Genomic DNA, 72089 nt, shown 5'->3' on the forward strand with positions numbered 1-72089 from the left:
TTCTAAGGACTTCTCTCTAGAGCCCGAAGAAAGACTAACACATTATTGGAGTGCTATTGGCTAAGCTCTGAGTAATATAATGGAATAGAATTTACGAGGGTTCCGACTTTGTTACGCGTTGGAAAGTGCGAGTCTACATAACCTACCGGGGAGATGTGTAATATATAAGTTGTGCCGACAGAAACCTAGTGTCCCCAAAACAACGAGGACAGCGAGTAATAACTATATTCCCCTGTTCCGCACGCTATCCCTAAAAACTCTCTCCATTTCCTCACCCCCGCTCTTAAAGTCCAAATAAGAACCAGAGTTAATTGTCAAAGAATTCTTGCCAACAGAAAACACCTAAACTCCCTTGTTAATATCAGGCCTCATTAAATATTACCATAACTTCCCCCTCGCCGCCCTAAGTCACTCTCCGTGTCTCCCTACTTCCCCCCCCCTCGTGGTAGATCACAAACCCCCCCCCTCTCCCCTCACGCGTTTCGCGCGCACGGGTATTTACTGTACTCCTAGTACTAAGATTTGTTGTATTGTCATTAATATCTAGGAAGCTAGTATCCTGCGAGATACACAATATTTTAGATAAGGTTTTGTATTGCTTTATATTGTGATGTAATGTCTGCTGAAATGTCTTGTGTCTAACTGAAATAATACACGTGTATGGTGTTGCCGAAAGTTTTTATGTCCTGCCTCTCTTCATTGCACTAGCTCCGGTCTCGAAAGAGGACCCCGCTCCGTGTTGAGTTGATTTGGGACGAGAAGTCGAGCCAAATTCTACTCAGCATTACACTGGTGGTCAGCGGTGGTTCTAGATCCGAGCGTAGAAGAGAGGTAAATAGGAAATATTTGGGAAAATGGCAACTAAACCGCACGTCCAGTTACCCAAGTTTGACCCTGACCAGTATGACATACACACATATCTTGCAATAGTTAAACCCTTACTAGATATTGGCTTCGATAATGACCAACAAAAAATTGCAGTCACACTACCACTACTGGGTAAAGCCGCAGCGAATATTGCGCCGAAAATTGTCCCAGAACTCACCTGGCAGAACTTTACCAAGTTCGCTGTCCAAGCCATCACCCCATCACTAGGGAAAGTGGTGGCTCTATCCAAATTGGATAGTTTTACTTATGACGGGGATTTAGATAATACCCTGTTACAGGCAAGACGCCTGGTTACTGCTCCCTACCCGGAGGCAGATGAAGAAACCCGGGATCAACATACATTTAATACTCTGCTCAGAGTACTCCCAAGTGTTGTAAGACAACACTTCACTATCCATGATCCAACAGGAGACATGGATAGAGATATCAGTTTAATGAGGCGCCTTTTAGCCGTCCATGCCACCCCTCAATGCATCGGCGAAATAAATCAATTCCCCGTTGACCTCATCACCATCAACCCGTGGGAATTTTCTCCGTGCTACCACGGATGTCCGATCCACGACATCCGGGAGCAGCTAGAAGCTGCCCAGTGCAGCCAAATGACACGAGGGCGCTTACAAACCTCCCCACCATGCGCAAATTCCCCTAAGCCCCAGGGGAAGAAAAAACAAAAAGCGCTCCCCTGCCCCCGCATCCCACCGTAATGGTGGGGACCACCTCACCTCTCCCCCAGTCTACGACAGGGGAGAACGTTATCTTTCCTTTTCCCCCCCTCTCACTATCTCTTCTGTTCTACCTTCCCCTATTCCTGCCCCTAGTTCTAACCTTCCCACCCCACACACCACTATACTCCCGCAACACAAAACCGGCCTCCCTCTTCACAGGCCTCCTAGGACCCTCTCCATATCTTCCCCTAACCTACTTCCTAAAACCACCTCCCCCCATCTACTGCCTTCCACCTCCCACCCCGCGCCACCCACCGCCATCACTTCACCACCGTTCGCTTTCCCCGCCCACAAGGTCAACTCATTCACCTTCCCTATCACACCCTCCTCCTCATCCCTGAGCATTCAAACCCCGCGAGACCACATCTCCCCACCACCACCGTCTCTCTCTCCCCCTACACTTCACCCCACCTTTCCTCGGCTCCGACGGCACACCCCACCTGCCACATCCCACTCCACAGCCCCTGCCAGGCCACCACGGGTTCAGCACCGCACACCGTCCTCCATCGCCCCCACACCCGCACCATCCCCTAGCTTCGTACCCACCGCCCACCCCACACCACTAGCACAGAGCCCTGCTACCGCCCAGTCCACTCCACCACCAAACACCGGGATGGCACCACAAGATCGCACTCCCTCCTCACCACCTACCCTCCAAACCAACTCTCCTGCCACCTCACCACCACTACCGACCTCACAACCCCAACCCCCCCCTGCTCCCGCACCGCCTGCCACTTCCACATATGAGTGCGATGGTTCCTCCTCCCCATCCCCCTCCACCTCCCCTACCACCTCAGCCTCCACCGCCTCCACCACCTGCATCACACCTGACATCTCACCCGCCACGCCTCGCTCACTCTCACCCCTTCCCTCTGCCGCCTCACCCTTTCCACCCAAGCCCACGTGCCCCGCCCACCCCGCCACCCCCGCAGGACAACCCACTACCACCGCCCTCTCCCCTCCACACCTACGCACGCCCACTCCGACGTTCTCACCTTCTTCCGCGTCCCCAACGCGCGCGACGGCCCGCGCTAACCGACCCCGCCCACCCCGCACGCCTGCTTCCCCACCCACACCCACCCTCAGAACCACCACCACCACCCCCACTGGCCGACTCTTATGCCCACCCACCCGATACACACACACCGTCAAGCTACATCAGGCCCAAATCCCTCCTACCTGTACTCCCCAGAGACTCAACGCCGCATTACCGCGACACAAAACCTGGCCTTCACCCACTCTATCCAGCATTCAACCTCCAACCACACCGACAGCCACATCAAGCAACATGAGAATTAAGCGGGCCGTATGGGCCCCTACCCTTACAAAGAACCACCGACTCCACGGGCCACACCACCTGTTAAATATCCTCCAGTCGACCACCGCCCCCTCAGCCCTCTTCCTCACCTATGACCAAGCACAGGAGGAAAATTCCTACACTGTCGCCTGGCAGAACACACTCCGGCACCTCCAGCCCGTTTACACCACCTCCAACACTCTAGCGTTCCACCTCCAGCCACAGGGACGTGACTTTTTTCAAGAACACGGTGGTGAAATGCGTGGCTCTGACAGACGACTCATGCACAGTACTCCGGAATATTCCGGAGAATACCATAGTATCCCCGACATCAAGGCGAACCAAAAACAGCGGAGTTCGCCCTCAAGAATGCCGACACCCCCACTCGGACACCACGGGGTAGCCGCCGCCAGCCACCACCACTCCGGGCAACAACGACGTATGTCAGCCCGGGCCGTGCGCCCCTGTGACGCTCAACCACCACGCCGCCGCCACCGTAGGCGAAAGACACTACCTTCGTGTGGCGGAATCACCGAGTTAGCTAGGGGTGGAGTCAGAAACTATACTCCAGTCAGCGCCTCTAAGGTAGAGACGATCTATGGTCGCTCTAATAGTGTCAAGGTAGAGACGATCTATGGTCGCTCTAATAGTGTCAAGGTAGAGACGGTCTATGGTCGTTCCCATCAAAACCCGGTAGAGACGATCAATGGTCGCTCCCATAAAAACAAGGTAGACGATCTATGGTCGCTCCCATAAAAATCAGGTAGAGACGATCAATGGTCGCTCCCTGAAAGCTCAGGTAGAGACGATCAACGGTCACTCCCTCAGCACTCCGGTAGAGACGATCAATGGTCGCTCCCATAAAAAAAGATAGAGACGATCTATGGTCGCTCGCATAAAAATCAGGAAGAGACGATCAATGGTCGCTCCCTGAAAGCTCAGGTAGAGACGATCAACGGTCGCTCCCTCAGCACTCCGGTAGAGACGATCAATGGTCGCTCCCATAAAAACAAGGTAGAGACGATCTATGGTCGCTCCCATAAAAATCAGGTAGAGACGATCAATGGTCGCTCCCTGAAAGCTCAGGTAGAGACGATCCACGGTCGCTCCCTCAGCACTCCGGTAGAGACGATCGATGGTCGCTCCCAGGGTATAGTAAGGAGGAAAGACCTCCCTGTTTCCCCCGGCCTCTGTTCCCTGCGCGAGGCCCTTGAGAAGACCCACCTGTCGGGCCCCCGTGACAGCCGCTGCCGCAGTCCTCCCCTGTCGGCGCCCCTGCTCATAGGAGACCGCAGTCCGTCGCCTCTTCCGGCCCGCCCCAGGACACCCGGGCGAGACCTCATCACGCCCCCGCGACGCCGGGACCTGACCCAGAGGTTCCTAGCCCTCTTCGGCCCCAGTCCCAAGGGCCTTACACCGGAGCCCAGTCCGGAAACCCCCGGACGTGAGAGGACGCCCTAGCGAGTCGCCCCGTGCCTTCCCGGCTCGCCCTACCCTGACGACGCCCCCAGTCCGACCGGATCATCACTGAGGTAACCGTGTTTCTCTCCACGAGAAATACGAGTGATCCTGTAATAATCGTGAAGTAGGTTAAGTGTGACTCTCTTAGAATAAGACTAGTGCAGTAATTTCATGTAATTTCCATTGGGGTAAACCAGGACATAATACTCCGTTAACGGGCGAGAATGTGGGTAGAGACCTCAAGTGAAGATACGTGCGAGTGTCATCCCGAAGTTTTCTAAGGACTTCTCTCTAGAGCCCGAAGAAAGACTAACACATTATTGGAGTGCTATTGGCTAAGCTCTGAGTAATATAATGGAATAGAATTTACGAGGGTTCCGACTTTGTTACGCGTTGGAAAGTGCGAGTCTACATAACCTACCGGGGAGATGTGTAATATATAAGTTGTGCCGACAGAAACCTAGTGTCCCCAAAACAACGAGGACAGCGAGTAATAACTATATTCCCCTGTTCCGCACGCTATCCCTAAAAACTCTCTCCATTTCCTCACCCCCGCTATTAAAGTCCAAATAAGAACCAGAGTTAATTGTCAAAGAATTCTTGCCAACAGAAAACACCTAAACTCCCTTGTTAATATCGGGCCTCATTAAATATTACCATAACTTCCCCCTCGCCGCCCTAAGTCACTCTCCGTGTCTCCCTACTTCCCCCCCCCCCTCCTGGTAGATCACAAACCCCCCCCTCTCCCCTCACGCGCTCCGCGCGCACGGGTATTTACTGTACTCCTAGTACTAAGATTTGTTGTATTGTCATTAATATCTAGGAAGCTAGTATCCTGCGAGATACACAATATTTTAGATAAGGTTTTGTATTGCTCTATATTGTGATGTAATGTCTGCTGAAATGTCCTGTGTCTAACTGAAATAATACACGTGTATGGTGTTGCCGAAAGTTTTTATGTCCTGCCTCTCTTCATTGCACTAGCTCCGGTCTCGAAAGTGGACCCCGCTCCGTGTTGAGTTGATTTGGGACGAGAAGTCGAGCCAAATTCCACTCAGCATTACAGTAGATATCTTATAACTAGGGAAAAAAAGGGGGGGGGGGAGGGTGCTTACTAGGTATACAAGTAAATGGGTTAATAATTATTGTAAGGTAAAAATATTTCATAGGAGTTGTAGTAAGAGACAGGGATATAGTATATACAATACATGGCCATGTGAAATAAGAAATGTAATTACATGGAAATACTACAATAATGGGTATGTAGGACATGTATATAGATATATGATTTAATTGCATATTACATAGGTATAATAATAAGAGAAGAGTTTGAAAAGTAGTATATCAATTGTGGAGCACACCAGTATGGGGTCTATTATATCTATAAAAATGTTATCCGTCTCTCTTCTGTACACTTTTATAGTCTTTGTCGTATGATTCAATAATTGTTTCAATAATTTCACACTTTATTTACAGTTTATATACTCCATATGTTTTCTATGCTACTAGTGTAAAGTATTTATGATGCCTGTCACTATTTTCTTTTGTATTGTTACTCATGAACTGTTTGTTTCTAGTTAATGTACTCTTGCTCACTATAGTGTCGTTTCCTAAACAGCCGCCAGTCGGGGGAAGGGGAGCGCCCGTGTCGGAAACATATAACGTAACTACAAAAGATCAACTCCCCATACGTCAGGTAGGGCCTATAACTTCTTCAGGCTTAGTCATTCTAGGACACAGTGAAGATGTACAAACCTAGTTTTTCATGGATACGGGCTCTATGGTAAATTTGATATCCGAAAGCTCTTTAAACAGCATTAGGAGAACAGGTAAAAAGGTCGGAATTCTTGAGCCACCTGACATTCGTTTATGCGGTGTGCATGGCTCAGAGTTTAAGGTCAAAGGGCAGGTTGTTTTGAAAATACAATTAGACAAAGCCTTGACACCTTTTACAGTGACGTTTCATGTTACAAATGACCTCAGATATCCAGCATATGCCCTTCTAGGTTTACCCGCCATGGCAGAATACAACATCGCTCTAATCCCATCTTCTACTAGCATAGATATTTATGGCTTCCCAGTATATGGCATGGATCATCCACGTCCTGTCCTTTCCCAAATAAACTCAGTCATTCAGTTTCCACTACCCTCACCACTACCTGAGAGTACAGGTGAATGCTCCTCATTCTCTGAGGGTAAAGAGATAAATCCACTACATCCTGGGAGCGTAGAAGTAAGTTCACCAACAACTAATGGTACACCCTCTAAGCAATCAACAGTAGATCATGATAACCCCTCTAACGACAGCACCAAAACCGACTCAGACACGTCTCAGTTACCTACCTCACAAAATTTGAATGATGTTCTAGAACACGCAGAGACGAAGCGTGCAGTAACAAATCATTGCACAATTTTGTTGCCGCATGAGTTTACCAAAGTCTCTGTTCGTATTGTAGGTGTGGAAGATGGAGTGGATGCACTCACATTACCAGAGACGTGTTGTGTGAATAGTTTAACTTATGAGTCGGCATTGAGTACTGTGTTGGAGGATAACTTGTGTTATCTGTACTTGCTAAATATCACTAACGCTCCATTGAAGCTTAAAAGTGGTAAAAAGATTGGAGACTTCCTGGTTTACCCATCGGCCATAAGGGAGTGCCAAGAGGTACCAATCTCCATACCTACTGAAAATGATGATGATGATAGTGACCCAACTGGTGTGTATGCCATCAACTCTAAGGGATCTGCTCCGACTTTTTCACTTGAGCTACTCTCAAGTCTAACTTGTGATGATTATCCACAACATAAAGATCAATCAGTCAATCTATTGCGGTCATATCGAGACGCAGTAGCCTTACACGAAGAACCTATGGGTAGGACAGACTTCGCGATGCACCACATAGAACTAGTACAGGGTACTCAACCGATTTACATACCAGCCTACAGATTGCCTCACAGCTTGAGGAACCAGACTGACGAGATAGTACAAAAATTGTTTGACCAGGATATCATTGAACCCTCTGTCAGTCCGTGGAATAGCCCACTTTTCTTAGTTCCAAAGAAAGACGGCCAATTTGGACCAGTAGTGGACTATCGTAGAGTAAATTCAGTAACTGTACCAGATCGTTTTCCATTGCCAGTCCTGACTGATTTACTAGAGTCACTCGGTGAGAACAACATAGTCTTTACATCCCTTGATCTACTCAGTGGTTACTGGCAGGTAGAAATGGAAGAATCATCTCGCCCTTTAACAACTTTCAGCACCCCTTCTGGACATTCTCAGTTCAAGAGGCTTCCCTTCGGATTAAGGAATGTCCCTTCAGTATTCATGCGACTCATCCATTCAGTTTTTTATGGCAAGAAGGGAAAGACGAGAGGAAGGAGTAGTTGCAAGGAGAGTGGAATGGTTACAAGAGGATGAGAAAAAGGCAGAGTATAAGAGAGAAGTGGAGGAACGATTGGGCAAATATGAATTGGACCAGATGGGAGACTTGGAAGGTGTGTGTAGGATATTTACAGAAGAAATATGTGCAGCATGTGATGTGGTGTGTGAAAGGAAGAGAAGACGGAGTGGGGTGCAAGGAACAGCGTGGTGGACTGTTGAGGTGAGACAGCCTGTGGCACAAAAGAAGAAAGCATACAATAAATGGATGAGAAATAGGGGCGTGGAAGAAGTTGAGAGGCGGAAGAGAGAGTTATATGTAGAAAGAAAGAGAGAGGTGAAAAGATTAGTAAGAGAGAGTAAGAAGAGAGTGGATGAGGAATTTGGAAGGAATTTGAGTGTAAAGTGGAGGGACTGTAAGAAAATGTTCTGGAAAGAGGTGAAAAGAGTAAGACAGGGTGGAAGTGAAGTTAGCAGGGGAGTGAAAGATAAAAATGGTAGATTACTAGTGGAGAAGGGAGAAAAAGTGAGCAGATGGAGAGAACACTTTAAGGACATAGTAGGATAGAAGTTGTGGAAGCAATGAAGAAAGTTAAATCGGGGAAGGCCCATGGAATTGATGGAGTGTGTAGTGAAATGCTGAAGCATAGGGGAGAGATAGTAGTAGAATGGATGTGGAAGATGTGCAGATTGGCCTGGGAGGAAGGTATAGTCCCGGAGGATTGGAAGTCAGGTATAGAGGATGGAAGTAATGCGAATATAAGTGGCTGGGGAATGGCTGAGAGAAGGAGGGAGGTGAGAAGACAGGAAGAAATCAGTAGGATAGAAGTTGTGGAAGCAATGAAGAAAGTTAAATCGGGGAAGGCACAAGGAATTGATGGAGTGTGTGGTGAAATTCTGAAGCATGGGGGAGAGATAGTAGTAGATAGTTGTAGAATGGATGTGGAAGATGTTCAGATTGGAATGGGAAGAAGGTAGAGTCCCGGAGCATTGGAAGTCAGGCATAATTATTTCCTTGTACAAAGGAAAAGGGGAAAAAGAACTGTGTGGTAATCATAAGGGCATTTGTCTTCTTAGTATAATAGGAAAAGTGTATGGTAGGATACTTATTGACAGAGTTAGAGAAAGAACAGAGAAATTAGTTGGAGAAGAACAGGGAGGCTTTAGGAAGGGAAGAGGTTGTGTAGATCAGATATTCATTCTTAGATCTTTAGTGGAAAAGTTTCTAGAAAAGGGAAAGAAGTTGTATGCTGCTTTCATGGATTTGGAGAAAGCCTATGACAGGCTGGATAGACAAGGATTGTGGAAAGTGTTAAGAATATAAGGAGTAGATGGGAAGTTGTTGAATGCTGTGAAGAGTATGTACGATGGTGCGAAGGCTGCAGTGCGTGTGGATGGTGAACTAAGTGAATTTTTCTCTTTGCAAGTTGGGTTGAAACAGGGATATGTCATGTTTCCATGGTTGTTCAATCTGTTCATGGATGGGGTAATAAAAGAGGTACAAGGTAGGGTAGTGGATGTTGAAGTGGCCCTGGTGAGAGAGGATAGTGTTTGGAAACTCCCTGTACTGTTGTTTGCAGTTGATACTGTGTTGTTGAGTGAAGGCGGAGGGGAGCTGCAAGGCTTGGTGGATGAGTTTGGGAGAGTGTGTAAGAAACGGAATCTAAAGGTGAATGTAGGGAAGAGTAAAGTGATGGTCTTTGAGAGAGGTGAAGTCAGTGAATGTACAGCGAGGTTGGATGGTGAGGAATTGGAAAATGTGAGTACGTTTAAGTACTTGGGTAGTGTGATGAGTAAGGATGGAGGTTTGGAGGGTGAAGTGCTTGAAAGGGTACAGCAGGGAAGAAAGGTTGCTGGTTCTTTGAAAGCAGTGATAAGAAACAGGGAAGTGAGTATGGAAGTGAAAAAGTTACTATATGACAGTATTGTGAAACCAACTCTAACGTATGGAAGTGAAGCTTGGACGTTGTTGGAAGGACACAAGTCAAGAGTGAGAGCAGTGGAAATGAGTTATTTAAAAGAAGCCTGTGGAGTCACATGGAGAGACAGGCTGACGAATGAGGATATAAAGGAGCGTTGTGGTGTGGATGTGGATGTGATATGAAGCGTTATGAGGAATACACTGAGGTGGTTTGGCCATGTGGAGAGGATGGAGGGTGAAAGACTGGCGAAGAGAGTGTATGTGAGTGAGGTGGAGGGGGGAAGAGGGAAGGGGAGGCCGAGGATGAGATGGAGGGATGGGGTGGAGAGGTATATGAGAGAGGGGGGTGTGAGTTGGGAGCAGGGCAGTGAAATGGCGGGGGACAGGGCGACTTGGAGGCGATTTGTTTGTGGCCACCCCAAACGGGATTGAGGCGTCTGGCAATAGATAGATAGATAGATGGGTCATTCTCTTCGCCTATCTAGATGATATCATTGTTGTGAGCAAATCAATTCCTGAACATTTTGTTAAACTCCAGCAAGTATTTGAGCGCCTTCAACTGGGTGGTCTGAAGATTATCCTCAGTAAATGTTACTTCCTAAGAAAGAAAACTAAATTCCTAGGGCATGTAGTTGATGCACAGGGGATTCATACCAATGAAGATAAAACTAGGGCGATAATCAACTTTCCAGAACCTACCAGTACAGATGTTGTAAAGAGTTTCCTGGGATTAAGTGATTACTGCCGCCGATTTATAAAAGGAAGTTGCTGATTAACATCAATTGTACTGGTTACATACACATATATAGGTTTAGGTGTTATGAAGTATGGTTATATGAGTACAACAATATAGTATGGGTACATCTCTCTCTCTCTCTCTCTCTCTCACATTTTCCTCCTCCATTCAACCTTCCTTCCTTCCTGGGTCGGGATGAACACACACGTAAGGATATGGCCTAATTGATGTGTTTTACAGCAATGACAAAGAAATGAATAGATTATCGTTATTATTATTATTATTATTATTATTAATGTTATTATTTAACCCCTACACCGCGGGCTTGTTTACCAATGACTTGCGTGTCCCGCGGGGTTATTTGGGCTCCGACAGACTCTCAAAAAATATTTGCTAAAAATCAGTTATTAGTCCTAGAATAATAAAATTCTATATGCTTATTGCACATACCTTCAGCTTTCTCCTGGAATGATTGTTGAGCCTTCGTCAGTTTCCGTAGGACTTGTGGAGACCTCTGAAGTAGGGTAACTAAGTCTCCACTTTACACTTCCCGACAACCCGTTATATGATTACCACAGCCAGATACAAACACTATAAACACTATTCTACCATTTTCAAGTAGTTTGGGATCCATACTAAAAAAAAAACAGTGTGAAAGCAATGGAAATTACGAGCGCGTCTGATCGCCGCACTTGCGCTAGTTCGCTCTAGGCACTCTGTCATTTATTATTCATAAAACCCCTCACACTTTATATTTCTATTACTATATCACACTTATATATATCTGGAGTCTTTCTCCATAAGTTTCCTTCAGTCGTATTATTTTATTGTCACTGAAGTCATTCAATTTTTCAGTCAGTAAAATACGTAGAGAGCCACGGATTCACTCTCACTGTTATAACATAAATTATTTGTACTCATATTCTTATATTACTAATTACTTACATTACTATTTACATTTTCTATTCTATTTTCAATATTTACCCTTCTATTTTACTTACAATATGTTATTCACTGTCACTTTCAGTAAGATAAAACTATAATACACTGTTCAATCATATGAACTGAACATCCATTGCTTTCACCTGCTATTTACACATTATTTACACATTATTTCCAAATAATTCTGCTTCCACACTTGCACTGTTAGAACTGCTTCTGGCTGTGATAATCGAAGAAGCAGGTTACACAGAGGGGAACCTGGCATTCAGTGCACTGCCAAGAGGTGCGTTTATGGTCAGGTGTGCGGCGTGTGGTATGCGCACATACCTGACACCTGCGAATCGCAGCCTTCCTTTTCCCTGTGGCAGGCATTAGCTCAAGTCTGTGCCGATCCATATACGCCCTCTGCTCAAGTTGGTCGGGAAGTGTAACTGGATGGCGCCTTGGAGTTGCTGCTTGCACCTTACCATATTTTTCCAGCAGCTGCTGGACACAAGTCCTGGCGAACAACCTCAGGGAGAAGGACTTGGGTGGCTTTACCTTCATCTTGTACAGGATGAAGGCGTTCAGCATCGTCATCTCTATGAGATGCAGAAAAACTTTCCTGTACTACCTAGTATTCTTCCTGAGGCAGTCGATCTCACCAATCATCATGTCGGACTTGTCCACCAGCCGCATGTTTATATTATAGTCCAACACAGCATCAGGTTTCATCACAGGTTCGCCTGTCCTACGGTCGACTTTCCCACTGTCTCTCATCTCCCCCTTATGTACGGTGGTGAGCAAGTGCACGACTCTCTTGTCATGCCACCGTATTGCCAGCATCTTCTCAGACTTGCGTAGGTGCACGTCTCCTCGCTGCGAGTTTCCCGCCTCTGGGAATTTGGGGAAGTTGGCACGATTACTTTTCACAGTGCTGCATGAGCCAATGCCGTGCTCAGAAAGGTATTTGGCAAGTTTCGGTGCTGTATAGTAGTTGTCTGTATACAGCACATGATTCCCACCAAAATACTTTTCTAGGAGCACTTTCACTACACAGCCTGAGAAGCCAAGGGGGTGTGTTTTATCGAGATCGACAGTACTGGCTGAATATATGACGAAGTCAAGGATGTACCCCGTCTTACAGTCGCACAGTACAAAGAACTTAATTCCAAAGCGATGGCGTTTGCTTGGAATGTACTGGACAAACCGAAGACGTCCTCTGAACAGAACCAAGGACTCATCAATGACAACCTTCTGAAATGGGTGGAAGAATGACATTAACTTATCCTTCATTCTGTTCAGAATCTCCCGGATCTTCCAGAGTGGGTCGGTTTGGGAAGGTACATCATTATCGGCAAAGTGCAGGTTTCCCATGATGTTCCGGAAGCGATCTCTGGCCATGTACTTGTTGAAGGTCGGTGAGGGTAGTAAGGGGTCCATGGACCAGTATTCTTCCAACTCATGCTTCTTGGAGTGTGGCATAAGAAGCATGAGGGCAAAGAACACATACAGTTCCTGCACTCCCAGCATGGTCCACTGTTGCATCTTGGCTGCACCTGTACCACTAGCAGCACGTTGTGATTCGAACCTGTTGGTCTCATCACATATGTGCTGCATGACTTCGTCATCTAGGAAGGCCAAAAGGTAGTCGACACACTCAGCATTTTCGTCCATAGTGAAGGCAGGCTGAACTCCTGACGAGCTCTCATCGAAAACCAGGTTTTCGGGGACAAAATCTGACCCTTCCGTCCACGCGAAGGCGTCCAGGATTCCCTGGCGTGGCGGTGGAGGGATGGTGGTGGTGGTGGTGGTGGAGGTTGGCTGAGAGAGAGGCTTATCTCTGTCAAGGTCACTCGCACTGACCCTAGGTTGCTGTACAGCACTAGCAGCCCTTACCATACTAGCTACACTACTTTTCACTCTCTTAGATCTACCTCTACCTCTACGGCCGGCCTTCGCTGTTGATGCTGGTGGTGACTCCGACGATGAAGACTCCGGAGATAACTCAGCCGATGATGATGACGAGATGAGTAAAGCGGGGCTTGGGGAAAGGGGAGGTGAATGCTCTCGTGACTCATGGCGGGCTGGGTCACGTGGGGGCATTGTTCTGGGGCTAACACGCCGCCTTTTCACTCCCTTCCCAAATTCTTGTCCTTCCTGCACTAAAGGCTCCTTTCCCTTGGAGCTAGACACTGATTCACTGGTAGGAGCACTTGTTGTCTCTGTTTCTGGCGCGATAACTTCACCCGGCTCATCACACGATTCACCGGAATCGTCAAAATCGCTGTCCATTATTATCATGGACAATTCAGCAAGTTCTCGTGCCACTGCAGAGTCATTGAGGCCTTTCCTGCTTGCCTCAACACTTTTCTTGGGCGTAGAGGTCACGGGGCCCTTTGCAATGGGCGCAGAAGCGGCAGGAATGGCGGGGCGCGAGTGTGACATGTTGTCTCTGCAGTGGAGGACAAGGAACTAAATGCCGTGGCTTATCTGAGAAGGGAAGGGTTGACAATGACACTTTAGGCTGACTGCTGCTAACTTACAGGCTAATTTTTTATAGGTAGAAAATCTCGGCAATAAATAAAGAAATAGGTAGTTCCAGGTGAATGTAAACGTCAATTAGGAATCTCCCTTCCTTTCTGATATATATTTTTATTACAGACATCGATTACAAGGCATAAATCAAAGGGGAAATTACCGTGGTAATGTAGCGAATGAATGCACGTGAGGTTTTGTCAGGTGATAATTAGGCAATTTCTGGAGTATAACACTATCACTTACCTGTTTTTTTTTTTTGTATATATTATTGGGTAAAAATATAGGGCATAGGGCTTATTTCAATGGATGAAATCTGTGGAAAAAGAAGGGGGAAATTTCCGTAGCGCAGCGCGGCGTGGGAGGTGAGAGGAGAGGGTAATGGAGGGCAGGTAGGGAGGGGAGTCACGAAGGGGGTAAATTATCTGAGAAGGGAAGGGTTGACAATGACACTTTAGGCTTACTGCTGCTAACTTCCATGCTAATTTTTTATAGGTAGAAAATCTCGGCAATAAATAAAGAAATAGGTAGTTCCAGGTGAATGTAAATGTCAATTAGGATTCTCCCTTCCTTTCTGATATATATTTTTATTACAGACATCGAGTACAAGGCATAAATCAAAGGGGAAATTACCGTGGTAATGTAGCGAATGAATGCATGTGAGGTGTTGTCAGGTGATAATTAGCCAATTTATGGAGTATAACACTATCACTTACCTTATTTTTTTTTGGTATATATTATTGGGTAAAAATATAGGGCATAGGGCTTATTTCAATGGATGAAATCTGTGGAAAGAGAAGGGGGAAATCTCCGTAGTGCAGCGCGGCGTGGGAGGTGAGAGGAGAGGGTAATGGAGGGCAGGTAGGGAGGGGAGTCACGAAGGGGGTAAAATAGCTAAAATGTCAACAATGGATGGAAGTACAGATGAGATTTGGAGTGCTGACTAGTGTTGGACATTGGCAGTACTGATAGATGATACAAGCCACCACTTGAGAGCCCGGGATAATTCAAAATAACACAGAATCACAAAAGTGACACCCCGCGGTATGATCCATTGTAGCTGAGCGTCACGAAAGTGACGCCCCGCGGTTAAGGGGTTAAGGAGACAAGGAAAACGAGTGCAGAAAATTCAGCAACACTTCATCACTCAGGCGTTTAAATGATAACAGCAGAAGACATGATAACAGTGAAAGACGACACGACACCCCCAGGAGGCGACAACAGAGGGGTAGATGCAGCGTATGGGGTGTCCATACCATAAGGGCACAACTCCCGGGTAGCTGCGCGCCCCTACTCCCTGGAACTGACCCAATCTGTACACCTAAGCTCAGGCACACTACCTTCTTGCCAGCCCAGCCTGCGTCAGGATCAGGGTGGAGCTGAATCCTATGCTCCTTATAGCCCCACGGAGACGGCCTCAAGCTGCTCCACTTTAGAGACGGCCTCAAGCTGCACCACTACCGAGATGGCCTCAAGCCGCTCCACACTTGAGATGGCCTCAAGCCGCTCCACACTTGAGACGGCCTCAAGCCGCTCCACATACGTGACGGCCTCAAGGCACTCCACTAACAAGATGGCCTCAAGCCACTCCTCCACTAACAAGATGCCCTCAAGCCGCTCGACTATTGAGATGGCCGCAAGCCACTCGACTATTGAGATGGCCTCAAGCCGCTCAACTATTGAGACGGCCTCAAGCAGCTTCACAAGGATTACCCACAGAGTTGGTAGCGGTCCTGAGGACAAGACACCGGCAACGGCCTCCTGCCGTACCCACAGACAAGAGATGGCCTCTAGCTGCTCTACACCCGCACGTTGTCCTCTCGCATCCACCTGCCGTAGTATCTGCCTCCAGCCAGGGAGTCCACCACTGACAGCCTGGTGGCAGGGCCCCGTAGTGTCACCAGGGCTATTCTCCCTACAGTTGGCCCCTTAGGAGGACCTGCCCCTGATGGACCCCTCTCTGGAACGACGCTACAGCCCCCTCCTGACGGTGAAGCACCCAGGAGCTGACCACAGCCCCAGGGTCCCCAACGGCATCCCTGGCTCCCTGGGGCAAGAACCACCCCGCTCCCAGCCGAGGCGACGTGGATCCTCAACCCAGTGGCTCAGAAGGCATCTGGAGGAGTTGTTTGGCCCCTACCCCACAAGCCAGACCTCTGTCCTCAGCCCCCAGCACCCGGAAACTTTCATCACACCCACGGGGGACGACCTTAACCTGCCCGGACTGTAAAGTGTGTAACAGTATGAGGATACGTAGTGAAAGTGCCAACAGTGAAATCATTAAGTGACCGTGATCAGACAGTGACTTAAAGTGCAGTGTGATAGAAGTAAGGCTCACGTACCTGAAGTAGTGATATTAAGATTCAACAAACTCTTCCCCCCTCCTCCCTTGCACTTGTGCCAACCAAGATCCTCCCCATCACCCTCTGTGTGCTCCCTGCAACAAAGTCAAGTCAGTGCCCTCCTCCTCCAGTGTTCATCACGAGGTTGAACTCACGGACTCATATGTAACCCGGAGACAGTGTTCCTGAACTGTAACACTCTATACTGTGAACCGTACTGTGAACTGTAACACTCTATACTGTGAACTGCACTGTGAACTGTAACACCCTATACTGTGAACCATACTGTGAACTGTAGCACCCTATATTGTGAACTACTCTGTGAACTATATCACCCTGTACTGTGATCTATACTGTGGACCGTATCACCCTGCACTGTGAACTGTACTATGATTAGTACCACCCTGAATCGTGAACTGTGTCTGTCAAGTATCCTGCCCGATACGCTCACCCCTATTCAGCAGCCCCAGAATTGATGAGTCAATAATATTGTGAGAAGTCCTATTGCCCTTGAAGACCCTTAGTCAATATATGTGTAAGGTGTTGCCTTGAGTTGGTATGCCCTGTTCTTCCTATATTTGTAGTAACGCCCCCATCTTGAAAAGAACCCAAAACTAGGCCAGGCGTTCGTAGGACAGGAAGCAGCCCTAAAAACACCTAGCATACCACTGGTGGACAGCAGTGGTTCTTGACCCGGGTCGAGTTAGACTAAAGGAGGAACAAAAACAGGGAAAATACCAAAATGGCAACCAAACCACACGTTCAGCTACCCAAATTCGAGCAAGAGTAACACGATATCCACACATATTTATCGATCATCAAGCCGCTGCTCGATATCGGATTTCAAAAAATTGCTGTAACATTACCACTGCTGGGCAAAGCAGCAGCCAGCATTGCCCCTAAAGTCGTCCCCGACCTATCCTGGGCAAATTTTATGACAATAGTGGCAGAAGCAGTCACGCCCTCTCTTGGGAAAGTCGTAGCATTATCACAATTGGATAACCTAACATACGTTGGGAACCTGGCGATACACTAATCCAGACAAGGCGGCTCATCACCACTGCGTACCTGGACACAAGAGCAGAGACCCGGGAGCAACACACTTTCAATACCCTGATTAGAGTCCTCTCCAGCATAGTCAAAGAGCACTTCACAATTCATGACCCAAAGGGGGACCTAGACTGGGACATCCAGCTGATACGATGGCTGTTAACCTCCCACTCCACCTACCAACAAATAAACACGGTTAGCAAGTTCCCAACCCATAACCCATCACTGCACGGCAACCCCTGATCCTCACCAACTCGCATTAGCCCCATGCCAGTACCTCCCCCACCCAGGGCCTGTCCTCCGAGCAAATGTCTTGGTCAAAGGGAAAGCCAGAACCTGATATCGATCAACTCCTGGGAATTCTCTATATGTAGCCACCGATGCCTGCTCCTCGACATACGGGAGCAGCTCAAGGCTGCCAGGCAAGAAAGAAACATCCCGGGGCGACTCAAGGTATCCTCTCTGGGAGACGAAGACCCTGGAAACGACACCCCACCATGGAAAACACCGACGTAGAGGAACCGGAGCCGAGGGAAGAAAACACGCCCCAACAGCTGGATTTTTAGGACTGACCCTGCACCTCCCCACAGTGGCGTGTTCTGCCTCTCGCAAGTATGGCCCCCCAGTCTATAACAAGATGAGACTGAACAGGATAAAAGCGAGGTTGCTGGTCGACACGGGAGCAGCTAGATTCTCCCTCTACAGCCACTTCTACACCCGTCACAAATCTGCCTTCAGCCTGCTTTTTCCCACTTCTGCTCAACTCACAGACATGGGGGACGGCCCCCTGCCTATCCATGGGGAAACACGGCCCCTACGAATCGACACACACCAGTGCACATCCACCCAACACAAGTTTATTATCATCAGCTCTACCTGCCACAACTGTGATGGATACCTGGGGCTGGATCTCCTGCAGAAATTACGCACCACAATAGACTGCCACAAGCGAGAGCTCCAGTTTAGCAAGAGTCCAGCCCCTGCCGCCCCAACCCCTGAAAGCAGTATGCTAGGTTACAGTTGCCACAAGTAGTATAGTACGTTGAAATAATGAAGTTTGAATTGGATAAGCCGAAACCAGTGAAGTTGGGGAGAGGCAGAGTATTTTGTTACTTGTCACCATTTAATGTAGGAGGCAGGAAAATATGTCTCGCTTTGTTATGTACAGGAAATCCATGTTATAAGCCAAGGACGTGTTCACATAGCTGGTACTGTAAGTCGGGGAAGATGGCACATCAGCTTTATAGATAGTGGAATAAATAACGTACTGTACAGAAACAGGTGATAAAGAGGATTCATTATATGGTAAAAGTCCTCTGATCCAAATGGCAAGGGCCCAAGGGTTTTTCGGACTATTGGGAGGGACCTTTGAAAACATTAAAAATATGTACATGATCATTAAATAAACACTTGAAATGATGTGGGTTATTGTTTTAGACACCGGAAATGCATAGAAGTGTAGCTGAATAGTTGCAGGCTGGTACATTCAAGTTCAAGTGCGAGTCCAAGCCAGATAAACTCTTAGATAAAGCCTAGAAAAATTCTTAAAAAAGTCCAGAAAATTTAGAAAAGATGCCTTAAAATATTTGGAGTAGCTATTGGGATGTTCAGATTATTGATGGTCGGATTGGAGAACTTTTGCAGTACTTGCCTGTACTACTGCCAAAGTGGTTTTTGATTCCACTGGGTTGTGAAGGGCTTAGTGGCAAGTTGGGCCAGAATAAGAGTAGGAAAAGAGGTACCACGGTGAGTATTAAGGCAGTACAGCTGAAGGGTTAGGACCCATAATGTTCCTTAGCACCGGGACCTTGAGATGACTCTCCCTGGGCCTGTGTGAAGGGTGTTATGGGGTGGCATGAGGGACTGCACCTGAGTCAGAATATAGTCAAGTCCCTGTTGCCATTCCGTTTATTTAAAGTTCGGTTGACTAACAGGGTTTGTAAAGTACAGAAAAATTGCTAGTAGGAGGTCCAGTAATGTCTGTATTTGGCCAGTTTCTCTCAGTTTGCAGTACCAGTTATGTGGGGAAAGTTGTAATGGTTTTAGAACACATCCCCTCATAAAACTGAGAACTGCCTGCAGTGTTGTCTGGATGAACGATAGGATGTAACAATTGGGGGATAGGTTTTAGAAAGGTTTGAATGATGAGAAAAGGGTTTGTGGTTGTGGTTGAGTCTCCCATTTTTTTTTTTTTTGTATGTTCCTTTTCTGTTTCTGAATCCCTCCCACCCCGTGTGTTAGTGGGTAGTAGGCTTAGGATGAAGGCGATGATAGATGGAAATGCTGAGACATGGTTTATCGTTATTGGCAATAAGTGCATTGCTTGTAGTTGGAATTACTTAGCAATTTTAAGAACCTAGGAAGTCATGTTAGGCCAGGTTAATGAGAGTAGTTAAAAAGCTGTTTGGGTATGTCAGATGTGTGAAATTGGATTTGATGAGTTAGGATGGTGAAGTTACCGTATTTATAATATGTTAACCTAGTTTAGTCAAGCTACCTCAGTTGATCTTTTCCACACATACAGTAATGAGCCTCTGTTGTTGTGGCCAAATTTACTGGTCAGTGCAATACTGTACCTTTATTTACCAATTGGTCCTGCATATTTAGCTGAGATATTCAGTCATAGATTATTGTAAACTTTAAACTTCAGCTGACGTCAGTAGAGGTCCAAATATGATAAATGCGAATTATCAAGCTTAATATGAATACCCCTGGGGGTAGGGGGGTTTTCAAGAATACTCCCCCAGTATCCCTGCTTGTCGTAAAAGGCGACTAAAAGGGTTGGCGGAGGGTTAGTGCCCCTCCCCGGAAAACAACTAACTAAAAAAACAAACAATAAGCCTCGGACAAGGACTGACCAAACGATGACGACCAAGGACCGGACAAAGGACATTGTAATTGGAACCTGGAATGTAAGGGGAGCGAATGATGAGGTGAAAGAGAGAGAGATTGTCCAGGTGCTTGAGGATGCGAAAGTGGATGTATGTGGAATAACTGAAACAAAATGGAGAGGAGAAAGTGTGAGAGAATGGGAGTATGGATGGGGTATATGTGCAGGAGTAGGTGAGAATGAGAGGGCAAAGGAAGGAGTATGTATAGTTGTGAGTAAAAGATGGAAGAGGAGCATAAGACAGTATGGATCAGTTGGGTCAAGGATTGTGTGGGTAAAGTTGAAAGTTGGAATACAAATGTGGGCGATTGTGTGTGTGTATGCGCCAACGCAAGATCGTGCTAGAAGAGTGAGAGAAGAGTTCTGGACAAATGTAGAAGTGTGCATGGAAAAGTTTGGAAGGAATGAGAGAGTGTTTTTGATTGGTGATATGAATGGTAAAGTTGGGAATGTGAAGGTGGATGGAATAGTTGGTGAGTGGGGTGTGCCTGCTGAGATAGATGAGAATGGGAGTGCGTTAGTGGACATTTGTGCTAGTAGGGGGTTGGTGATAGCCAATACCCTCTTCAGGCATAAAATGATTCACAGGTATACATGGCGAGTGATGAGAAGGGTGGGTGATGAACTGAATGAAAGGAAGGCAATGATTGATTATATGTGTGTGGATGAAAGGATGCGAAGATGTGTAATGGATGCAAGAGTGTATAGAGGTTAGGGGAGTGGACTTTCTGACCACTACTTGGTGATGGCCAGAATTAAAGTACAAGAAAGTTGGAGGAATAGAAGAAGGGAAAGACGAGAGGAAGGAGTAGTTGCAAGGAGAGTGGAAAGGCTACAGGAGGATGAGAAAAAGGCAGAGTATAAGAGAGAAGTGGAGGAACGATTGGGCAAATATGAATTGGAGCAGATGGGAGACGTGGAAGGTGTGTGTAGAATATTTACAGAAGAAATATGTGCAGCATGTGATGTGGTGTGTGGAAGGAAGAGAAGACGGAGGGGGGGTGCAAGGAACAGCGTGGTGGACTGAAGAGGTGAAACAGGCTGTGGCACAAAAGAAGAAAGCATACAATGAATGGATGAGAAATAGGGGCGTGGAAGAGGTTGAGAGGCGGAAGAGAGAGTTATATGTAGAAAGGAAGAGAGAGGTGAAAAGATTAGTAAGAGAGAGTAAGAAGAGAGTGGATGAGGAATTTGGAAGAAATTTGAGTGTAAAGTGGAGGGACTGTAAGAAAATGTTCTGGAAAGAGGTGAAAAGAGTAAGACAGGGTGGAAGTGAAGTTAGCAGGGGAGTGAAAGATAAAAATGGTAGATTACTAGTGGAAAAGGGAGAAAAAGTGAGCAGATGGAGAGAACACTTTAAGGAATTGTTGAACGTAGAGGATGGAAGTAATGCGAGTATAAGTGGCTGGGGAATGGCTGGGAGAAGGAGGGAGGTGAGAAGACAGGAAGATATCAGTAGGATAGAAGCTGTGGAAGCAATGAAGAAAATTAAATCGGGGAAAGCCCCAGGAATTGATGGAGTGTGTGGTGAAATGCTGAAGCATGGGGGAGAGATAGTAGTAGAATGGATGTGGAAGATGTGCAGATTGGCCTGGGAGGAAGGTAGAGTCCAGGAGGATTGGAAGTCAGGTATAATTATTCCCTTGTACAAAGGAAAAGGGAAAAAGAAGTGTGTGGTAACCATAGGGGCATTTGTCTTCTTAGTATAATAGGAAAAGTGTATGGTAGGATACTTATTGACAGAGTTAGAGAAAGAACAGAGAAATTAGTTGGAGAAGAACAGGGAGGCTTTAGGAAGGGAAGAGGTTGTGTAGATCAGATATTCATTCTCAGATCTTTAGTGGAAAAGTTTCTAGAGAAGGGAAAGAAGTTGTATGCGGCATTCATGGATTTGGAGAAAGCATATGACAGGGTGGATAGACAAGGATTGTGGAAAGTGTTAAGAATATATGGAGTAGATGGAAAGTTGTTGAATGCTGTGAAGAGTATGTACGATGGTGCGAAGGCTGTAGTGCGTGTGGATGGTGATCTAAGTGAATTTTTCTCTTTGAAGGTTGGGTTGAAACAGGGATGTGTCATGTCTCCATGGTTGTTCAATCTGTACATGGATGGGGTAATAAAAGAGGTACAAGGTAGGGTAGTGGATGTTGGAGTGGCCATGGTGAGAGAGGATAGTGTTTGGAAACTCCCTGTACTGTTGTTTGCAGATGATACTGTGTTGTTGAGTGAAGACGAAGGAGAGCTGCAAGGCTTGGTGGATGAGTTTGGGAAAGTGTGTAAGAAACGGAATCTAAAGGTGAACATAGGGAAGAGTAAAGTGATGGTCTTTGAGAGAGGTGAAGTCAGTGAATGTACAGCGAGGTTGGATGGTGAGGAATTGGAAAGTGTGAGTACGTTTAAGTACTTGGGTAGTGTGATGAGTAAGGATGGAGGTTTGGAGGGTGAAGTGCTTGAAAGGGTACAGCAGGGAAGAAAGGTTGCTGGTTCCTTGAAAGCAGTGATAAGAAACAGGGAAGTGAGCATGGAAGTGAAAAAGTTACTACATGACAGTATTGTGATACCAACTCTAACGTACGGAAGTGAAGCTTGGACGTTGTTGGAAGGACACAAGTCAAGAGTGAGAGCAGTGGAAATGAGTTATTTAAGAGGAACCTGTGGAGTCACATGGAGAGACAGGCTGACGAATGAGGATATCAAGGAGCGTTGTGGTGTTGATGTGGATGTGATAGGAAGCGTTATGAGGAACACACTGAGGTGGTTTGGCCATGTGGAGAGGATGGAGGGTGAAAGACTGACGAAGAGAGTGTATGTGAGTGAGGTGGAGGGGGAAAGAGGGAGGGGGAGGCCGAGGATGAGATGGAGGGATGGGGTGGAGAGGTATATGAGAGAGGGGGGTGTGAGCTGGGAGCAGGGGAGTGAAATGGCGGGGGACAGGGCGACTTGGAGGCGATTTGTTTGTGGCCACCGCAAACGGGATTGAGGCGTCTGGCAATAGATAGATAGACAGATAGTATCTAGGTTTTCCCTTGTGAATTTATAATGCTAATTCAGTCACTTCCTTATATGTGTAAATTGGATTTCTATAGTTTATAGAATAAACTAGTAGCCTACATGTTTAATAAGATAGTCTTTCAAATTGTTGATGGGGAAGCACAGTTAAGTGTGACTGCCATAAGTTCAAGGGTTAATTTTCTTCCCTAATATTTTATCATCATCATCATCCTGACCTCCTGTCCCACCCTTGGGACAAGAGGTCAGGATGTAGTAACGTCCAGACAGCCCAAGTTTGCCCAGTCCAGTGGGCCACACTTCCATTCACTCATCATTCAAACTCCCGGAATCCTGGCTCTATCTGATACTCTAAAAAACTTTCACCACATTCTGCAGCTTCACATAAATGTATCCGATAGAGTCAGTCTAGGCGCTATAACATTAAAACGAGGTGCCAATCACTGATCATGCAATTCTTTTCACAACACTCATCCAGCCAGCTCGATCTCTTGTCAGTTCTCTAGCCTAACCGACTTCCATACCTGTCTTCCTAACACACTCATTCATCATATCCCTCCACGTTCTCCTTGGCCTACCTTGCCTCCTCCCTCCTTCAGATTTTCTCAGCTATACCTTTTTCATCACTCTATTGTTACCCACTCTCTCCACATGACCATACCTTCTCAGTACCCTCTCTTCGATTCTGGTGTCCACAGACTTCCTCACTCCGCATCTTTCACGAATCACATTACTGTGTATCCTATCCAGTCCCTGTACACCACATACATTCTTCCGAGTCCCATCTCCATTGCTCTTACTCTTGACTTTTCATTTACATGCCACACCATAGTCTTACACCCATATGTTAAAGTTGGCACTAACACTTCTTCAGGTAAGACATCTTAGTTTTCTCTTCTTACCACAGATGGTTTTGCAGAGCCCAATTAACACAATTCATTTTAAGGGACTGATAATATGTGAAGTGTTGTATGCTATATATTCCAAGGAAAGAAATGAATTTTCTTGTCCATTATGCTTCTTCCCATGGAAAGATATCCCCACTGGTAATTTGTCTGGTTGTAGTAAGGCTTAAAAAAATGGGGAGGGGGGGGGTTTCCCCAGCTGAATAATAATAAATGCAGAGATGCACTGGTCATAGGCATAGTCCAGCTGGTTTGGTGTGAGTTCTGTTGGTGCCATCAGTTGTATCTGTTAGGTGTCATTTGCCCAATGTTAACCCCTTCAACCTAGGGACATGGTGCTGGAGAGGGACACCTTCATGTGGTAGCACCGTTATCTTTAGTTGGGCAGCCTTTCTGCCTGGTTATGCAAATATCCGTCCATTCCCTCCCTATCCCCCAGAAGGAGGATGGTGGACTGCAGGATGAGGACAACATCAACCTGCAGGCCATCAGGTTCACGTTTCAGTTCAACCTGGTGCTACAGCTATTACATAGGGATATCATTATTAAAACATAACATTTGCTGCTGCCTGGTGATTTCCTTAAGATAAATAGAACACCTTAGTAATGAAGGGGTTAATGAAGGCTATATTTAACCCCTCTAGTATGGCAGTCAATCTTAAGGTAAAAACAGTCATAGCAATAAAAAAAAATATGAAATACCCATTATATATCAGACTGAAGAGGTTAATCTCTGAGGAGTGGCAACCAAAATGATACTGTGTGGAGAAGGTACAAGTACACTGAAGGAAGCCATAATGCAGTACTTCTAGATAGGTCTTTATTTGCTTATATTTTTCTGATAGTCAGATTGAGTTTTAAATTACTAAATAGATGTATATAACTACTTCACATTAAACTTCACCAAACCCCATGTTGCGTACAGTGTATTTGTTATTTGGAGAATGCCATAATACTTTTATTTATTTATTTTATTTTTTGAGGTACAGTAGTAAAGTGGTAAATTAATAGATCGATGTGTATAACTACCGTACTGCAACCTGTTCTTGACAACACCAATGTTGCATAAATTTGCTATATTTATTCATGTCCTATAGCTTTTCTATGGATTATATATAATTTCAGTTCGGGTACAGGACTGGTAGACAAGTTATCAGTGAAGCATGATATTTTCCACCAAGGCATGTATGTAACTGTCATCACTTCTTTGTCACAACCAGACTTTTAGATTTTGCTGGTTCATTGGTTTTACATTTCCAGATTTTGATTTGACATTTTGGACTAATTTTCACATCACTGAAGAATTTTTAAAGTGATTGTGGCTATTTTTTCTAATTCTCCATTTTTTTTTTTCTTTTCTATAACACTGAATTTTTCAGTCGGAATGGTGTGTACTTTTCGACCCTTTTTCCCCCAAATCTTTAAATATCCAGTACAATATGCCAGTGAGCTTTTATTTTTGTAGCTTACCTCTAGCAGCAGGACTAACAGCTGTACTCAACATACTTATTGTCCTTCCATGTCCGGGAATCTATGCAAGCTCATTTATTTTCCCTGCATGTCTTCTAACCAAAGACCTTGATTGTAGGCAACTAATCAGCATAATTTTAGGTATGTTCTTGGGCGATAATTTCCTGAACTGTTGCTGTTTTCACGTTTGGTTCATAGAATTTAATGGGTAAGGTGGGAATGGTCTGATATACAGTAGGTACGCATAGTAAGGGAATCTCATTAGTGTATTTTTTAACAGTATCCGAATTGAACTCATAATAGGTGAGACGGCAACGAAGAGTGGCTCAAATCCGGGGCTGAGAGCAGGAGGACTGAGAGCAGGAAACCGCAGCAGAACAGCCAACACCACCAGTGATGGAGAGTGGAGACTTGTCGATGAAGGAGATCAGCCGGGTACTGTGTGCCCTAAAAAAATTCAAGGAAGAATTCAAGGAAATCGAACACTGTCAGTTGCGAGTGAAAGAAGTGATGACTTCACTGGACAGAATCTTCCGCTCCTACACAGACAGGCACAACCAGGAGGTTAACAGAAGGAAGCAGACCCTCATCACCTGTTACCTGTGGCCTCAAGAAAGTGAGGAATCACTCCCTTCAACATCAGAAGAGCCATATCCTGAGGAGGATCAAGAGGATGATGCGATGTCTGAGGTGTCAGAAATAGACTTTGAAGGGTTTATGAACGAAGTGAGTTCATTAGCTAGTGAAAGTGTCGAATGTGCTGGTGATGAGAGTGGTGAGGAAGGTGGTGTGGCAGGTGGTGCAGGAGTTGCACACTAGGTGCCTCACCCTGCCTCGGATCCCCTTCTTACCTCCATTAAGCCTGTTGTCCTCTTGGGTTAAGGTGAGCAGTCATGTTCTTGTTGGTCTAGTTAAGTCATATCCTTGTTGATTTAGTAAAGCCATAATCTTGCTGGTTTACTTTATCTTAGGTATTATGTCTTAGATAGTTTCCCTGTATAGTACAATACTTAGGTCTGAAAGGAATCTCAAAGGTTACCGATGAAGGGAGGGGGTGCCACGCATATGTAACTTTTCCCATAAGTTTATTTATTCACAGCATGCGAATTCCTAGTAAGCGACCTCCTCTGCCACCCATAAACTCGAGTACTGTGCGTACCTACTGTATAATACAATTCTTAGTGCAAGTTAGGGAAATCTGGGACAATAAGGCAGAAGAAAAATGTATAGGCTACATATAATCTGTATGGCCTAATATAACTAATCTTGAACACAGGGAAAGTGTTGATTGTCTGGAATTAAAGCTTTTTTGGTGGTTTGTTAAGTTTAGATACTCACACCAGATATAACCCATTTGGGTCTGAATTGGAGGAGTGGGAAATTATTGCCCAGCTTGAGTGTCTGGACTGAGTAGGCTGGCCCCAGAACCTTGACAATACAGGGATGAGTGATGGGTAGGTGGATGGTGAAATTGCTGAAATATTGCATTTGCTTACTGCATAATTTTGTGACTCCTTTTTGTTCTCAGCACATGAGTTTGATTTAGTATATTGATTTATTACAATACGTGATCGAAACAATATGCTCAGTAGCTATGAGACTTTATGTATTGATGCTGGCCATGTGATAAGACTGGTGGTAGGCTTGGTGGTGTTTTTCACTGCTATCCAGGATTAACTCTTGGATTATGTATTTGAGAATCGGTATTTTCACTGAGATGTTCATAATAGTTGCAGCAAATAGCTACTCAAAGACAAAACAGTACAGTACCTTATTGTATGTCTGTAAAAACATTGCAATAATCATAGTCATTATCATTGTCTCACCTCAGTATCCTATGTTCTTGCACCCAATATCCTGTGTTATTGTCAGCTAGGGAGTACGGTCGTCTGGTAGCAACAAGAATATACTAAAACTGGCATCACCTACAATCTATTTCACCCTCAGTCCAGTCTGTTTCATTTGGTCAGTCCAGCCCAATCCAGTGTCAGTCCAACCTGTTACTTCCGGCCGTGTCCAGTCGTTGTCTAAACAGTTTAGCATACATCCCCCAATAAGCAGCCTTTCATAGTCTTCCCAGTCCAAGCTATTAAAACAAAGTCATTTTAATTCCAAACCTAGCCCACCTCAGTCTTTCCCATCTCAGTGTATCCTGTTGCATCCTAAGCCATCCTTTCTCAGCACAACTTTACCTAACCCTTCATAACTCAGCCAGTAGTATCCAATCTTATCCCATCTTGTTGGGTCCTGTCTTATCTAATCCTGCCATGACGTAACCTAACCTGTCCTATCCTTTCCTCTCCAGTCCTAATGCAGCCAAACGTGTCCTGTGTTATCCTGTTCAGACCTATTCTGTCCTATCCTATCATATCCTATCCTTTCCAGTCCTATTCAAATGCAGCTGAACTTATCCTTTAACTTATTCACACCTCTTCTCTCTTTTCCTCCTTTCTTCTCTCCTAATGTAGCTAGTTATATCCTCTTATCATATTCAGACCAATCCCATCATATCCTATCCTGTTTGTCCTATCCTAGCCTAACCCAACCCAGCTTACCCTTGCCAAACCTAAACCAACCCCAGAACTAACTCACCGTCTTTCCCCACCATGACCCGTGTTCATGCCAGGCTCCACATACAACATCCCCGAGTGCATCTGGCTGCTGAACAACCACCCGTTCTCCCCGCCCATGGTGTATGTCAAGCCAACACAGGACGTGTTGATCAAGGCCTCGCGCCATGTTGACCAGAATGGCAAGGTCTTTCTCCCATACCTTCACGAGTGAGTGGTTTTGCTTATTTTTGTGAGTGGAATTTGGTGAGTGGTTTTGCTTATTTTTGTGAGTGGAATTTGGTGAGTGGTTTTGCTTATTTTTGTGAGTGGAAAATGTGAGTGCTTTTCCTTATTTTTGTGAGTGGAATTTGGTGAGTGGTTTTGCCTATTTTTGTAAGTAGAGTTTGGTGAGAGGTTTTGCCTATTTTTGTGAGTGGAATTTGATGAGTGGTTTTACCTGTCTTTATGAGTGGAGTTTGGCGAGTGGTTTTGCCCATCTTTGTGAGTGGAATTTGGTGAGTGGTTTTGTTCATCTTTGTGAGTGGAATTTGGTGAGTGGTTTTACCTGTTTTTGTGAATGGAGTTTGGTGAGTGGTTTTGCCTGTTTTTGTGAGTGGAGTTTGGTGAGTGGATTTGCCTGTCTTTGTGAGTGGAGTTTGGCGAGTGGCCTACATCTCATACATTTGTTAGTTGTAACAGAATGTTGTTGTGATCAGTGGAAATTTTGGGTTGGAATGTTGATTTGATGGATGAAATATTGGTGCAGTGAAGTGGAAAGCTTGTATGATGGATAGACTAGCTGACTTGATGGGGAGAAATATGATGTGGTACGTTGAAACAAGTGCTATGGACAAAAACTGAAGAATATAGTGGAGAAACTGGTGTATTGCAGATGGATAAAGTGGAAGAACTGGTGCAAGTAGAAGGTGGAAGGATGAGGTGAAGGAACTGGTGTAATTATAAACTTAGGTATTGATTCATAATATGGTACCGGTATGGTGGAAGTACTGTATTTGGTCAAAAAAATTATCCCTTGCAGACATATCAAAGAAAATATGGAAATAATCAGTAGGTGAGACCTTAGGGTTCGAGTACTTGAATGAGATGCTTTGGTGGATTGCAGCAAAGAAAGTGATCATCATGAACAAAGTTTTAGTAGTTGTAGCTCCAGGCTCATCTAAACTATGAACCCAATGGACTACAAGCTGCAGGGGATGAGGAAGGGCTAGAGGGACATTTGTATAACCGGGCAGTGAAGCCACCCAGTTACATTGGTGTCACCACATCAAGGCATCCCTCTCCAGCACCAGGTGAACAAGGCCAATTCTTGCAAACATGGAACACTGCCTTTCTAAATATTTGCACTAGACTTTTTTATTTTTTTAATGATACTCCGCTCTTAGGCCATTCATTCAACATTTTCCAGAATTCATCAGACATTCCCCTACTGCCACACAGTACACCACACCCTATCCAACAGACCCACCACGTAAAGCTTTGGAGCATTGCCTTGTTGGAGGGATGCCATAATGAAACCTTTTTGCAACAGTGGTCTTGTTCAGTTTATTACCAGGTGATCAAAATAAGAATGAGGCTGTGGCAATGACTAATTCTCCTTCTGTCAGGTTTTCTCTTGCTCTGTAGACCATACCTGACCCCATCTGTAGGTGGGAATAGAGTCAAAATAAAGTATATCTCTTGATTAAAACAGTGATGAATACAAGACAGTGTAATTGTTGATGTACAGTAAAATACAAAACTCCAAATGCCCTTCTTCTTTCATTTCTGGCTACATAGATCTTGAATGAGGCCTAGTGGACATTGTTACAGAATCACCCAAAGATTGGGTAAGTATATGCACCTCATTTCTCTAAGTTTTATTCAAGCATATGCGAACCCAGAAATGAAAGAGAGGGAGGAGAGGCTAACGGACTTTTGTATTTAACAGTACAGTCTTGAACAATTTATACTTTATGTGTTGAATTCTGAGTTGATGAAGTGATAGTCAGATGTGCTTCATTATTACTTTTATTTAGCAAGGTCTGACCAGGTGGTGATACTGTGAGTGATTGCATAAAGGATGTATGAATAACTGTTTCACTCTCACTTGACACTTCCTGTTACCCATAGGGTGTGATTGTATTTTTTTCCAAGATTATCACATTCACCTTCTTGTATTTATCCAGTCTCAGGTATAGGAGCTCATTGTTCAACTAATTTATTGATACTGTATTGTTGTTGCTATTCTTCCTGTAGTAAAAGTAGGATGAGGAACTGTCAAAAGAGTGATTTCTTCTGAATTACGCCATCACTTATAAACTTTACTCACTTTCTTGTAAACACTGGAAATAAATAAATGCACTACTGGCACGGAAATGAAATACTTAAATTGTATTGTGTCGTGAGTGCTTTATGCAATGAATACTCCGGATAAAAATAACACGCCAGAACAATAAGCTTTTGAGAGTGTTAGAGTGTGTTGCCCCCTGACTGATGGCATCACATGCACCCCAGCCACCCTCACACCACCAGACGGCAAGGTGAGAGTAGCGTGGGAAGGTGGTGTAGCCGGGGAGCAAATGTAGCCGCCACACTGAGGCGGTGTTTGGGAGTATCAAAGGCGTCACTGATTTTACCATATCCTCTTGAATTTGCTAATGTACAGGATGGTCCATAAATAGCCTCGTACTCTACTCTTTTCACCCTAACTTGGCCTAAAATTGCCATCTATCCATCAGGAATGCTGAGTTGTAAAGTTGATTGACACTAGAATGTGGATGTAGTCACAGGGAAGTGCTACAGAAAAGATGCAGTGCCCTAGCATTGTAATTTTCTGCCATGGAAGCATATATAAAAAAAGGTAGAAAAGGGACAAGTCTGGGCCAGGTTGGTGTGAAAAATGTGTAGAAACTCTCCTGATGGTGTATTGTGTGTTGTGTGGATGGCTCAGTCTGTTGGTCTGGGCATGGGTGTGGCTGTGGGAGTCGGAAGTAACCCCTCCATGCTGGGCCGTTTACAGCATTATTGTTCTCTCACTTCAGGAATTTTCCTGAAAATTGCTTGTTTTCAAACCGTAATACGTAGGAAACTGTAGCAGTTATCAGATTAAAGACCATATTACTCTCCAACTCTTCTTCTTGCAATTCAGAGTATCCCCAGGTCTGTAGGTCATCACATCAGTGAGTAATAACGTAATGATGAGGAGTGATTTTTGGTGCGAGAGGTAGGCTTTATTCATGCATTAGCACGCGGCCCTGATTTTGGCTTTGCTCTCAACGCGATTAACTTCTCCATTACCAGGTAAACTAGACACAGTGGTGTCCAAGGCATGCTTTCTGGCATCATCACTGAGTCCTTTCGTAGAATCTGTGGAAAGAGGCTCGGCAGCGGTGGATGTGGCAGAATCCACTTGAGGTGGGAATGGAATTGGAAAAAAAGGTGAAGAAAAAATAGTCTTACACCTGGCAGAGTCACAGAGACGACTGATGTATGGTTGGCTTGGCTGGCGGGAGTCCCCCTCTAGCTTTTGGTGATGAGATCAAATGGCAAGCAATTCAAACTGTGGCGCAAAAACAAGTGCGGTTCCAGCCGACACCTGGCGTCGCCCAGCTGTCAATTTCTTCACAGTTCTGACTGACACCCGGCGGTTAGGGGCTAAATAAATAATGCAGAGTAGACCTTGAAAATGCTAAGCTGTCCTTGCAACACACAAGAAATCACCCAACAGAGTGAGAGAGGAGTGTCATATATGAAGCACTGTGTATTCAGTCGCCTTATTCTTCTTAATCTCCAGATGACTCTGTTCATTTTTTGGAATCCCTTTTGTAGCCAAGGGGTACTGGATAAGAATACATCATCTGACTGAAGAGATCTATAACTCTGTGATGAAGCAAGATAGATGTATAGCTTGGAAACTGTGGACTGACACTGTACTACATACAAGCATCTTCTTATCTGATTTACTACAGTTGGGGCATTGGTTTATTTTACTAAAGCTTACCGCATAAGATTTAGTTCACATGAGAAATACCAGCAGTTATAGGCAACAGACACACCTGCGAATAACGTATAAAAAAATTTGTGAATAATGAAAGACCATCTAAAAGTGTCTCCACAGCTATAATGTATCTTTGCGATTCCCTAAAAACCTTTTTAATACCCCAAAACATTGCCAGACATTAGATGGTAGTTGTTTAAGGTATATTTTCAGATAAATTAACAAGAAATTTTTTAGAATAATTCCATAGACTCCTGAAATTTGTGTATTTTGTGATGATTTGCTTATCTGCAGATAACCAAAAGCAGCATAGCTGTAACTGTGAAAAATGAGGAATGACTGTATTGGGACTGAACTTGCAGTAGAGGTGGCAGTGTAGTCAAATAGTTTTCGTGAGGATTAAGTAGGGTATCCACAATATAAGGGTTTGGTTGTTGACTGGGGGTAGCAGTAGCACTAGTTGTAACCCCAGGCTCATCTGAATCTGAACCTGGTGGACTGCAGGCCAAAGTTGTCCCGCACCTGCAGCCCACCATTCATATTTTGGGGAATAAGAGGGAGCTGAGGGACAATCATATAGCCGGATATGGTGTACACTAGATTATGGTCCTTCCAATTTATCCAGATCGTTTGGGCGTTGTCCCTCACGGGACTTCCCCTACGTGCGACGTTGCCACAGTTTCTACTGGGCCAATTATCGGATTAGAGACAAGGGTTAGCCCTCACTCCCAGCTCTCTCTCTCTCTCTCTCTCTCTCTCTCTCTCTCTGCATATAAAATCAACATTTTATGGAGATTTCTATAAAAAGTCTATACGGTTTTATGAATTATTAGAATTTGAGGGAAAGCCTCCTGACTTTGTCTGTCTGCCTGTCTGTCTGTCTGTCTGTCTGTCTGTCTCTCTCTCTCTCTCTCTCTCTATCTATCTATCTATCTATAGCCCGACGCCCTAATCCCGCAAAGGGTGGCCGCAGACAAAACGCCTCCAAGTCACTCTGTCACCCACCATTTGACTCCCCTCCCCCCAACTCACCCCCCCCTCCCTCATATACCTCTCAACTCCATCCCTCCACCTCATCCTCGGTCTACCCCTCCCTCTCCCTCCCTCCACCTCACCTACATACACCCTCTTAGTCAGTCTTTCATTCTCCATCCTCTCCACATGTCCAAACCACCTCAGTGTATTTCTCCTAATCTTTTCAACCACATCCACATCTACCCCACAACGTTCCTTCACTTCTTCATTCGTCAACCTGTCCCTCCATGTCACTCCACATGCTCCTCTCAAGTAACTCATTTCCACTGCTCTCACTCTTGACTTGTTCCCCTCTTGCAAGGTCCACGCCTCGCTTCCATACGTCAGGGTAGGGATCACAATACCATCATGCAGTGACTTCTTAACTTCCATACTCACCTCCCTATTTCTCATCACTGCTTTCAGTGTGCCAACAACCTTCCTTCCCTGCTGTACCCTTTCACGTACTTCATCCCCCAAAGTTCCATCCTTACTCATCACACTACCCAAGTACTTGAATGCACTCACATTCTCCATATCCTCACCATCCAACCTCACTGCACACTCTGTGACTTCATTCCTCTCAAACACCATAACTTTACTTTTGTTTACATTAACTTTCAGCTTCCTCCTCCTACACACTGTTCCAAATTCATTCACCAAACCTTGCAACTCCCATTCATCTTCACTCAACAATACTGTATCATCAGCAAACAGCAACACCGGAAGCTTCCAAATCTCACCCTCATTCATTAAGGCCACCCCCACATCCACTGCCCTACCTTGTACCTCCTTTACGACCCCATCCATATATATATTAAACAGCCAAGGAGACATTACACACCCCTGTTTCAGTCCCACATTGAGATCAAAGAACTCACTCAGCTCACCATCCACTCGCACCGTAGCCCTAGCTCCCTCGTACATACTCTTCACAGCACTCAACAATTTCCCCTCCACTCCATATATTCTTAATACCTTCCACATACCTTTCCTATCTATTCTGTCATAAGCTTTCTCCAAGTCCATGAAGGCAGCGTACACTTTCCTTCCCTTCTCTAGATACTTCTCCACTAAACATCTTAGAACAAATATCTGATCTACACACCCTTTTCCCTTCCTAAATCCCCCTTGTTCTTCTCCAACTAGCTCCTCTGTCATATGCCTAACCCTATCAATGAGTATTCTACCATATATTTTACCAGTCACACTAAGAAGGCAAATACCCCTATGGTTACCACATACTTCTCTCTCCCCTTTTCCTTTGTACAGAGGAACAATTATACCTGATTTCCAGTCCTCTGGAACCCTTCCCTCTTCCCAAGCCAATCTACACAACTTCCATATCCACTCCACAACAATCTCACCCCCATACCTAAGCATTTCACCACACACTCCATCAATTCCTGGGGCCTTTCCCAGCTTAATCTTCTTCATCGCTTCCACTACTTCCGACCTACTGATCTCTTCCTCCCTCCTCTCATCTCTTCTTCTCCCAGCCATTCCCCAACCACTTATACTCACACTGCTCTCACTCTCTACATTCAACAAATCCTCAAAGTGCTCCTTCCATCTCCTCAATTTCTCTCTCTTCTCCACCAACAATCTATTATTCCTATCTTTCACTCCCCTACTATTTCCCCTTTCACACTGCCTTACTTTCTTTACCTCCTTCCAAAACAATTTCTTACTCTCCCTCCATTTCACACTCAGATTCCTCCCAAACTCTTCATCCACTTTCTTCTTACTCTCCTTCACCAGTCTCTTAACCTCCCTTCTCCTGCTCACATATACTTCTCTCTTCTCTCTCTCATCTTCTCCCCTACCTCTACTCGCCAACCATTCACCATATGCCTTCTTCTTTTGTTCCACAGCTCGTTTCACCTCATCATTCCACCATGCTGTCCCTTGCACACCCTTGCATCTCCTCCTCACTCCACAAACCGCCTCACACGCTGTGCTTATCTCTTCCGTGAATATCTTACATACGTCTTCCACCCCTTCCATCTGCTCTAGCTCATACCTTCCCAATCTTTCTTCCACTATGCTCTTATACTCTGTCCTCTTCTCACTATCTTGCAATTTCTCCACTCTTCTCACAGGAGCTGCTTCCTCCTGTCTTCCCCTTCGCCTCCTCAACCACTTTCTTTGCAGCTCTACCTTGGCCATCACTAAGTGATGGTCCGAGACTCTCTCTCTCTGCATATAAAATCTACAGTTTATGGTGATTTATTTCTATAAAAAGTCTATACGGTTTTATGAATTATTATAGTTTGTTCTGGTAACTTTTGTGTACAGTAATGCAGGCTTGATTGAAGGAAGAGCAAATTCGTCTGACTGTTACTTCACTCACGTTGGTGGCCTTTGCTGTTCGAGCAACAGCTTTTGAGGGATCAATTATAGGTCCCCTGTTTGCCTTCACTTCTAAAAAATACTTATTTACGCTGTAAATAAGTTCTTTTACTCGACTGTGGAGCAGATAAGGGCAAATAGTAGGGGTAGGAGCTTATCTTTTAATGGCGGTCAGAGAAAGTGACCTGCGGATTGACACCTCACCTACCCTCACTGACTCACCTACAAGCGCGACAACGTTGGAAAGCCAAGTGTTGAGGTATTTATAAAAAGTCATTGTTATTAAAGACAATAGGCATTTTCTTACACTATATAACATATTAGAGAATTTTATGTATATATACTGTTAATAAATTTCATTTAGGAGTAGTAAATAGCTGACATGAGACAGAGAGGTGTGTTTTGGTACAGATTCGGCAGAGTCGTTCGTAGGGGAACTCCCATGAGGGACAACGCCCAAACGATCTGGATAAATTGGAAGGACCAAAGTTATTATATTAATCCCATTAGTGTGGTGACATCTTTTTCATTTTATTCTTACATTCAGACGGTTTTACTCAGTGTCTTATTCGACTCTTTATTATTAAAGGAACTATATCTTAACCCTTCCAGTTGCAATTTTCCCCCCCTGTACAAAATAGCCTCATCCAAAAAGCACAAAAATGAAGCATAAATTGTATCATCTGCCAGAAGTGATTGTGAAGAATTTATGGAACAAAGTAGACTGGAAGTGTTGATAATCACCTTTTCTAAACCAGACGATACTGTTGTTACACTGTTTGTCCTTGTAACACCAGTTGTGGAATTACCGTTTTAAATGAGATCATATTGTTCTGAAAAAAAAAAAAAAAAAGTCCTAACAGTCAGGTGGATGAGAGAGTGTTTTGAGTATCATATAAATATGATAAAAACAAATATAATCTAAAACTAATTATTCCATTTCTTATTACAGGATACATGCCCGTGCCAAGAGTAGGGGGTAACCTACCATACCCTACCTCCCATCCTCCACCCACATCCTCAGCCTGCCCCCCCTACCCCACCACAGCCAGTTACCCCTCCTTCAGCACCCCCTACCGTGTGTACCCTCCCACCCACTCCACACCCTTTATCTGTGCCCCGTCCTACAGTTCTGGTGTGAATTATCCCCCCTACCCGATCACCACATCCAACCCCATGACACATGTGGGTGCTGAGCGTCTCTTGTTAAGGCTGAGTGTTTGTTGTTAGATTATATATGACACAGTTGGGTGCTGAATGTCTGTTGTCAGTGCTGAGTGTTTGTTGTTAGATTTTACTTGACACAGGTGGGTGCTGAATGTCTGTTGTCAATGCTGAGTGTTTGTTGTTAGATTATACGTGACACAGGTAGGTGCTGAATGTCTCGTCAGTGATGAGTGTTTGTTGTTAGATTATACGTGACACAGATGGGTGCTGAGCGTCCCTTGTTAGGTTATAGTGTTTGACCCCTTGAATCTGGGTGACATCCTTTTAGTTTATTCTTGTTGCTGCTGAGGAAAGGCCTCTTGTAGTAGTAGCAGCAGTAGTAATAGCAGTAGTAGTAGTAGTAGTAGCAGTAGTAGTAGTAGTAGTAGTAGTAGTAGTCGTAGTAGTAGTAGGTGTAGTACTTGTAGCCCTAGGTTCAGCCGAGACAAACCCGGTGGACTGCAGGCAGAACGTGCCCTCCTTCTGCAGCTCACGATCCTCCATTATGAAGATAGGAAAGTTATTGAAGGTCACTTGTATAACTGAGCAGCTCCATTACCCAGTTACAGCAGTGTCTCAGTGTGAAGGCATCCCTCTTCAGCACCCCTATCATGTTGAATGGATTTATAAAGGTTGCATCTGACCTCCCAAGTCTGGAATGTCTTACTTTAGCTGAAATATGCTCATCAGGCGATATGAAGAAAATAATTAAGAGTAAATTACTGGACTGAAGGGGTTAGTATTTCCAAGTAGGTGATGCAGTTCTTGTGCCACGTATGTTGCTCCTGGTGGGAGGCTCAGCCGTTACCCTTGTTTAGAAGACTTCGTTCAAGTCTTCATTCTTTCCTCTTCCCTCTGCCAATGGGTGATGTTACACTCCCTCTTCTGTCTTTCTTTCTTTCATTCTCTCCTCTTCCTTCTGCCTGTGGGTGACAGTACACAAAGTGACAAGCCAAGTGGTTTCCTGTACACCAGGAAGCCATTTACTATGCTGGGTGGTAACCATATTACCAAATTATGGCACCTGGTGGTTTAGTGAGTAATTAAGTCGCTCCAATCGGATTGAGCCTGTGTAGGTTTGTATGCGAGGGGTGGTTGGAGTTTCTTGCCCACGTAATGCCACTCGGGTGAGAGAGGATGGTCACTCACATCTTAAATGTCAGGACCAATTTGCCTAGCCCCGGGCTCTTACGCTCCTCATGGGGCAACATAGGATTGTGTGATGATGGATGAATGTTAAAGTGTGTAGAATGAATATGGACAGGGTGGTGAAGGGTGTAGAATATTGATAAAGTGGTAAAAAGAGGTGTAGAATATCAGTTGGGAGGTGAAAAAGAGAAATGTGAGTTTGAAGGTGGGAAGATGCATGATAAAGCAAGAAAGTGGATGAATATGATTTTGAGTATTTGAGTTGGTGAACAGGCAGAGAATTGAAGTGGATGAATTAATTATTTATGAAAAGAATATGACATGGGTCAGGAATCTGTATTTTTTTTATTGCCTATGTCTAGACAGATTCCGGTAAAATTGTTCCAGTAGTCCAGTGTGGTGGATTAATTCCAGTGAAATATCTTGTTTTGGCATAAAGGGGGATATGGGATAGGTATCTGAAACTTAGTACTTTACAGAAATAGTATGGTAATAGAATCCCACTCTGGTTCTGACCCAGCAGACCAATTCCAGTCCAGTCCTGCTTCCAACAGATGGGGGGAGGGGGGAGGTTGGTATTGGCAGTCTAGTCAGCCCCACCCCCTCCGTATCAGATTGTTAAAAATTGTTACTCCATAGCCTAAATTTGGTTTGGCAATTCAGTCAGGTTCCAGCATTAACAGATTCTTAAAAATACTTTGCCTGTCTCCAAAATTTCATTGCAGCAATATAATCCACTTCCAGTTGTGTCAGATTGTTATAAATGCCTTTTCTTTCCCCTCAACATTCAGTATTAAGGATATGACAACAACAGAGGAACCATCACAAAGAAACACCTACCCCTTCCATGGTTTGGATAGCTCTACTATTCAGTTCTATATAGTGCCAGTTGTATTTAGCCGAGAGTGAGTTGTGGAACCCTGATAGTAATTTTCTTTCCTACAAGAAATCCATCACAAGGGCTATGACTTTCAACACAGGGACCATCACCGAGGAAGACATAATAGCCTTTTGATGGTGTAGATAACACTGGTACTGAACCTGTATTCAATTCCAACTCTCGTATTGAATTCCATCTAGTGCCAGGATCCAAAGAGTGTTAACAAGCCATTCCCTTTCCTCCAGACGTTGAACATAGAGGGTACAGCTGCCAGCAACACAGGGACCATCACCAAGGAACACATTTGCACATTGCTGTCTTGGCTGTCAGCGACAAAGTGCGGGACAGATTGAGGAAATGCGTAGGCTGAGTTGTCCATCTTGCAGCAGCAGCAGAGAGACTTGACCCAGGGCACGGTAAAACTCGAGGGACTAATCACAAAATTGGAGCATGAGCAGGTTAGTAGAGGATGTGTGGATGGTATTATCTGTTGGATGGAGCCAAAAATTTCAAACATTTGCATCATGAGGTCGTTGCAGATGAAGTTGAACCAGTGTAAGGCAAAATTTGAGGAGCTTGTAGCAGAACTGGAGCATGAGCATTTGCAGTAATTTTGTGAATAGGAATGTGAGCATGGTACTGTAAAAAAAAATCATGGGAACTGATATCAGAGTTTGGGTATGAACAGGTTAATAATTTTGTGTACAGGAACTTGAGCATGGTACCGCAAAACTGAACTCGGGGAGGCTGATATCAAAGTTGGAGTATGATCGGGATGGTAATGAAGGCTCGTGTTTGGGAAGGTGCGAAGAATGTTAAATGTTTAAATGGATAGTGATAAATGTCCACATTAAGGTGGCAACAGACGAACTTGAACCAGGATAAAGCAAAACACGAGGGACTTATCACAGAATTAGAGCAAGAGTACAGTGGTCGATATGTCTTGTTTCATCCTTTATTGCGGCATCAGGAAGGATGCTATGGAGAGAGGGGCGGGGGAGAGGGAGCAAGTTGGAGGGAGGAGAGGCAAGTGGTAAAGGACAGGGTGACTTGGAGGTGATTAGTTTGTGGCCACCCCTTGCAAGATTAAGACTAGGGTTCAGAGAGCAAGAAAAAAAAAAGTGACAGGGAGAAACTAACCAAACATCTGCCTCATTAATTGGGGTACACTCTCATTCAGTTATAATTCAGACCCACGAATCTTGACACTACCCCCAGGTGTAAACATCCACATTTACACACTTCATACCACTTATTAATTAGAGCATAATAAAATGTTTAATGTAATGTGTAGCAGTGATGTGGATGGGATGACGTGAGAGACTAATTATGAAGGAGGAACTGGACTGTTGAGTAAATCCTGTACTATCACTGACAAATATTTCCTCCCAGATGGAACTAGACAAGAATGTGTGCGTGTTGAGAGAGAGAGTGGGAGGAGATGAAGGACCTGGTTGCACGTAACAGTTCAGCCACACGGCCACTGGATGTCGAGGAGACTGTTACTACCACAGTCCCACTTTACAAACGGTAAGTTTGATAGTAGTAGTAGTAGTAGTAGTAGTAGTAACAGTAGTCATTGTTGCCCCAGGTTCATCTGAAATATGAACCCAGTGGACAGTGGCTTAAGGTGATATGTGGTTCACCATCCTCCTTTTGGGGGATAGAGAAGTAGTTGATAGGCATTTGTATAACCAGGCAGTTGAGTGACATGGTTATATCGGTGCCACCACATGAAGGTGTCCCTACCCAGCACCAGTACGGTAAAGATGGATAATTTATTTCGTCAACGTGAATTGGTCTCTAATAAATAAAATTGTTGGGTGATAAGAAGAATAAGATAAAAATGGTTTTAACAGAGTTGAGATTAATATAGATTGGTTAAAAGCCCATCACAGTGAGAAGTCTTCCTTGAGCTAGTCTTATTATTATTATTATTTTTTTTTTGTGTGGCAGTAACATGAATGAATGAAAAATGCATTTAACCAGATAGGATCTAGTCCAACCTAATTTAGCATACAGGTGGACTAAATTAACCCATGGAGTGCAAACCACAACTCCAGCTGTGTTTGCTGAGAGTTCCAGCAACAGCTCAGGCTGTGCCTTGACAGCTGCACCTGAAGTTTTCCCACCGTAACCAAGAAAAGCATGCATTGGTGTCATAGAGCTCTATTTGTTACACTGCCACTCAGCAATGTCTTAGTTTGACCCTTGATGCCATGGAGGTTAGTAACATGTCTTGTTTGTCTGATGACCTCATGTATGATGCCACATCCACTCACTTATGCAGACGTTTGCCAGCAGCTACACACTTTTTTTTTTTTTTTTTACAGTCGTATGCCCTGTTTGTGTATCTATTAGCACAACAACACAAAATTATAAAAAAAATACATTTTTGTCATTTTTTGTATGCTGGTAAGGGTTTTAGAACAGGTAATTGTGCACTTTACAGGCTGGTCTTAACTCACACTACCTTAACCAGTCCTAAAGAAGCCTCCTTTTCTCCCCAGGATACTAAATGCATATGCTTAGGACCAAGCCACCCAGGATGCCATCTACTATGTGGATGAGGCCCTGCGACAGGAGGTGATTGACCTGGACACATACCTTCACTCCGTGCCCTCCCTCTCCCGCAAGCAGTTCCAGCTTTGCGCCACCGTGATGAAGTGCCGCGCTAAGGGCAACATGGCAGGCTGAGGCTTGAGGTGTGGTGGGTGAGGTGCCTGGGAGGAGGGGTGAGGGTAGGTGAGGTGGGGAGGATGTGAGGAGGAAGTTTTGAAGAGTGTTAATGGCTTCAGCCCAATGACTCTCTCCCTCTCACTACGTCCAGATGATGGTATTCCACTTGGGAGAGCGTTATCCACTCAGAAGTGTTTCTGCGGCCTGTCAGTCACTGTTAGGCCCTGCATTAGAATGGAAAGCCATGATGAAAAAGAAAAAAATGTTAAAGGCAAGTAACCAAACTGGATACTGAACTTGATTTTAACGAGTTCACCAGTGATACATTTTGGGCAATGAAAAGAGTCCTCTCTGGGAAGGTGTTTTTCAAATATTCAGTTGGCCAGTGGCCTACCCGTAAATGTTCTGGATTATTGTTGCCCAGCCTTCGGCCCCTACACCTTGCAAGAGATAAAATGGATATGTGTATTACTCCTACAGTCGCAGTGTCAGTTGGAAGCAAAGCATAGCATCGTTTTTTTTTTTTTTTTTTTTTTTTTTTTTAACATCTGATTTGTCAGTCAGTTTCCCCTCAGTATATATATAGTACCAGCTGTACGGAACAAGTTGTGATATTTTGCTACATAAGTCCATGTAACAAAGGCTCCCTTTAGTTACTGTTGAAGAGGGTGTCATCCAGTTCACACCTTAGAAAGAGTGGGAAGCCAGGGTTGAGGGATACTGAAGCAAGGTCACTGATGTGTGTGGTGGTGCAAGTATGTGATGATTAATGATCCCACTGGAAAACTGGAATCAAGATAATGAGGAATCTGCTTTGTTGCAATAGAAGAATATACCTGTTTATCACTGGAGTCGTAAGTCATGTGGTACTCTCGCTGTAAGCATGAAGAAACGGCCATAGAGTAATCTTAAAAGTTGAATTGTGAAGGGGATGGTAGTCGTCTAATTTCTGATGGATATTCATGGAACGTCTATGATTGCTAGATGTATTGGTCTGAATCCCACATAACAGAGTGCTGTCACCAACGATACACAGATCCTTCGATAAGCACTTCAGAAAGCAGCAAATGTTAGACTCTTGCCTTTCCCACTGCTGTTTAGATTATAATCATATGGCTGTGAGTACCCTGTTCTAAATTCACTTAACTGGCCATATTATGTGAAAGTGAAGAATCTATGGTGTATTTATGAATTTGTATTTCAGTTGGAGGTGTGAGTTATATTTAGTTTTCTGGTAATGTAATTTTTTGTATTACAGTATGTATTTTATTTCTCTCCTATTTCCATGTCCTCCCCATCCCTCGGAAATCATCGGATATTAGTTTATACTGAAGATACTCTTGCTGTTTATTGTTAATTTAGATTTCTGTTTATGTGGAACAGTAATTGAGGCCTTCTAGCTAACTTGAATATAGTAGATAATTTTGTTTTAGCTCTTCCATTGTGCTGCCATTGTTCTATTTGCATAGATGTTTGTCAGATATATGAATAATTGCATAGGTATTTGACAGATACTGTATATGAAGAGCTTTCCTTAAAAAAAAAATAAAAAATAAATTAACTTACTAATTCATCTAAATAATCTTCGAGGCCTCACGATCTGACTCAGTAGAAACTAGCACAGTATCAGCAAATTAAATCTGTCCATCTATTGCCAGATGCCTTAATCCTGTAAGGGGTGGCCACAAACAAATCACCCCCATGTTGCCCAGCCCCCCACCATTTCACTGCCTTGCTCCCAGCTCACACCTTTGCTCTCTCATATACCTCTCCACTCCATCTCTCCATCTCATGGTTGGCCTCCTCTTCCCTCTCCCCTCCTCCACCTCTCTCACATACACTTTCCTCGTCAGTATCTCGCTCTCCATTCTTTCCACATGGCCAAACCACCTCAATGTGTTTCTCCTAACACTTCCTATCACATCCACACCACAGAATAGTCTGTCCTAAAAGCTGAATAAGTAAAATTGTTTGGAGGCAGCTAGAATAAAATGGAATGTCACCAGACTGAAGGGGAGGGGGAACAACCTATTTTATCCCTCCTCATGGTAGACTTGTAGTTATATAAAAACCAAATGCGAAACTTTGGTTTTATGGAACACAGATATTTTATATGCAACTTATTCTTTGAGGATGTTTACATGAAAAGGGCTAGAAAATTGTGATGACTTACTATAGTCGCGGCGCGTGACTGTGAGGATGTTATTATCGTGCCCTGGCAACCTACCGTTCAAAAGTGCGTCTGATTTCACGTATAATATGAGACATGTGATTCGTGTATAATATTTATCCATCTCTCTGCCTATTGCCAGACGCCTTAAAACCTTATACGGGATGGCCACAAACAAATCACCTCCACATCACCCTGCCCCCTGCCATTTCACTGCCCTGCTCCCAGCTCACACACCCCTCTCTCATATACCTCTCCACTCCATCCCTCCATCTCATCCTTGGCCTTCCCCTCCCTCTCTCCCCCTCCACCTCACTCACATACACTCTCCTCATCAGCCTCTCACTCTCCATCCTCTTCACATGGCCAAACCACCTCAGTGTGTTTCTCCTAACGCTTCCTATCACATCCACATCCACACCACAACGCTCCTTCACATCCTCATTTGTCAGTCTGTCTCTCCATGTGACTCCACATGCTCCTCTTAAATAACTCATTTCCACTGCTCTCACTCTTGAATTGTCCCTCCAACAACGTCCAAGCTTCACTTCCATACGTTAGAGTTGGTATCACAATACTGTCATGTAATAACTTTTTCACTTCCATGCTCACTTCCCTGTTTCTTACCACTACCTTCAAGGAACCAGCAACCTTTCTTCCTTGTTGCACCCTTTCAAACACTTCACCATCTAAACTTCCATCCTTACTCATCACACTACCCAAGTACTTAAATGTACTCACATTTTCCATTTCCTCCTCATCCAACCTCACCGTACATTCACTGACTTCAACTCTCTCGAAGACTATAACTTTACTCTTCCCTACATTCACCTTTAGATTCCGTTTCTTACACCCTCTCCCAAACTCATCCACCAAGCCTTGCAGCTCTCCTTAGTGTTCACATAACAACACAGTATCATCTGCAAACAACAGTACAGGGAGGTTCCAAACACTGCCCTCTCTCATTAGGGCCACTTCAACATCCACTGCACTACCTTGTATCGCTCTTATAACCTCATCCATATACAGATTAAACAACCATGGAGACATGATACATCCCTGTTTCAACCCAATCTTCAAACAGAAAAACTCACTCAGTTCACTATCCACACGCACTGAAGCCTTAGCACCCTCATTCACACTCTTCACAGCATTCAACAATTTTCCATCTACTCCATATATTCTTAATACTTTCCACAATCTTTGTCTATCCACCCTGTCATATGCTTTCTCCAAATCCATGAAGGCTGCATACAACTTCTTTCCCTTCTCTAGAAACTTTTCCACTAAAGCTGTAAGAGTGAATATCTGATCTACACAACCTCTTCCATTCCTAAAGCCTCCCTGTTCTTCTCCAACTAGTTCCTCTGTTATATCCCTAACTCTGTCAGTAAGTATCCTACTGTATACTTTTCCTGTTACACTAAGAAGACAAAATTTAATTCCCCTATGATTACCACACACTTCTTTTTCCTCTTTCCCTTTGTACAAGGGAATAATTATACCTGACTTCCAATCCTCTGGGACTCAACCTTCCTTCCAGGCCAATCTGCACATCTGCCACATCCATTCTACTACTATCTGTCCCTCATGCTTCAGCATTTCACCACACACTCCATCAATTCCTGGGGCTTTCCCCATTTTGACTTTCTTCATTGCTTCCACAACTTCCATCCTACTGATTTCTTCCTGTCTTCTCCTCCCTCCTTCTCCCAGCTATTCCCCAGCCACTTATACTTGCATTACTTTCATTCTCTATGTTCAACAATTCATTAAAGTGTTCTCTCCATCTGCTCACCTTTTCTCCCTTCTCAATTAGTAATCTACCATTTTATCTTTCACTCCCCTGGTAACTTCAGTGCCACCCTGTCTGATTCTTTTAACCTTTTTCCAGAACTCTTTCTTACATTCCATCCACTTGACACTCGAATTCCATCCAAATTCCTCATCCACTCTCTTTTTACTCTCTCTTACTAATCTCTTCACCTCTCTCTTCCTTTCTACATATAACTCTTTCTTCCGTCTCTCAACTTCTTCCACGCCCCATTTCTCATCCATTCATTATATGCTTTTTCTTTTGTGCCACAGCCTGTCTCACCTCTTCATTCCACCATGCTGTTCCTCCCACCCCCTTTCGTCTTCTCTTCACCCCACACACCACCTCACAAGCTACACATATTTCTCCTGTGAATATCTTGCACACACCTTCCACGTCCCCTATCTGCCCTAATGCATATTTACCCATTTGTTCCTTCACTTCTTTCTTATATTCTGCCTTTTTCTCATCCTCTTGTAACCTTTCCACTTTCCTTGCATGTACTCCTTCCTCCCGTCCTTCCCTTCTTCTCTTTCTCCATTTTACGTGGACCTTGATTCTGACCAATACCAAGTGGTTGTCAGAAAGTCCACTCCTTCAGCCTCTATATGCTCTTGCATCCATTACACATCTTTGCATCCTTTCATCCACACACACATAATCAATCATTGCCTACCATTCATTCAGTTCACCATCCACCCTTCTCATCACTCGCCATGTATACCTGTGGATCATTTTGTGCCTGAAGACGGTATTGGCTGTCACCAACCTCCTCCCGGCACAGATGTCCACTAAAGCTCTGCCATTCTCATCTATCTCAGCAGGCACATCCCACTCACCAACTACGCCATCCAACTTCATATTCTCTACTTTACCATTCATATCACCAATCAAAAACACTCTCTCATTCCTTTCAGACTTTTCCATGCATACTTCCACATTTGTCCTGAACTCTTCTCTCACTCTGCTTGCACGATCTTGCGTTGGTGCATACACGCACACAATCGCCCGCATTTGTATTCTAACTTTCAGTCTTACTCACACAATCCTTGAGCCAAATGAACCATACTCTCTTATATTCTCCTTCCATCTGTTACTCACAACAATACTCACTCCTTTTGCTCTCTCATTCTCACCTACTCCTGCACATATACCCCATCCATACTCCCATGTTCGTGTATAATAATATTCGTATATATTCTTGCATTATAAGACTCGTATATAATATGATACGAAGTCGGATGCACTTTTGAATGGTAGGTTGCCAGGGTATGATAATGACAACCTCAGAGTCGTGCACCCCAACTATAGAAAATTATCAAGTTGAGGCAAAAGAAATTTTCCTTTAATCAACTAGCTTGAGGCCCTGATATGCATCTGCTCCAAATGTTACGGTAGAACCCCTTTATTTTGCCCATGATTGTACAGTGAGTCTTCGAAATACGAAAACCCGAAGTACGAATTTTCGATGGTACGAAAGTGATGAATATAGGACAAATTCCACAATACGAAAATATCTGTCTTGATGATACGAAAATCGATACTTAATACGAAAGGAAATACAGAAGTAGCCCGATTATTCAGACTGTATGGTGTGAAGAGGTGCCTGAATAGTCTGTAATCACGATTAATCTGGCGGAAACAAAACTCAAGTACTGTTAGATTGATTTATTTACTGGTAAATATATAATGAAAGACACAACTATCTTCCCAATTCAGTCTGAAGAAAATTTACACCACGCAAAATGCAATGAAAACCTTGTTTCTACTAGTGCGTGTTTCAAATGGTTCGATTTTTCCTCGCTATATTTGTCAGACTTTGGGAAGATACTCATGTCTTGAGTTGTACACTTGAAGCAGCAGAAAGACCTCACCAATTCAATTCATAATCCTCCAGCTTGTTTCTGTAATTTTCTGACAACTTTCAGTTTGGCAAATTACAGTCATTACTCGTTTTACGATGGGGGTTACGTCAGGTCGTACCTTATCGTAAACCGATTTTATTGTAAATCGGTACATTGAAACCCATTATAAAAGGGGGGTTACGTCAACTCAACTTCCCAAAGTCACCTAACCACGACTGAACCATAAATGACAACCCACCTTCATTCCTTCCGTGTTGGTCCAAGTCGTCTCCAAGTCATCCCCCCCGAGGCTGGGGGACGGCCTGTGCTTACAGGCATTAGTGGTCAGCCTCTGAGTCAGACAGGAACAGGTTAGGGGGAGGGGAATCCGGCCCATACCTGCACCAACCTTAGCACTGGGACCCATACCTGCACCAACCATAGTACTGGGGCCTACACTGGCACTGACCTTACCCCTGGGCACACAAATCCACAGTACTGTAGTACGATGTTTGACTGAGAGGTGACAATAACAGGGGGGCACACATGAACAAGTTGAAAAGGCAGGGCTTTGAAGGGGTGGCGGGACCTGAACCATAACAATGTCTGCACGCCGGGGCAGCCATCTTGCCTGAGACAAGCGACAGTCACCTTGCGTGTGCCTGGCACTTTCTGATGGCAAAATCGTTATGGCGGGAGATTTATTGGAAATCGAATTTTGGGGTGGAAGTTTTCTATTATCGTTGTAGCGAAATATCATAAACCGAAACATCGTAAAACAAGTAATGACTGTACTTTTTCTTGCTGAAAAATTTCCTCCCTGTTATTATCGTCACTTTCCCCTACGATCGTTTCCAGCACAGTGGAAGAAACTTAATGTGCATAAAGGTGGATATCGTTTCCCAATTTCCCAACTGGAAGTTAGGTTAGGTTAAATTATTAGGTACATATAAGCTTGGTTAGGCCAAGTTTAGTTAAACACTTGGGAAGAACAGTTGTCATACTAGAAAAGCTAAAAATGATGGGGAAACAGATTCAATAAGAAACGCGTACTGTATTTACCAGCCTAGTAGTAATCTGAATAATATAACAGACTATTAGGAAGAACTGATTTGGTAAGGTGCTTTTACTGCTTAAAGTAAAACGTATGTTTAGCCCCCTCAGTGGCTATGGGTTCAGATATTTGCGTGCTCCTGTGGTCAGCCTTGGGACCATTTTTTTTTTTCAAAGTTCTAAAATCAATTTCTTTCTCTTACACATGTGAAAAGATTCATCTGGCACACCTGGCTTTTTTTTTAATTATTATTTTTTCCCGTAAACCCATCCTGTGATTTGCTGATTCGAGTAAGAATTAATAAACTTAGGATGTGTGTTACATTAGCATGTAAACATCAGCGAAAATATCTGGGATGAGGTGAACTTTGAACTCCTGAATGCTTGAGGTGGTAGAGTAGGGTCGTTTAAACACGCCTAAAATACACACCTCTGCCGCCGCTGGACCAACCACCCCACCACCCTCCACCCCACTACCAACTCGCAGCCCCACCACCACCCCAGGAGGACACCACGGCAGGCCAGGGCAAGGTGAGACTGACCCAGAGCAAGAAGGGCGCTGGGGCGCCTCTACCTTAAGTCCCTCTTCCACGGAACCGACCCAACAACAACCATGCAGGAAAAAGAGACAACCCTGCGAGCGGGGCAGCCTTCACCAGGTTTGGGGTGGGACTGCTCCAGAAACAGTCCCAAACAACACCGCGGTAATGGACATCATACGTACCGGGGAGGGAGCAGCCATTGTACGCCAATCAGTAGTTTCCCCCTGTAACACCGTCACAATGGCCATCGTATGTGTGGGGGAAGGAGCGGCCATCGTACGCCCTTCAGTTACACACCCATCTGGAGATAGCTCGGAGCTTTAGCTATTGAGCGTGAACCGACTGGCAAAGGAAGGAGAAGTGGAACCGCGACAACGGCCATCGTGCGTGTCGGAGAGGGAGCGACCACTGTACTCCCCTCATCCACTTCCTCCTCCTCCTACGGGAGTAAAACCACGGTAACGGCCATCGTATATACCGGGGAAGGAGCAGCCATCATACGCCCTTCAGTTACTTCCTGTCGGGCAGGCAAAGCTGCGGTAACGGCCATCGTATATACCAGGGAGGGAGCAGTCACTGTACGCTCCTTATCTGCCTCTTCCTCCTTCGGGAGCAGCACCACCACAACGGCCATCGTACGTGTGGGGGAAGGAGCGGCCATCGTACACCCTTCAGCTGCTGCCCTTAGGAACTGCGGAACCGCCACAATGGCCATCGTCCGTGTGGGGGAAGAAGCGGCGACCGTATGCCCTTCATCCATGGTTCCTGGGGTTCTCCCGGAGGGAAAGGTCCTTTGCACGGCCGGCCCACTACCTCTTGGCTACGTGGGATGCCCTTCTCTCTCTCCCTCCAGGTGTGGTTTCCCAGAGGTGCTGCTGTTCCAGGAGTGGTGGTGTGGTCCTGTCCCAGTCCTGCAACCGACCTCTGGATGACCACAGCTCCTGATGGATGCCCGCAGAAGAGGTGCCGCAGCTCATTCCTGATGGCACCCCACCCTGCAGGTGACTGGAGCGCCCGGACCCCCAGGGCCAGTCAGCAGGCCTCAGAGCAGGGCCGCCTGGGCCCCACTCTCCAATGGCCCTCAGCCCGGGTTAAGAGGAGGCAAGCCCGGCTCCTGGAGTTGTTTGGCCCCAGCCACGAGGGCTACTTACCAGGTCGAGGCCCCCAGACAGGAGGGCCTCCCTGCACCCCACCGACGAGGCCCCAGGATAAGGGCCACCCATCAGATCGATGCCCCCAGACAGGAGGGCCTCCCTGCACCCCATCGATGAGGCCCCAGCACGAGGACCTCCCATCAGGTCGAGGCCTTTCTGCACCCCTCTGTGAAAACCAGGCCTAGGTGACGACGCCCCTGCGGGTGGTTCACTGCTTCCTGCAGGAGGGCTCCCCAGTCAGGCCCCCTCCCACACCCAGGCACCACCTCTGTTAGCCCAGGAACAAGGGGCATAGTGGCAACCTTAACGCATCTTGCGCGTCACGTATAAGTGCAGACCCAAGAGTCAGGAAAAGAAAAGACAGTGAAACAGTGAGGGAAATGACGTAAAGTGACACACTATATCAGTGAACGCTAAGGCAGAAAATAAGGGTCAGTGAACACGCATGATAAGATAACTGGACATAAAGTAACTTTGTGTGAATGCTAGTGGCGCGAAGAAGGAGAAAACTAGTGAAGTAGTGTTGCCACGGCTAAACGACAATTCCTGGTGCCACGACTCGCGCTATAACAAGTGTATAGAAATATTAGCCAACCTGACCCTGCATTCCACCCATATATAGTCCATTCGGTCCAGAATTATAAATGACAATTATGCACTGACTATCATACTGATGTCATGTTCTATTAACTATTAATACCTGTGTATATGTGAATTCTGCCCTTGACATCTTTGTGTATTTGTGTGCATTTTATGTTGGGACACCATCTGTCTTTCTGTCAATTCCATATTCAGTGTCTCACTCTTATATTGTAAGGTGTGTTGAACTAATACAATAGATGTGTTAAGGTATACTACTGAGTTTTTATGCCCTGTTCCTTTGTGGGTGTTTTACTTCTGGTCCGGAAAGAGGACCCCCCTCAGTCGTGGGCGGTATTAGGACGAGAAATCGAACTAAAACCCCCCCGCCTAACACTGGTGGCAATCTGTGGTTCTGGATCCGATTAAAGAACGAAGGAACACAATAAGCGAAATTTGCACAATGGCAGCCAAACGTCACATCCAATTGCCAAGGTTCAACCCTGAACAATGTGACATTGACGTCTACTTGGATATGGTAAAACCTCTCTTAGATATTGGGATTGACACTGACAGAGAGAAAATTGCAGTCACAGTACCCAACCTGGGCAAAATATTTGCTACTGTTGCCTCAAAAATCGTCCCGGAATTAACATGGGACCAATTCTCACACATTGTGAGGCAAGCTGTCACACCTTCACTGGGCAAGGTTATCGCTCTCTCGCAACTTGATGCTCTCACATATGACGGCAGCCTAGATGACACTTTCGTCTAGCCACGGCAACTCGTCACCGCCACCTATCTCGAAGCAACCACAGCCACTCAGAATCAACATACATTCAATACCCTGCTGAGAATCCTCCCAAGCACAGTCAGGGAGCATTTTACTATCTAGGATCCCTTTGGCAATAAGGACTGTGATCTACAACTTGTCCGATGCATCCTCGCCACCCTCCTCACGCCCCAGCCTATCCACGCTTTGAGCAAATTCCCAACCACCAAGGCTCTACCACCCAAGCCTATGATGCCGCCTACCCAGCATACTGTGGAGCCATTGACCACCGTCCCCGGAGCTCACCCCCAGAAGAAACACCCTATCCTCAGGGACAACCACAATCTCATTTCCATCAACCCCTGAGAATTTACGGCCTGCAGTCGCACCTGCCCTCTGCACGACATTAGGGAACATCTCAAAGCTAATCGACGCAGGTCCTTCACACAAGGGCGCCGAAAGGTATCCTTCCTGGAAGATGATGCCCCACAAGATGACGCCCCACCTATAATATACCCAGAGTCAGGCAACGAGGAGCTTGATGAGGAAGACCACACTCAGCAGATGGATTTTTAGGTCCACCCCCCCACCTCCCCACTGTGGCAGGGGTCACTTCACGCAAGTACAGACCCCCAGTCTACGACAAAATACGCCTGAACGGGGACAAGGCAAGGCTACTGTTGGACACGGGAGCTGCCAGGTCATGCCTGTATTCACATTTTTACTCCTGCCACAGTTCTGTCTTCGGCCCCCTTCTCTCCACCTCAGCCAACCTCGTAGACGCGGGGGATGGCCCTCTGCCTATCCGTGGAGAAACACGGGCCCTGCGGACTGAAACCCACCAACAAGCATCTACCAGATATCCCTTCATCGTCTTTGACTCCACCTGCCGTGCATACGACGGATACCTGGGGCTGGACCTTCTACAAAAGCTGCACACCACCATCGACTGTTACCAACGCCGCCTCCACTTCTGTCCAGCACCCAACACCACCACAGAAAACAAAAACACACACACGAATAACATAACCACGCACGCACCAAATACACACCATCATCACCCACCAGTCATTCCCCCCAACCACTCTGCACATGCAGCCCATCAGTTCCGTCACCCCACACCTCATCTCCTCACCCATACCCCTCACGCTCTCCCTCACCTATACCACCTTCACCTCCTACTTTTCCCGCCACCATCGCTTCTGCTATCACCATTTCACCCCACCACGAGGCTTGGTTACAACTAAACAGACCCTCTGGTACCTCCGTCCTCTTCTCCCCAGCCTTACCAACCGGACCCCTTTCATCCTGTTTAGTGTCCTCAACCTTCCTTGCCCCCCATGTCCGTCCTGTCCACATCGCGAACCTTGCTTCCACACCACTTACCCTTCCACGAGGGTTGATTGTAGGTGACATGGAGGAGGCCGAGCCTGTGAATCACCTCCCTCCACCCGTCCCACTCTACCTACTCTACCTTCTCACTTCTCCACCTCCCAATCTAACAGCCTCCGACATTTACTCCTGGACTTTCAAGACCTTTTCTCATGTAGGCCCAGCAGATATCGGCCACACTACCTACTTTAACCACGAAATTCACACCACCGGCCCACCCATACGTCAACCCTCATGCCGCAAAAAAAACAAACAGCGAGCTGAGGAAGACCGGCAGGTCCAGGACATGCTAGATGCTGGCGTTATTTCTAACTCCACCAGCCCTTGGTTCTCCCCCGTCATGCTAGTTAGAAAAAAGGATGGCACAATGCGGTTCTGTGTGGATTACCGCAAACTCAATGATGTTACCACCAAGGACGACACACCACTACCCAGAATCGACGATTCCCTTGACTCACTACACAGCTCATCATGGTTTTCCACCCTCGACCTGCAGTCGGGTTACTGGCAAGTCCCCGTCCGCCCAAATGACAAACAAAAAACGGCCTTCTCAACCTCAAATGGCAAACACTACGAGTTCAATGTCCTCCCCTTCAGACTCTGCAATGCCCCAGCTACGTTCTCCCGACTCATGGAATCGGTCCTGAACGGTCTTACCTGGGAGATCTGCCTGGCTTATCTCGATGACGTCATAGTATTCAGCTGTAACTGGGCCAACCACCTCCACTGCCTCAAACAAGTCTTCATACGTATACGCCAGGCCGGACTTAAACTGAAACCCTCCAAATGCGTCCTAGTCGAAAGATTCATCTCCTTCCTAGGACATGTGATCAAAGCCGAGTGCATCTCTCCCGATCCCGACAAATTCCACGCCATAGCTGACCTCCCTCTACCCAAGAACGTCCACGAAACACGAGCCTTCCTAGGCCTATCCTCATACTACTAACGTTTCATCAAAGGCTTTGCGGACATTGCTAAACCACTACACGACCTCACAAGGAAGGGCAAACTGTTCGTGTGGACAGATGCAAGAAGAACAGCATTTACCACCCTCAAATCAAAACTCATTTCAGCCCCCATTGTAGCCTTTCCAGACTACAACCTCCCCTTTCGCCTTTACACCGACATCTCCCTCATTGCCATAGGGGCTGTACTTGCTCAGGTGCAGGATGGGCGAGAGCACATCATCGCCTGCAGCAGCCGCACCCTCAATCAAGCAGAATGGAATTACGCTGCCACCAAGCGCGAGTGCCTTGGCATCGTCTGGGCGCTGGACTATTTCCGTTCGTACATCTCCGGCACCCACGTAGTCATCATTACAGATCATCAATCACTTCAATGGCTACGTCAATCTAACACCACCAATGCCCAACTCATTCGATGGCGAGAGGCTCTAGAGGAATTTGATTTTGAAATATCCTACCAGCCTGGAAAATTACACACCAATGCCGATGCCTTTTACCGCCTCTCCATCAATGCTATTCACCCCAAACAGGACCTAATTCAAATGTGGCAGAACAAGCAATACCCCACCTGGATTCCACCACGCACCTTCGCCAAACTACACCAGCATGGCGATCAACTTTTCAACCCAGACGGCCACATCGTCCTCGACCCAGGCACTGCACACGATGCCATGCTACACCTCCACGCCGACAATGGTATCCACCTCGGCACAAAAAATCTTCTATACGACTTCAGTGACATTTATTGGACACCAAACCTCTCCACTATCGCCAAAAACATCATTCAAGTGTGCCGATCCTGTTCCTTAGGCAAGGATGTCACATTGGGGAAACTGCTCAAAAACCATGACAGCTACTCTCGGTTGATGTCGTCGGCCCTCTCACACCTAAAGCGGGATACAGATATATCATCACCTTCGTTGATGTTTATTCAAAATTCATCATCGCCTGCCCCGCTAAAGACCACAACACCATCACAGTCACAGATGCCTTAGTCAGCTATGTCTTTCCCTACTTTGGGATTCCCCAAGCCCTACATTCAGGTAACACCCCAGAATTCACGGGCAAGATCTGGGAGGAACTCACAACAATCTTTGGTTATCATATTTCCCACTCCTCTCTATACTGGCCACAGGGAAATAGTGACTGCGAAAGAAGTCATAGATCCCTCCTAAACCAGGTAAGAATCAGAATTGTGCAAACGGGCAACGATGATTGGCCGGCCCACATGAAAATTGTGCAGTGGGACCTAAAAACATGCCCCAGAGATGACAGCATAACCTCCCACGAGTCGGTGTTCGGGGAAGCCCCGCTCCTCCTACCCCTCCGTCAACACCTCCAACCCCTCACCCTAACCTCCACCACCAACCCCCTACACCACCTCAAAAGACGTCTCCACCACCTCCAAGCACAACAGGACCTGCAACCTGACACAATCTCAGCAAACCCCTACAAACCAAGAGATTCTGTCGTCGTGGCACATCTGCCAACCCTAAGCAAAACTTCTCCCCGATTCGACGGTCCGTTCACAATCAACAAAGTTCTTAACCCCTACCAGGTCACTATCGATCACCAGGGACAGACACGCACATACTGCAACAGAGACGTGCGTCCCTTCCGACCCCCCAACAATGAAGCCATACTCAACTGCGTGCTGCACACCTCCTGCTGTGCACCACAAACCTCAGCATCTTCTGAGAATCACCCTCCCGATTCATACACCTACTCCTTCTCAACCCTCCCTCCACCTCAAGCACCGTCACATCCCCGCCCCCTACACCCACACTCGACCCCCCACCAACTCTCTCTGATCCTGAACCCTCACCACCTCCAACTATTCATGACTCTCCTACACCCACCCCACCATCTCCACCACATCACTCTCACCCATCACCCGCTTAGCCCCCGCCCACCCCACACCCCATCAACAGACGCAAACTACACCCAACACCGCCGCACCACCACAACCACCCCCACACCCCTCCCACACCCCTCCATGCACCACCCCAACCACCACTCCACCTACTGACCCACCACGTACACACACTCCACCTGCCACCCGCACCACCCCCGCATCCACTCCTGGCCACCGACCATTCTCACTACACACGGCACCCCACACCGCCACCCACAACCGCCTCAACCCACTAGAATGCCCACACCACCACGTGCCTCCCCACCTTCACCACCAACACCCACCCTCAGCACCACTACCACCAGATCAGGACGCCTCTCATGCCCACCATCTAGATACACCCCTACACCAACCCCTACCCCTCCTAGTACCCAACATTCCCCACCACATACCACCCATATCCCCAACACCACCCCCATCACGCTCCCCCTCCATCAAGCAAGGCGGAAAGTTCCCAATTCCCAATTCCCAAAAGGACAACACTCCTTCCACCAAATGCTCCCACATAAAAACACCAAGCCCTCATTCGTCACCAGCATACAGCCTCTTCCTCTGCACCAGAGATGAGAATCGACCGGGTACTATGGCGCCCCCACGACCACCCACCTGTCAGACTACGGGGAACCCAACAGCTCCTCTGTATCCTATCCCACACCATGCAACCTTCGTCGCTCCGGCTCACCCTCAACCCCCACCAGGAACCAAACACCGCAACCTTCCACTGGACCACCCTCCTCCAACACATCAAAGGGCCCACCAGACGTCCACCACCAGCACATACCACCTCCAGTCACAGGGCCGTGACTTCTCGACCGCGGATTTAGTAAAATACACATCTCCACCGCCACCAGACCAACCACCCTGCCACCCCCCACCCCACTACCGACTCGCAGCTCCACCACCACCCCAAGAGGACACCACGGGAGGCCAGGGCAAGGTGAGACTGACCTAGAGCAAGAAGAGCACCGGGGCACCCCTACCTTGAGTTCCTCTTCCACGGAACCGACCCAACAACAACCACGCAGGAAAAAGAGATGACCCTGTGAGTAGGGCAGCCTTCACCAGGTTCGGGGTGGGACTGGTCCAGAAACAGTCCCAAACAACACCGCGGAAACGGCCATCGTACGTACTGGGGAAGGAACGGTCATCGTACACCCTTCAGTTACTTCCCGTCGGGCAGGCACAGCTGCGGTAACGGCCATCATACTTACCAGGGAGGGAGTGGCCACCATATGCCTCTCATCTGCCTCTTCCTCTTTCGGGAGCAGCACCGCAACAACGGCCATCGTACATGTGGGGGAAGGAGCGGCCATCGTATACCCTTCAGCTGCTGCCCTTAGGAACCGTGGAACCGCCACAATGGTAATCGTACGTGTGGGGGAAGGAGCGGCCACCGTACGCACTTCATCCGTGGTTCCTAGGGTTCTCCCGGAGGAGAAGGTCCCTTGCGCGTCCGGCCCGCTACCTCTTGGCTGCGTGGGATGCCCTTCTCTCTCTCCCTTTGGGTGTGGTTCCCTGGAGGTGCTGCTGTTCCAGGAGTGGTGGCGTGGTTCTATCCCGGTCCTGCAACCAACCCCTGGATAACCCCAGCTCCTGACGGACGCCCAGCAGAAGAGGTGCCGCAGCTCACTTCTGACGGTATCCCGCCCTGCAGGTGACTGCAGCGACTGACCCCCCAGGGCTAGTCAGTAGGTCTCAGAGCAGGGTCGCCTGGGCCCCACTTCCCCACGTCCCTCCACCCCAGAGTAAGAAGTGGCAAGCTCGACTCCTGGAGTTGTTTGGCAACAGCCCCAAAAGCACTTAAAAGGTCGAGGCCCCCAGATAAGAAGGCCTCCCTGCACCCCACCGATGAGCCCTCAACACGAGGGCCACCCGTCAGGTCGAGGCCCCCAGACAGGAGGGCCTCCCTGCATCCCACCGACAAGGCCCCAGCACAAGGGCCTCGCATCAGGTCGAGGCCTCTCTCCACCCCTCTGTCAAAACGAAGCGTGGGTGACTAAGCCCCTGCAGGCGGTTCTCTGCCTCTTGCAGGAGGGCTCCACAGTCGGGCCTCCTCCCACACCCGGGCACCACCTCTGTTAGCCCAGGAACTACAGTCGTTCTATTTTATCAAGGGAGTTTCGGTGGGTCTCTCTGGGACCTCACTCTGTTAGCTCTGTTGCCACATCGTCGCCAAACACGTGCTCTCTCTCTCTCTCTCTCTCTCTCTCTCTCTCTCTCTCTCTCTCTCTCTCTCTCTCTCTCTCTCTCTCTCTCTCTCTCTCTCTCTCTCATATTATATATTAACTACTACTAATTGTATTATCTTAATTTTTTCTCTTGTTTTCGACTTTTTTCCACACCGTCCCTGAGGTAAAAGTCTATAGGTGCGTTTTTTTTTTTTTTAATAGCTTCCATGGCGGGAAACTGACCAAGTATGACCCACTCACGCAGGGCTGTCCCTCATGTCACCACCTGACAACGTCTCAAAAGCAACGCTGACAAGTCTTATGAGATTTATATTATACTACAGCTTTTTTATTGAATTACATCTATTCAGTGTTTAAAATTCATTTATAAGTAGTTACTAGCTTAAAATAGGTGAGTGAGAGAGAGAGGTGAACACAAATAATTACACGTGTGTCGGCGCCGATGTGACAACAGAGCTAACAGTGTGAGGTCCAAGAGCACCCCACCCAAACTGCCTTCATAAAATAAAACGACTTAACGCATCTCGCGCGGCACGTATAAGTGCAGACCACAGAGTCAGGAAAAGAAAGGACAGTGAAACAGTGAGGGAAATGACATAAAGTGACACACTATATCAGTGAATGCTAAGGCAGAAAATAAGGGTCAGTGAACACGCATGATAACTGGACATAAAGTAACTTTGTGTGAATACTGGTGGCGCGAAGAAGTAGAAAACTAGTGAAGTAGTGTTGCCACGGCTAAATGACAATTCCTGGTGCCACGACTCGCGCTATAACAAGTGTATAGAAATATTAGCCAACCTGACCCTGTATTCCACCCATATATAGTCCATTCGGTCCAGAATTATAAATGACAATTATGCACTGACTATCATACTGATGTCATGTTCTATTAACTATTAATACCTGTGTATATGTGAATTCTGCCCCTGACATCTTTGTGTATTTGTGTGCACTTTATGTTGGGACACCATCTGTCTTTCTGTCTATTCCATATCCAGTGTCTCACTCTTCTTATATTGTAAGGTGTGTTGAACTAATACAATAGATGTGTTAAGGTATACTGCCGAGTTTTTATGCCCTGTTCCTTTGTGGGTGTTTTACTTCCGGTCCGGAAAGAGGACCCTCCTCAGTCGTGGGCGGTTTTAAGACGAGAAGTCGAACTAAAAACCCCCCGCCTAACACTGGTGGCAATCTGTGGTTCTGGATCCGATTAAAGAACGAAGGAACACAATAAGCGAAATTTGCACAATGGCAGCCAAACCTCACATCCAATTGCCAAGGTTCAACCCTGAACAATATGACATTGACGACTACTTGGATGTGGTAAAACCTCTCTTAGATATTGGGATTGACACTGACAGAGAGAAAATTGCAGTCACAGTACCCAACCTGGGCAAAATCATTGCTACTGTTGCCTCAAAAATCGTCCTGGAATTAACATGGGACCAATTCTCACACACTGTCAAGCAAGCTGTCACACCTTCACTGGGCAAGGTTGTCGCCCTCTCGCAACTTGATGCTCTCACTTATGACGGCAGCCTAGACGACACTTTCGTCCAGGCACGGCGACTCGTCACCGCCGCCTATCCCAAAGCAACCACAGTCACTCAGAATCAACATACCTTCAATACCCTGCTGAGAATCCTCCCAAGCTTAGTCAGTGAGCATTTTACTATCTATGATAACTTTGGCGATATGGACTGTGATCTACAACTTGTCCGATGCATCCTCGCCACCTTCCTCACGCCCCAGGCTATCCACGCTGTGAGCAAATTCCCAACCACCAAGGCTCCACCACCCAAGCCTAAGATGCAGCCTACCCAGCATACTGTGGAGCCATCGACCACCGTCCCCGGGGCTCACCCCCAGAAGAAACACCCTAACCTCAGGGACAACCACAATCTCATTTCCAGCAACCCCTGGGAATTTACGGCCTGCAGGCGCACCTGCTCCCTGCACGACATTAGGGAACATCTCGAAGCTAATCGACGCAGGTCCTTCACACAAGGGCGCCGAAAGGTATCCTTCCTGGAAGATGATGCCCCACAAGATGACGCCCCACCTATAATATACCCAGAGTCAGGCGACGAGGAGCTTGATGAGGAAGACCACACTCAGCAGATGGATTTTTAGGTCCACCTCCCCACATCCTCACTGTGGCAGGGGTCACTTCACGCAAGTACAGACCCCCAGTCTACGACAAAATACGCCTGAACGGGGACAAGGCAAGGCTACTGTTGGACATGGGAGCTGCCAGGTCATGCCTGTATTCACATTTTTACTCCCGCCACAGTTCTGTCTTCGGCCCCCTTCTCTCCACCTCAGCCAACCTCGTAGACGCGGGGGATGGCCCTCTGCCTATCCGTGGAGAAACACGGGCCCTGCGGACTGAAACCCACCAACAAGCATCTACCAGATATCCCTTCATCGTCTGTGACTCCACCTGCTGTGCATACGACGGATACCTGGGGCTGGACCTCCTACAAAAGCTGCACACCACCATCGACTGTTACCAACGCCGCCTCCACTTCTGTCCAGCACCCAACACCACCACAGAAAAAAAAAAACACACACTAACAACATAACCACGCACGCATCAAATACACACCATCATCACCCACCAGTCATTCCCTCCAACCACTCTGCACATGCAGCCCACCAATTCCGTCACCCCACACCTCATCTCCTCACCCACACCCCTCACGCTCTCCCTCACCTATACCATTCTTCACTTCCTACTTTTCCCGCCACCATCGCTTCTGCTATCACCATTTCACCCCACCACGAGGCTTGGTTACAACTAAACAGACTCTCCGGTACCTCAGTCCTCTTCTCCCCAGCCTTACCATCCGGACCACTTTCATCCTGTTTGGTGTCCTCAACCTTCCTTGCCCCCCTTGTCCGTGCTGTCTGCATCGTGAACCTTGCCGCCACACCACTTACCCTACCACGAGGGTTGATTGTAGGTGACATGGAGGAGGCCGAGCCTGTGAATCACCTCCCTCCACCCGTCCCACTCTACCTACTCTACCTTCTCACCTCTGCACCTCCCAATCTAACAGCCTCCGACATTTACTCCCTGGACTTTCAAGACCTTTTCTCATCAGGCCCAGCAGACATCAGCCACTCTACCTACCTTAACCATGAAATTCACACCACCGGCCCACCCATACGTCAACCCTCATGCCACAAAAAAAAAAAAACAGCGAGCTGAGGAAGACCGGGAGGTCAAGGACATTCTAGATTCCGGCGTTATTTCTAACTCCACCAGCCTGTGGTTCTCCCCCATCATGCCAGTTAGAAAAAAGGATGGCACAATGCAGTTCTGTGTGGATTACCACAAACACAATGATGTTACCACCAAGGACGCCACACCACTACCCAGAATCGACGATTCCCTTGACTCACTACACGGCTCCTCATGGTTTTCCACCCTCGACCTGCAATCAGGTTACTGGCAAGTCCCCGTCCACCCAAATGACAAACAAAAAACGGCCTTCTCAACCTCAAATGGCAAACACTACGAGTTCAATGTCCTCCCCTTCAGACTCTGCAATGCCCCAGCTACGTTCTCCCGACTCATGGAATCGGTCCTGAATGGTCTTACCTGGGAGATCTGCCTGGCTTATCTCAATGACGTCATAGTATTCAGCTGTAACTGGGCCAACCACCTCCACTGCCTCAAACAAGTCTTCATACGTATACGCCAGGCCGGACTTAAACTGAAACCCTCCAAATGCGTCCTAGTCGAAAGATTCATCTCCTTCCTAGGACATGTGATCAAAGCCGAGTGCATCTCTCCCGATCCCGACAAATTCCACACCATAGCTGACCTCCCTCTACCCAAGAACGTCCACGAAAAACGAGCCTTCCTAGGCCTATCCTCATACTACTAACGTTTCATCAAAGGCTTTGCGGACATTGCTAAACCACTACACGACCTCAAGAGGAAGGGCAAACTGTTCGTGTGGACAGATGCAAGAAGAACAGGATTTACCACCCTCAAATCAAAACTCATTTCAGCCCCCATTGTAGCCTTCCCAGACTACAACCTCCCCTTCCGCCTTTACACCGACATCTCCCTCATTGCCATAGGGGCTGTACTTGCTAAGGTGCAGGATGGGCGAGAGCACATCATTGCCTGCAGCAGCCGCACCCTCAATCAAGCAGAATGGAATTACGCTGCCACCAAGCGCGAGTGCCTTGGCATCGTCTCGGCACTGGACTATTTCCGTTCGTACATCTCCGGCACCCACGTAGTCATCATTACAGATCATCAATCACTTCAATGGCTACGTCAATCTAACACCACCAATGCCCAACTCATTCGATGGCGAGAGGCTCTAGAGGAATTTGATTTTGAAATATCCTACCGGCCTGGAAAATTACACACCAATGCCGATGCCTTTTCCCGCCTCCCCATCTATGCTATTCACCCCAAACAGGACCTAATTCAAATGTGGCAGAACAAGCAATACCCCACCTGGATTCCACCACGCACCTTCGCCAAACTACACCAGCATGGCGATCAACTTTTCAACCCAGACGGCCACATCGTCCTCGACCCAGGCACTGCACACGATGCCATGCTACACCTCCACGCCGACAATGGTATCCACCTCGGCACAAAAAAGCTTCTACAAGTCTTCAATGACATTTATTGGACACGAAACCTCTCCACCATCGCCAAAAACATCATTCAAGTGTGCCGAGCCTGTTCCTTAGGCAAGGATGTCACATTGGGGAAACTGCTCAAAAACCATGACAGCTACTCTCGGTTGATGTCGTCGGCCCTCTCACACCTAAAGCGGGATACAGATATATCATCACCTTCGTTGATGTTTATTCAAAATTCATCATCGCCTGCCCCGCTAAAGACCACAACACCATCACAATCACAGATGCCTTAGTCAGCTATGTCTTTCCCTACTTTGGGATTCCCCAAGCCCTACATTCAGATAACACCCCAGAATTCACGGGCAAGATCTGGGAGGAACTCACAACAATCTTTGGTTATCATATTTCCCACTCCTCTCCATACTGGCCACAGGGAAATAGTGACTGCGAAAGAAGTCATAGATCCCTCCTAAACCAGGTAAGAATCAGAATTGTGCAAACGGGCAACGATGATTGGCCGGCCCACATGAAAATTGTGCAGTGGGACCTAAACACATGCCCCAGAGATGACAGCATAACCTCCCACGAGTGGGTGTTCGGGGAAGCCCCGCTCCTCCTACCCCTCCGTCAACACCTCCAACCCCTCACCCTACCCTCCACCACCAACCCCCTACACCACCTCAAAAGACGTCTCCACCACCTCCAAGCACAACAGGACCTGCAACCCGACACAATCTCCGCCAACCCCTACAAACCAAGAGATTCTGTCGTCGTGGCACATCTGCCAACCCCAAGCAAAACTTCTCCCCGATTCGACGGTCCCTTCACTATCAACAAAGTTCCTAACCCCTACCAGGTCACTATCGATCACCAGGGACAGACACGCACATACTGCAACAGACACGTGCGTCCCTTCCGACCCCCCAACAATGAAGCCATACTCAACCGCGCGCTGCACACCTCCTGCTGTGCACCACAAAGCTCAGCATCTTCTGAGAATCACCCTCCCGATTCATACACCTACTCCTTCTCAACCATCCCTCCACCTCAACCACCGTCACATCCCCGCCCCCTACACCCACACTCGACCCCCCACCAACTCTCTCTGATCCTGAACCCTCACCACCTCCAACTATTCATGACTCTCCTACACCCACCCCACCATCTTCACCACATCACTCTCACCCATCACCCGCTTAGCCCCCGCCCACCCCACACCCCATCAACAGACGCAAACTACACCCAACACCGCCGCACCACCACAACCACCCCCACACCCCTCCCACACCCCTCCATGCACCACCCCAACCACCAACCTGTGTGTGTTTGCCTACAAGAGACAATGGTTGGTGATGCTGCGCCTCCCAGCCCACCTGGTTACCAGGTTTTTTATTCAGATCCTCTTCCTGGACAAGGTCATGGTGGGGGTGTGGCTATTCTAGTACGCAGTGACATACCTTTCACTGCTGTGAATCTTAACACTCCACTGCAGGCTGTTGCTCTCCAGATTTTCCTTCCCCGTCGTTATACTGTGTGCTCTTTGTACCTCCCTCCTAGTGCCACTATTGAGAGGGTTGATCTTGAAAATCTTATTCGTGCACTTCCCTCACCCTATTTCTTGCTGGGTGACATGAACAGTCATCATCCCCTGTGGGGTGGCTCCACAGCTGATGCTAGAGGTACTACGTTAGCCTCCATTGTGGAGGATGTGGACCTGTACATTTTAAATTCTGGAGAAGTTACTTACTTCCATAGTCAAACGGGTATTTTTACTTCTATTGATTTGTCTTTGTGCTCTGCAGGGGTAGCCCTGAATTTTACATGGGCTGTTTTACCAGACTTACATGGCAGTGACCACTTCCCTATTTTATTAAGATCGACACAGAGTGCGCCTCGGCGTCGTCTTCCCCGCTGGCGCTTGGATTGGGTGGTCTGGCCGGTTTTTGAGGAGCTGTGTTCCCCGAACCGATGTGTGGAGGATTTTGTCAGCACTGATGCTGCTGTTGAGTATTTCACAGACTTACTACACTCAGCGGCACTGCAGAGTATTCCGAGAACAGCTGGTCACTTTCCTTGCCGTCCAGTTCCCTGGTGGACTGATGAGTGTGCTTCTGCTGTTAGGGCTAAACGTGCTGCTTTCTCCCGACTTCGTCGTCACCGAGGTGACCCTGGTTACTTAGCAGCATATAGGAGAGCCTGAGCTCATGCCCGGCGGGTTATGAAGGAGGCTAGGAGGAAGTCTTGGGCATCATTTGTTTCTTCAATTTCTTCACAGACTCCTCTCACAAAAGTGTGGAAACGGGTGAGGAAGATTTCAGGGAAATTTCCTGTTCCCTCTCCTCCTGTTTTATCTCATGCAGGTGTGGTGGTGGCTCATTCTTCGTCTGTTGCCGAGATATTTGCAGCTCATTTTGCTAATGTCTCTAGGAAGGACACCTCATCCCCGTCGGCACGCCGCCGACGGCACCTGGAATCTTTGGGCATTAGTTTTCCGTCTACTGCGGAGGAGTCGTATAATGTTGCTTTTTCTGCTTCTGAATTTCAGATGGCATTGTCGCAGTGTCGTGACTCGTCTCCAGGCTTGGATGATGTCCCATATGCCTTCTTACACCACTTGCCTGATGCAGCCCTTCATTTTCTGTTGTCACTGTATAACAGAATTTGGTGCAATGGTGGGTTTCCGACCTCATGGGGTGTTGCTGTGGTTCTCCCCATCCCTAAGCCGGGTAAGGATCACTTGCAGGCCACTAATTATCGCCCTATCTCGCTGACATCTTGCCTTTGTAAGGTCCTCGAAAAGATGGTGAATAGTCGGCTCATGTGGTACTTAGAGAAGGGTGGTTACTTGTCTCCAGTCCAGTGTGGGTTTCGGAAGATGCGGTCGACCACAGATGCTCTCCTTTCTTTAGAATCTTCCATCTGCCAGGCTTTTGCAACTAACCAGCATCATATCACAGTGTTCTTTGATTTGGAGAAGGCGTACGACACTTCCTGGCGTCATGGTATATTGCAATCTCTTTATGAGTTTGGTCTCCGTGGGCAACTCCCCACTTTTATCCGGGAGTTTTATCTAATCGTTTTATTCGGGTCCGAGTCGGGAGTGAGCTGTCTACTGCACGTCCCCTTGAGGATGGTGTGCCACAAGGGAGCATACTAAGTGTTACCCTTTTCGCAGTGGCAATTAACAGCGTTATTTCTGTGCTCCCTGATGGTGTTCGTGGCTCTCTCTATGTTGACGATTTATCAATCTCTGTCACTGCCTCACGGATGTCAATGGCAGAAAGGAGGATGCAGATGGCTCTCAACCGTGTCTCTAGATGGGCTGATGAACGAGGTTTTCGATTTTCCTTCAAGAAGACCGTTGCCATGCATTTTTGTCGTGTTCGTGGAGTCCACCCTGACCCAAACCTTTTTTAGATGGGCGTCGTATTTCGTGTTTAAAGGAAACCCGGTTTTTAGGGCTGATTTTTGACAGCCGGTTGACTTGGGTCCCTCACTTGAGGTACGTAAAAGCTGAGTGTCTCAGAGCATTGGGTCTCTTGAAAGTTTTAGCGCACACATACTGGGGAGCTGATCGCAAGACCCTCCTCCTCTTGCATCAGTCTCTGATTTTATCCAAACTTCATTATGGATGTGAAGTTTATTCCTCTGCCTCAGAAGCCCGGCTTCGTATTTTAGATTCCATACATCATGCTGGTGTTCGTCTCGCCACTGGGGCATTCCGATCTTCCCCGATTTCGAGTTTGTTGGCTGATGCTGGTGTCCTTCCTCTAGACTTGCTCCGCTCTTCCCTTTTGATGAGATGTTGGTATCGCTTATCTCGTCTCCCAGACTCCGTGCCCTTTCTCAAGGCCTCTCAAGATTCTCGGTCACCTATTTTTGCCACTCGGCCATCCTTTCCAAAGCCCTTTGGTTTCAGGGTGCAGTCGATTATGTCTAGCTTCTCTGTTCCTTCTGTGCCGATCACTCCCCACCGTGTCCCGAGGGTGGGCTACTGGCTTCTCCCCAGGGTGACATTTTGTCGTTTCTTCTCATCCAGTAAGGCCTCCCTTCCTTCTCAGGTTTTATTTTCTCTGTTTTTAGAGCATGCCTCTTCTCATGGGGACTCCATACCAGTTTATACTGATGGATCTAAGTCTGATGCGGGTGTGGGCTTTGGTGTGGTGTTTCCCACCTTCTGTCGAGGTGGGAGCCTCCCTGTGACTGCTTCTGTTTTTACGGCTGAGCTGACTGCTATTTTATTTGCCCTTCAGATTCTCTTCACTCTCCCCCACACTGCTTTTACTGTTTTTAGTGACTCACGAAGTGCTCTTTCTGCAATGGAGTCTTTTAATCCCTCTCATCCTTTGGTTTTATCCATTTTAGAGTGGCTTTTCCTTTTAGGGCGTCGTGGACGTCGTGTAGATTTCTGTTGGGTTCCAGCTCATGTAGGAGTGGCAGGGAATGAACGAGCTGATCAGCTGGCCAAGGCGGCAGCGGCTCGTCCCCCTCTTGCACAGTCCCCTCTGTATCGTCTGCCTGCTGCAGATATGCGCTCCTTTATTGCCTTCAGGGTTTGGTGCTGTTGGCAGGAGCATTGGGATGCTGTGGGTGCCAATAAGTTGCGCTCGATTTGCCAGAAGGTGGGCTCATTCAGTTACCAGGGCTTCCCTCGTCAATGGGAGACTGCTTTGTGCCGCCTCCGCATTGGCCACACCCGTTTCTCTCACGGTTTTCTAATGGAGAGGGCTCCTCCTCCATTCTGTGATGACTGTCTGGTTCCCTTGACTGTTCGGCACCTGTTGGTGGAGTGTCCTAGTCTTGAGGATTTGCGGCGTCGGTTCCTCTCTGACCACCAAACGGATGGAGGTGTGTATCATCTTTCCTCCGTGCTTGGGGAGGATGCCTCTGCCTTGGGAGGGGCAACCCTCTCCTTTGTGAAGGAGGCAGGACTTCTTAAAGATATTTAGAATTTCTAGTTTTTTTATTGTGTGGCTTATCCTCTATTTTTAGTTTTTTGCTTTTTACTTCTTTGTTATACGGCGGCATATGACCCTGGCAGTTGCGCCGCCATGATTATTATGAAAAAAAAACAACAACAAAAAAAAACAACCACCACTCCACCTACTGACCCACCACGTACACACACTCCACCTGCCACCCGCACCACCCCCGCATCCACTCCTGGCCACCCCTTACCCACCGACCATTCTCACTACACACGGCACCCCACACCGCCACCCACAACCGCCTCAACCACACTAGAATGCCCACACCACCACGTGCCTCCCCACCTTCACCACCAACACCCACCCTCAGCACCACTACCACCAGATCAGGACGCCTCTCATGCCCACCATCTAGATACACCCCTACACCAACCCCTACCCCTCCTAGTACCCAACATTCCCCACCACATACCACCCATATCCCCAACACCACCCCCATCACGCTCCCCCTCCATCAAGCAAGGCGGAAAGTTCCCAATTCCCAATTCCCAAAAGGACAACACTCCTCCCACCAAATCCTCCCACATAAAAACACCAAGCCCTCATTCGTCACCAGCATACAGCCTCTTCCTCTGCACCAGAGATGAGAATCGACCGGGTACTATGGCGCCCCCACGACCGCCCACCTGTCAGACTACGGGGAACCCAACAGCTCCTCCGTATCCTACCCCACACCATGCAACCTTCGTCGCTCCGGCTCACCCTCAACCCCCACCAGGAACCAAACACCGCAACCTTCCACTGGACCACCCTCCTCCAACACATCAAACCGGCCCACCAGACGTCCACCACCAGCACATACCACCTCCAGTCACAGGGCCGTGACTTCTCGACCACGGATTTAGTAAAATACACACCTCCACCGCCACCAGACCAACCACCCTGCCACCCCCCACCCCACTACCGACTCGCAGCCCCACCACCACCCCAGGAGGACACCACGGCAGGCCAGGGCAAGGTGAGACTGACCTAGAGCAAGAAGAGCACCGGGGCACCCCTACCTTGAGTTCCTCTTCCACGGAACCGACCCAACAACAACCACGCAGGAAAAAGAGATGACCCTGTGAGTAGGGCAGCCTTCACCAGGTTCGGGGTGGGACTGGTCCAGAAATAGTCCCAAACAACACCGCGGAAACGGCCATCGTACGTACTGGGGAAGGAACGGTCATCGTACACCCTTCAGTTACTTACCGTCGGGCAGGCACAGCCGCGGTAACGGCCATCATACTTACCAGGGAGGGAGTGGCCACCATATGCCTCTCATCTGCCTCTTCCTCTTTCGGGAGCAGCACCGCAACAACAGCCATCGTACATGTGGGGGAAGGAGCGGCCATCGTATACCCTTCAGCTGCTGCCCTTGGGAACCGTGGAACCGCCACAATGGCCATCGAAGGTGTGGGGGAAGGAGCGGCCACCGTACGCACTTCATCCGTGGTTCCTAGGGTTCTCCCGGAGGAGAAGGTCCCTTGCGCGTCCGGCCCGCTACCTCTCGGCTGCGTGGGATGCCCTTCTCTCTCTCCCTTTGGGTGTGGTTCCCCGGAGGTGCTGCTGTTCCAGGAGTGGTGGCGTGGTTCTATCCCGGTCCTGCAACCAACCCCTGGATAACCCCAGCTCCTGACGGACGCCCAGCAGAAGAGGTGCCGCAGCTCACTTCTGACGGTATCCCGCCCTGCAGGCGACCGCAGCGCCTGACCCCCCAGGGCCAGTCAGCAGGCCTCAGAGCAGGGCCGCCTGGGCCCCACTTCCCCACGGCCCTCCCCCCGGAGTAAGAGGTGGCAAGCTCGGCTCCTGGAGTTGTTTGGCAACAGCCCCAAGGGCACTTACAAGGTCGAGGCCCCCAGATAAGAAGGCCTCCCTGCACCCCACCGATGAGCCCCCAACAGGAGGGCCACCCATCAGGTCGAGGCCCCCAGACAGGAGGGCCTCCCTGCATCCCACCGACAAGGCCCCAGCACAAGGGCCTCCCATCAGGTCGAGGCCTCTCTGCACCCCTCTGTCAAAACCAAGCCTGGGTGACTACGCCCCTGCAGGCGGTTCTCTGCCTCCTGCAGGAGGGCTCCACAGTCAGGCCCCCTCCCACACCCGGGCACCACCTCTGTTAGCCCAGGAACTACAGTCGTTCTATTTTATCAAGGCAGTTTCGGTGGGTCTCTCTGGGACCTCACTCTGTTAGCTCTGTTGCCACATCGTCGCCACAGACGTGCTCTATCTCTCTCTCTCTCTCTCTCTCTCATATTATATATTAACTACTACTAATTGTATTTTCTTAATTTTTTCTCTTGTTTTCGACTTTTTTCCACACCGTCCCTGAGGTAAAAGTCTATAGGTGCGTTTTTTTTTTTTTTTTAATAGCTTCCATGGCGGGAGACTGACCGAGTATGACCCACTCACGCAGGGCTGTCCCTCATGTCACCACCTGACAACGTCTCAAAGGCAACGCTGACAAGTCTTATGAGATTTATACTATACTACAGATTTTTTATTGAATTACATCTATACAGAGTGTTTAAAATTCATTTATAAGTAGTTACTAGCTTAAAATAGGTGAGTGAGAGAGAGAGAGAGGTGAACACAAATAATTACACGTGTGTCGGCGGCGATGTGACAACAGAGCTAACAGTGTGAGGTCCCAGAGCGCCCCACCCAAACTGCCTTCATAAAATAGAACGACTATAGGGGCATAGTAGCAACCTTAACGCATCTCGCGCGTCACGTATAAGTGCAGACCCCAGAGTCAGGAAAAGAAAGGACAGTGAAACAGTGAGGGAAATGACATAAAGTGACACACTATATCAGTGAATGCTAAGGCAGAAAATAAGGGTCAGTGAACACGCATGATAAGATAACTGGACATAAAGTAACTTTGTGTGAATACTAGTGGCGCGAAGAAGGAGAAAACTAGTGAAGTAGTGTTGCCACGGCTAAACGACAATTCCTGGTGCCACGACTCGCGCTATAACAAGTGTATAGAAATATTAGCCAACCTGACCCTGTATTCCACCCATATATAGTCCATTCGGTCCAGAATTATAAATGACAATTATGCACTGACTATCATACTGATGTCATGTTCTATTAACTAATAATACCTGTGTATATGTGAATTCTGCCCCTGACATCTTTGTGTATTTGTGTGCACTTTATGTTGGGACACCATCTGTCTTTCTGTCTATTCCATATCCAGTGTCTCACTCTTCTTATATTGTAAGGTGTGTTGAACTAATACAATAGATGTGTTAAGGTATACTGCCGAGTTTTTATGCCCTGTTCCTTTGTGGGTGTTTTACTTCCGGTCCGGAAAGAGGACCCTCCTCAGTCGTGGGCGGTTTTAGGACGAGAAGTCGAACTAAAAACCCCCCGCCTAACACTGGTGGCAATCTGTGGTTCTGGATCCGATTAAAGAACGAAGGAACACAATAAGCGAAATTTGCACAATGGCAGCCAAACCTCACATCCAATTGCCAAGGTTCAACCCTGAACAATATGACATTGACGACTACTTGGATATGGTAAAACCTCTCTTAGATATTGGGATTGACACTGACAGAGAGAAAATTGCAGTCACAGTACCCAACCTGGGCAAAATCATTGCTACTGTTGCCTCAAAAATCGTCCCGGAATTAACATGGGACCAATTCTCACTCATTGTGAAGCAAGCTGTCACACCTTCACTGGGCAAGGTTGTCGCCCTCTCGCAACTTGATGCTCTCACTTATGACGGCAGCCTAGACGACACTTTCGTCCAGGCACGGCGACTCGTCACCGCCGCCTATCCCAAAGCAACCACAGTCACTCAGAATCAACATACCTTCAATACCCTGCTGAGAATCCTCCCAAGCTTAGTCAGGGAGCATTTTACTATCTATGATCACTTTGGCGATATGGACTGTGATCTACAACTTGTCCGATGCATCCTCGCCACCCTCCTCATGCCCCAGGCTATCCACGCTGTGAGCAAATTCCCAACCACCAAGGCTCCACCACCCAAGCCTAAGATGCAGCCTACCCAGCATACTGTGGAGCCATCGACCACCGTCCCCGGGGCTCACCCCCAGAAGAAACACCCTAACCTCAGGGACAACCACAATCTCATTTCCAGCAACCCCTGGGAATTTACGGCCTGCAGTCGCACCTGTCCCCTGCACGACATTAGGGAACATCTCGAAGCTAATCGACGCAGGTCCTTCACACAAGGGCGCCGAAAGGTATCCTTCCTGGAAGATGATGCCCCACAAGATGACGCCCCACCTATAATATACCCAGAGTCAGGCGACGAGGAGCTTGATGAGGAAGACCACACTCAGCAGATGGATTTTTAGGTCCACCCCCCCACCTCCCCACTGTGGCAGGGGTCACTTCACGCAAGTACAGACCCCCAGTCTACGACAAAATACGCCTGAACGGGGACAAGGCAAGGCTACTGTTGGACATGGGAGCTGCCAGGTCATGCCTGTATTCACATTTTTACTCCCGCCACAGTTCTGTCTTCGGCCCCCTTCTCTCCACCTCAGCCAACCTCGTAGACGCGGGGGATGGCCCTCTGCCTATCCGTGGAGAAACACGGGCCCTGCGGACTGAAACCCACCAACAAGCATCTACCAGATATCCCTTCATCGTCTGTGACTCCACCTGCTGTGCATACGACGGATACCTGGGGCTGGACCTCATACAAAGGCTGCACACCACCATCGACTGTTACCAACGCCGCCTCCACTTCTGTCCAGCA

At 47.0% G+C, this 72089-nt stretch overlaps 1 pseudogene; it reads left to right on the top strand.

Annotated features, from left to right (window-relative positions):
* The first annotated feature begins 17898 nt into the window (after positions 1-17898).
* On the top strand, positions 17899-41382 carry LOC145402000 (tumor susceptibility gene 101 protein-like; annotated as a pseudogene).
* The last annotated feature ends 30707 nt before the right edge of the window (positions 41383-72089 follow it).

The sequence above is a fragment of the Coenobita brevimanus genome, chromosome 57 (genome assembly GCF_032717465.1).
Source record: "Coenobita brevimanus isolate Jiangsu-jjx chromosome 57, ASM3271746v2, whole genome shotgun sequence".
NCBI lineage: Eukaryota > Metazoa > Arthropoda > Malacostraca > Decapoda > Coenobitidae > Coenobita > Coenobita brevimanus.